Genomic DNA, 72,089 nt, shown 5'->3' with positions numbered 1-72,089 from the left:
TCTGAGCATCCAAGAGACATTGTGGATTGCCGGTGAACAAAGTCTGTGAAGGTTTGGGAGTCTACCTTGAAGACTTACCAGAGTGATTGGGCGAGGTCTGTGTGACCTTAGCTCAAGGGGAATACGATGAGGACTGGGTGTCCTGAGCTGCGTGTTCAGGACTGGGTGTCCGGGACTGTGTGTCCTAAGGTTTAAATACCTAGCCGCCCTAACCAGACGTACAGTTGTCACAACAACTAGAACTGGTCCAACAAATCATTGTCTTCAGCGAGTCACTGGTTTCATCTGACCTTCCCTTTACTTACTGTTACTCTTTATGAAGTCATTGTATGTTCGCACTATCTTTGGTCTTCACTGAGTGACTGCGTGTTCTGTGTGGCTTCACAATATCTTCCTACCTGATCCTTATTACATTGCTGCTATTATTCATTGTGTTTTCACCCTATTGAATACTTGACTATGGCTTGCCTAGTGTAGTCTACCTTCCGCTGCAGGGTAATAGGTATATTTCTATCGTTTGTCTTCATAACTTCCACGTTTTGAAGACTTTCATAAAAATCGCCTATTCACCCCGCCCTCTAGTCGATATAACGCACTTTCATTCCCCTTGAGCTAAGGTCACACAGACCTCGCCCAATCAATTTGGTAAGTCTTCAAGGTAGACTCCCAAACCTTGGATGCTCAGACCTCGCCCAATCACTTTGGTAAGTCTTCAAGGTAGGCGTGGCACTAGATGCACTTACAATCTCCCCCTTTTTGGTGATTGATGATAAACTAATTGAAGTTTTCAACGGGGAATACAATCTGTGAAATTGTAAAGGATAAGGAATTGTCTTCATAAGTTGCAAGGGCTCCCCCTGAAGATGTGCATATAAGTAATTTGCTTTTGGAATGCAAATGCACATGGCAGGTTATACTTGTGGAGATCCACTTCAACTTATGATGACAATCCACTATGCATGTGAAAGTATATGAAGATAATGACATGCATAATGAAAAATGGACGTCTGCAGAATGATCTAAGTGCGGAATTTATCGTCGCACATGCGGAATTTATCATCGCAACACAAGGTGGCAGATAAGTAGCAGACGACCATCGAGTTTAAGTGTTACAATCCAAAGAACCAAATGTAGCAAAACAAGAGTTGTAAGCACGAAGAAAAATATAAAGCACCCGCCCATATGGACCCGCTTGAAAACTATCAACCTCATATGCTTCTCCCCCTTTTGTCAGTAAGGACCAAAAAGGTTTGAAGACATAGAGCATCTTCTTGTTCCCATGAGGAGTAGGTGAAGCAGCAGGGTCGTTGGTGGTGTTTGGCGGTGCTGAAGAGCTTGGAGCAGAGTCGAAGCATGTTGAAGGAGGTGGCGGTGAAGTAGCATCGTCTTCATCCTCGATCACTCTGGCATTCACAGTTGCAGCAGAGGAAGAGAACTCAAAGTCTTCAAGGGATGGAGTTCGTCACAGCACTGCCCTTCGAGGAGGTGTGGAGTCAAACTTGAATCGCTCAGTGAAGCCATCCTCTTGAAGATCATCTTCAGAACACATCAGCGTTAGCCCTTTCCATGTGTGGCGAGAGGTTTCATGGGCAACAAAAGCATTCTTGATGGCAAGATTGCGAATGCGATTAACATCCACCAAGAGGCTTTGCATCTGACGCTTCAGCCAGTCATGATGCCTATCCTGTTTCTGATGAAGAGCCACAAGAAGCTCTCGGTCGTTGAGAACACGAGTGCGCTTCTTGGGTCATGGAGCAATTGTACTGTCAGTGGCTTCAGTGAGAGCAGGATGCGGTGCACGTGTAGTGCCAGCCAAAGGATACACACGAGTTACGGCTTCCACGCCTTCAACGTTCTGAGTGAAACTTTGATTCTCTGCATTCTGAAGACTGGGAGGTTCCTTGGCAGGCTCAGGATAGATGGCTTCAATAGACATATCCACATCAGGCAAAAAGATCCGATGGTTGCAGTCCGAGGGCTGATATGAGATAGCGGAGTGAAGTTTGATCAGCCGCATCACCCAAGGGGCGTAGAACTTCAAACCAAACAGATCAGAGCCAGATGCAGCAAGTTGGTGAATGAAGAAATCCTGTGTATTGAAGCATTTTCCATGAATAATGTAGAAGACCAAAGTCTTCATTGCACCTTCCAGCTTGGCATGGGGACAATGTTCTTTGATTGGCCAGAGAGTTCGCCTTATGATGTGATAAATGGTTCTTGGCAGATACTCAAGGTTTTCAACGAAGAACTCTGTGGGATAAGTAGCATCATCATACTGAGCATCTGACTCATATTAGGTTCAGTCTTCTGAAAGATGCTCTCAATAGCTTCACTATGAAGCTGACAGCCATGCTTGTAGAGATCGCCAGGAGTGGGCAAACCAGTGAGCTCAATGATGTCAAAGGCTTTGGCTTCATGATGAACGTTTCCTGTCATCCACTCCAGGACCCAAGTCTTCGGATCTCTGCTATACCCGCGGATATGAAGTGTGGCATAGAATTGGAGCAGCAACTCTTCATTCCAATGCTCTTGGTCAGTGATGAACGGCAGAAGTCCAACCTCTTTGAAGCAATCCAGAGCTTCTTCCAGACAGGGCAGACCAGCTATTGCTTCAATGTCAAGGCGCTTGTGTGGGAAGATGCGACCTTGGTTGTCAAGAATGCATGAGTAATAGCTTCGCTGCGGATAACTCCAGAACCGATCAGATGATATTCTTTCCCTGGAGTAGGGGTTCCTGGAGCTGTTGAAGAATGTGTTGTCTGCTCTGAAGCCATTGATCTTGAAGGAGCCAGGTGCTGATGCAGGACCTGGGAACCTTGGCAATCTTGGGATTGGCTTCTGTACCTGAGGCCTGTGCTCAACATGATAGTCGAATTGGGGACCGGCATCAGACGCAGGAATAGAAGCAGCGGGATCAGTGGCTTCGCTAACTTCTGGTGCTTTTGTTGGTGAGGGCTCCACATTTGCTTCAGCCATGACAGCGTCAGTAGCTTCAGTGGTGTTGGTGGTGGCAGCCGCAAGATTTTCAACCTCCACTTGACGAGCTAGAGGGTCGCTTACGATCATGTTCTCCTCGAGAACTGCTTCTTGATGGGACAAGGGAGTGGCAGCTTGTGGTACTTCTTCATCGGCTGATGCAGCCGGAATGTCTTCAGCAGTTTTAGCTTCAGACGCAGAGACTTGAGGCCTTGGACCTTTGCGAAGCCTGCGCAACGCGGGCGACGCCTGTGGAGTTTGTGTTGGCTGGGCCTCAGAGTCTTCTTCCTCTTGTGGGCGATCCGCCCACGAAGCATCCTGTGCTATTGGTGTCAGTGGACAACCAATGCTGATGAGTTCACTGTGCGTGAGCACAGGCGATGATACCTGTTGGTGCTCTAGCTGAGGAAGGGTTGCATCATTTTCAACATGGTCATGGTGACCAATGTCCTCAACAGCGAGGGGATCAGCTGTTGGAAAGTCTTCAGCTTCATGAGCCTCTGTGAAAGCAGGCTCATGGACAGTCAGTTGACGTTCTTGTGGATCGGCGTCAGGGTGAACCATGGACATGAGTTCAACAATCAAGGGCTCTGTGGGAGCAGCATGTTCCTTCTTGGTCATTCTTTTCTTCTTGGTGGGGGCAGTAGCAGAGGCTTCAGGATGTTTTCTCTTCCTTGCTTCAGCCTCAGCAGTCCTGGTCTTTTTCAGTTCTGAAGCGGTTGACCTGGCCTTTGGCTTCGGGCCAGTCATGCTAGTTGGGAAGACAAGGGGATCTGCCTCCTGCCTTGGTGCTTCAGGTTCAGCCATAGCGGGCTTCTTCTGCTTCTTGGCAGTCATCCTGGGTTGATGCCAGGACGCCCAAGGGCCTTGCGCTTCTCAGCCTCATTGTAGGCTTGCACACACCTATCAGCCAGGACCTTCATGCGCTCACGAGAACCCTGAGCTTCTGCACGTTTCTTTAGAAAGGCTTCCTTGAGCTCGTGCAGCATAATCTTGAAAATCTTCACGTCTTGCACGTTGAGCTTGGTCATATGCTTCTTGAACTGAGATTTCTCAAAGTCAATCTTCTGCTCTAGTTTGACAATGCGCTGGGCGATAGCTAACTCTGAAGCAATGGCGCCATGGAAGGCGACACTGAGGCCAATGGGTAGTTGGAGATCGTCGAAGCTGATGTTTGGCGTGTCAAACCATTCATCAATGAAGTTGTGGATGATTGTTACATCAAAGAGAGGCAGATCATTGAAGATTTCTGCTTCTTCTTTGCTCTTGATGAGTTGCTCAAGAGCGTCATCTGCAAGATCTTCATTACTTGACAGATCAATGGCATCATTGCGCAGAATGGCAGCAGCTGTTAGCTCTTAGCCGGTGTGTGGCAGAGGCATCTTGACCTTCTGGGGCTTGGAGATGCGTGATAAATCTTCGGACTGCACACTGTCTTCAGGAGGTGCAGTTGCCAGTGGCTTCGCCCGTGAGATGTTTGGTGAAGGGGCAGGCTTTGAAGCTTTAGGCTTATTCAACTTCTTTGGCTTCGGCGCTGCAGGCGCTTCATCTGATTCAGCGTCAGCTGCAGGCTCATTCACTGCAGTCCCTTGAACCAAGATATGGGTGATGAGGCCTTCAAGGTTGTAGAAAGGACCGACGACATTGGGTTCTGCATCTCGTGTGCCATCAGCCCTTGGAGCTGAGGGACCAGGGTTAAAGTCTAGTCCCAATGTCTTCTTGTTTTGCTTTGCTGAGTTCTGGGCAAACTGGAAGTTGCGCTTGAACAGAATGTCGTCACGACACCATAGTAGTGACGATGGGTGTGCATCAGCAGGTTGTGGCCCACGGACCATGCAGGGATAGAAGCCTTGTTCAATGGCTTCATCTCTGGATCTGGGTTGAAGATTCTTGTATAGGATGTCTCCCCACGGTCTCTTGATGGCATTTTTCTCAGCATATTCCTGGGTTACAAATCGATATTTGAACCATTGTTCTGCCCAATATCTTCGAATCCATTGGATTCAGGTCTTGCGCTGATTGTAATCCTCTTCAGGATCTGTCTTGTACAGTTCTGAAAGGTCATCTAGCAGATCTCTAGATGTTTCTCCACGACGCTTTTTGCCACCCTTCCTTGCTGATTTCTCTGAAGCCATGAACTTTAAACTAAAAGGCTTCAACACGTTCAAAGGCTTCAAAGATTTTCGCTTGCTGGACAAACAGGAACTTGCTTCGGGAGAATTTATATGATGTTGTAAGAATTCTGCAAATGAATGCAGACTATGAGAACCAAGGGATTCTCCCACGGACATGTACCTGTGACAGCATTAAGGTGCAAGGGAAGGGGAAGAGGTCAAATGCATTCTCAGAAGATTTTGAATATAAATCAGTTTAGAAGACATTGACCTCATCATGCGAAGACATTCACTCATAGATAAGGAGTTGGTTCCAGATTTGTACGAATCCAGAGATCAGTACAAGTGAGGAATCTAACTACTTTGTGAAGCATAAGTGAATATACTAGGCATGTTATGAGATGCAGTATGAGAGAGATCTAACTTGTGTGAATAGAAACTGCTTGTGGTAGAAAGTGATAAAGCCATAGGATCAACGGTGCCGTAAAAAGGAAGTTTTATTTACCACACCAAGAACTGCTAGACGGAGTGGAAGATGAGGCCGAGCAGTTCGATCTTCCGTGCCCTAACTTGGCGATGGAAGACACCTACGGCAACGGCGGAGAGGACGATGTCGGCGGTCGGTGTGAAGACGACGTCGGAGAGGTTGCGGCAGCGAAGCGCTTCATCGCCGGTGTCGTCATGGGCTAGCGGTGGCGCTAGGGTTCGTGCGAGAGTGGAAGAAGAGATAATGACCGCCGTGAAATGTGTATTTATAGGTACAGGGGCAGCACTGCGTTATTACACAGGTGCCCCTCGCGATTCACATCTGAGGAACACGTGGCCATCATGCAGAATTTTGGGGTTTGTTCCACGTCCCACGCATGCCTGGATTGTCGGGTGGTCGTTCCTACTTCTCCGGGTTTCATGTGGAGGAATGAGCATTGAAAGTGGACTTAAGGTTTGTCTTCGTATTTTCTGCTGACAAGGACGCAGAGAAGACATTCGACAGTTTCAATAGAATGCATATGATTTGGAGAGATAGAGTTTGAGATAGATAGCATAGAGAGGTTAGGGTCCGATCACATTCACTTAGTTCAAAAGATTCAACAAAAAGACATAGCTATAAGTGAATGCTGTAGAGGACAAAACACTAGTATATATATAATCAACATAGTGAAGATAATCATGAAGACATGTTGAGATTGAAGCCAAACCAAATGTGAAGACATAGCAAGGTAACGCCATGAGTGAAACACTTCAAAATAGAACATTTGGTGGTGGCGTTACCCACCATATAGGAAGTATTAGACCTAGACACGGCGCACAATTATCGTGGCGCTCCGAAGTCAAATTCCACATTAATGTATTCACACTTAGAATGTATGTCTTCATTGATTGAAGATATACTTTACTTCGTGTGTTGCACATCTAAGTCATCAATATGCATAAGGGTTAGGATGTGTGCCTGATCACAGGACATTTGAGGATTCCAGGATATTTAGCTCACACCGTAACTTGCAAAATCTCTTCTCATCCAAGGGCTTGGTGAAGATATCTGCCAATTGCTCTTCAGTGTTGACGTGTATGATATCAATATCTTCCTTCACAACATGATCTCTGAGAAAGTGATGATGAATTTCAATGTGCTTTGTCTTCGAGTGCTGAACTGGGTTGTTGGCAATCTTGATGGCGCTTTCGTTGTCGCAGTAGAGTGGCACTTGCTTCAGATGAATGCCATAGTCTTTGAGCGTTTGCTTAATCCACAGAAGCTGAGCGCAGCAAGATCCAGCAGCAATGTATTCAGATTCAGCAATGGATAGAGATACACAGTTCTGCTTCTTTGAAGACCAACATACAAGTGATCGTCCCAGAAAGTGACATGTGCCTGATGTAGACTTGCGATCAACTTTGTCACCAGCATAATTAGCATCCGAGAATCCAACCAGATCAAACTCTGAGCCCTTTGGATACCATAATCCTAGAGTTGGGGTGTGAGCCAAATATCGAAGAATTCGCTTCACAGCTAAGTGATGCGACTCTTTTGGTGCCGCTTGGAATCGAGCACACATGCAAACACTAAGCATAATATCTGGCCTAGATGCACATAGATAAAGTAAAGAACCAATCATGGAGCGATATACCTTTTGATCGAACTCTTTACCATTGTCATTAGGACCCAGATGATGCTTGGCTGGCATTGGCGTCGTGAAGCCTTTGCAGTCTTGCATACCGTGTCATGATGTTTTGGATCTTCAAAGCCAGGAGGTTGTGCAACATACACTTCTTCTTCAATCTTGCCATTGAGGAAGGCGCTCTTCACATCCATTTGATAAAGAAGTATGATGATTTGCATAGGCCAGCAGTATGCATATGGCTTCAAGTCTAGCCACAGGAGCAAATGTTTCATCGAAGTCAATGCCTTCCACTTGAGTATATCCTTGAGCAACGAGACGAGCTTTATTTCTAACAACTTGACCATGCTCATCTTGCTTGTTGGGGTATATCCATTTGGTGCCTATTATGTTGTGCTTCCGAGGATCGGGACGCTTGACCAGTTCCCATACATTATTCAGCTCAAACTATTGAAGCTCGTCTTGCATAGCTTAAACCCATTCAGGTTCCATGAAGGCTTCTTCAACTTTCTTGGGTTCTGTTATTGAGACGAATGCGAAGTGCCCACAAAATTTGCTAGCTGAGTTGCCTTTGAACGAGTGAGTGGACCGGGTGCATTGATGCTATCAATTATTCTTTCAATCTGCACTTCATTGTCAACGCGAGGATGTATAGGGCGAAGATTTTGCTCTTGCTGATCATTGTCGTTGTTAGAAGGAATGTCTTCAATCTGAGCATTGTCTTTATGTTGATCAGGTGCTGAGATGATAAGTTCTTCTTCAGGATGAGCTTCAGAAGGTATAATTTCTCCAGTTCTCAGATACACCTACTGAAAATAGAATATTGACCAACCAACTAGAGAATTGAATATGTGCATAAACCATCCGAAAGAGACTGGAGGCAAAAGATGTCGAGCTGGCCAAGGCTCTGAAGGAAAGGGATGCCAAGCTAGCGAACGAGAAGGAGGAGACACGACTGAAAATCAAGAAGGTTGAACATCAACTAAATGAGTTTGAAGAAATTGCTAAACTAAACAAGTTGTACCGAGAGGAAGTTGAGAACCTGAAGAAAAAGAACGACAAGCTTAACCCTGAAAATCGGCAACTTTAGATGAACTTCCTTAGCGTGAAAGATCTTCAACGCAAGGAGAAGGCCCATCATGAACAAGACATAGAAAGAATCACCCATGCTATGGAAGACAATGAGAGGTACTTGGTGGATCACCTAAACCAATCCACTGAGAAGCTTGCTGGTAAGTATTAATGTTTCAGTACGATCACCCAAGAATTACATGATACGCACTCTGGAAATCCACCATCTCGAAGATCGATCAGCCTGATCTGCCGTCTTCTTGTATTTTTCTAGCTCGAATGCCACCATTTGAGCATCAGCGATATCCGAGCCTCTCTGCAGGCAATTCTCTACTCTCTTGACATTGCCAAAGATAGTAATCACGCCTTTTGGGCCAAGCATCTTAAGTTTCAAATACACATAACACGGTCAAGCCCTAAACTTGGTGTAGGCTGATCGCCCAATAACTTCATGCTATGCACTCTAGAAATCCACCACAATGAGGTTCTCTTTCTAAAAAAAATTTGTCACGAAGCACTACCTCCAAGGTAATTAGCCCCAAAGACTCGGGCTTCTTTCATGGGATCACTTCATGGAACTGCATGTGGCTCACACTCGACCTGGATAAGGGAATGCCCATGTGCTTCAACGTGCTGGCGTAGATTATGTTTATCCCATTGTCGCCATCCATCAATCCATACCGCAGTCGGTAACCATTCACAAGTGGATCTACGATTAGCTCTTATTGATCCGGAGTCAAATAATGCACTAGATGATCCGACTAATCAAAAGTAATGGATATTTCCGACCAATCCAAGTATTTAGGAGTGGAGATTACGACGACATTCACATCCTGACTACAAAGCTTATGCACACGTTTTGACCCAGGATCTGCAAAGATCAAGAGCACGCTTTGCTCTCTCAAATACGAGTTGTCTTGGTCATCCTCCTCTTTGTCTTTGCTCTTCCCTTCAGAAGGCGTTGACAGCCAACTTGCCTGACATCATCCTCTTTAGAGCCCTGCGCTACCGAGTGGTGTGGTTCAGGTATACAAGATTTCCATCATCGTCCTTGGTGATGTGGATGATACACGATTTGTCTAGAATATCACCTTCTGTGGCTGCCTTTTTACAAGGCATCCACTCTTTCTTCTGGTTTCCTTTTCCTTTGTTTTGATTGGCAATTGCCACCAACTCGGCGCCGCTGACACCATCTTCCCATCTGACTTGCGCTTGTTGTTACAATTATTATTGTTGTTCATGCTTGGCCCTGACTGATTGTTATTCTTCTAATGAGACGACTCTGCATGTCCCTTACCTCTAAGGATTTGCTCCTCTTCCCCGCCATTTGCATGGCCGTTTGCTATTTCCATCAATCAGCCCAAGGTGCCAACTTCCAAGCGACCAAGTTTCAGGTAAATGTTCCAATATATGATGCCTTGCTAAATTATGAAGTGTAGCCCATCTCTGGATACACTCCCGAGTGGTTTCATTGGGCTTCTGGACGCACAACTACAGCTCTGTCATTCCATCAGGACGCTTGTAAACGCCTTCGTATTTTTTGACAAAAAACCCTCTGAGAATCTCCCCAACTGAAAATACCATTGGGCGGCAAGTGGTTGAGCCAAGCTCGAGCTGACCCCTCCAGCACCAGTGGGAGGTGATTCATAGAAACACCATCATCACTGCAACCAATCTGAACGAGATAAAAATCAAGCCAAGTTTCAGGTTTGGAATTTTCGTTGTATTTATCACCATCGGACGCCATTCAGACTAAAACACAAGGGACCTGAAAAACTGGAAGCACTCAGAATATCCCCTTCATAGTAACCACACTCCGCCTGTCCCCGATTCTGGGCCAAATGATCCTAGCATCACAACAGTCAATCATCCCTGCTTAGGGTCAATCATCCTATGGCATGGAGAATCCCCATGACGCCAAGGAGAAACATCTCATTGATGTGGTGAGTAGCCATAACACGGGGGTTAAACATCCTGGTGGCAAGGTGAATAATCATTGCGGCTAGGTGAACATCTTCAGGCACACGATGGATCTTCGCGGCATGGTGGAGTCAGATCCCCATGATGCAACACATCACTAGATCGAGGAGGAGATTCGCCCTGACAAGGTGGGAAAGCATTGGATCTACGACCCACATGAGGATTGTGGCTCAATGTTGTGGTATCAGCTCGAGCCGACTTGGAAAGCAACAGTTATGCGATTGCGTGTCTGTCTGGTTTTGTCACATTTTGTCACAAAGCGACTATGGGCGAAGCAATAACATGACAAATATCATCCGCTGTTGAACCTAACGGCTAAATTAAATCTGCTATCTGAGTGGTTGCCCCTTGCATTGTGGTGTGCGGAGCGGGGTAGGCTCCCGCATCAGCAATTGGGAACAGACGCCTTCGAGATAAAGTGGTGCCAGGAGTGTTCCGAGGACGTGCCATCAAGTTCTGCACCACTCGGGCCAAGCGCTCTCGCTCAGCCAATGTGGCCAATTGAGCTGCCTCCATCCGGAGGCCTACAGGTGTGGATTGAACTCCTAATGCTTTCAACACTTGTGATGTACACTTTATAGCAACAGTGTGGAGCTACTCCCTTGTGCTGCTTCAGTAAGCTACAAGAAATGTAGGTTGTAGGAAGGGAGCTAAGCTACAAAGTTTTTGTAAAGTTCACCGTCAGCTCAAGATAGCCTTGACTACAACAATCAGCATGTCTTCTCTTCAAAAAATTAGGTGGAAGAATTAAAACAATTATCAAAATAGACAAACACTCTAACAAACCTAGAGTAGGAAATAACAAATTTCAACAAAAGAAACTAATTTTATTGGATTCTTGATTTATCGGCATAAAACAATTACTTACTTTCATTTGGATAGTCTATATACTCCACCTGACACTCCAGGTGACCGTCCTTGATACGCATGTTGGTGAGCTGGAAATAAAATTGAGATGGTTTAGCAACATCCCATCTCATAATGCAAAACAAAATAGGCCTTTGTCCAAACTCAAAAGTAAAAATATCCAAGTTGGAGCATATGAGATAGATTACCACAAAATGAGATAAGCAAAATGGCTTGCATGAATGCAATGGAATTAATACCGATTTGGAAACCAAGAGAGACTGAGTAAATACAGATGCAGTTAGGAGAGAGGATAGATGAGGGGCCTTGTAATCTCAAAATTTAAGATTTGGGGAGGGCCTAATAAACCTGAACCAAGGGAGTACTTTTTTGATGAGGCAAAACTCAAAGATATAGCTACAAAATTAAGTTATTAATCTTTGAAATTTGTTATGGTGACCATGAAAAGTAAATAATATTTCCTTTAATCCATAATAGAGCTTATAGACTTTTTGGTAAGTCAAACCTTGTAGAGTTTGATCAGGTTTATTGAGAAAAATATCAACATTACTAATAACAAATAAATACAATATAAAAGTAGGGCTCATGATGTATCTGATGATATATACCTCATATCATAAATTTAGAATTTTTCTCTACAAACTTGGTCATAGTTTACCAAACTTAAATTTCCAAAAATCTATACGCACAACATTATGGAACAAAGGGAGTATCACTTATGAAAGTAGCATGTATGAAAATACGTGTGCATAGTAATTCAAAACGTACTAACAAAGGAGAGTTAAAGAAATTGCACATTGTACCTTGCCACAGAACCATGCGCCCCTATAACCACGATCAAAGGATCTCGTCTCTATAGCATCTCCAACTTTAACTGGAAGTATTAGGTCCATTCTAAGCCACGCAACTACACCAATAAAATGTTGTGTCAACTCAGAAGATTAAAAATCCCAAACTCAACTAAGTTAAATAAAATGCATACTTCAATATCAACACTAAGCTACAAAAATAAATAATTATATCATCAGCAATACTCAGGCATGCTCATTCATGATCACAACAACTTCAACAAGCTCACTCCCACGAAGGTGCTTCGGAGGATTATCGCCCAGGAGCTAACAATGCACGCACGGAAAAGCTTATGGCCTCAACATCTCACACTGAGAACATGGCATCGAAGACCATTAAGAAAAGATGATAAACATAAGTGGATTCCCAAGATATCAATGACAATCACCATTTTAGTGACAGATTCTCAGTATGTCAAAGAATGATGAAAGAGATAAGAAGTTTGGTCAAGACACCACAAGAACTCGGGCAGCTCAAAGAAGAGTCTAACCAATAGGCCTGCTTCGAGTGTGCGAAAGCAGTCACTCCATTGTGGAATGTTTAGAACAAAGATGAGGGCAAGAGTCAGAAGAAGATAAATCACCATGGCAAGACAATTCCACATGAAGTACATCTAACAGCTAGTATTTTAGGGATGCCAGGGTGGGAAATATCTTGCACATCCAATTTCTAAACTCCCTCATTTTCTTCATCTCCTCTGCTCTTCCAATGAGATATTTAGATAGCAGTCAAGCCAAGGATTACCTTGAGGCTAAAGATCAAGACATGTTGCCATTGTCTCCTAGAGAGTTAGTAAACGCATGGTTCTTGCCACGCTAGAACTTGTCATCGGTCACAAATCAATTCATTTTGTTTTTCTATCTTCCCAAGTAGTACCAAATTATCCAACCAAGAAAAAATCGTAATAATCTATGGTTTAGAAATCGTGTAAGATATGCAACACCTATGCAAGCAAGTAAAAAATGTTATTTGTTATTTTGGTCAAGTTAGAACTGAAACAAGATCTCAAGCTCATAATGCCTTTGCCTTCCCTCGACTGTAATCCCACTAATATATACTATTTAATTTCAATTAGACGTGTGTAATTATTAACCCTTCATCCCACATTAAAGGGTGTTATTCGTTGTTTTTCTTCCTATTCAAAAACAAAAAAACAGGGTGTCCTATCTCCACCGATCCACTTCTCCTCGACATGCCCCACTATCATGTGTGCTTGAGTCGTCCTCGCCTTGGCACCACCCTTTCAATAGTTGGCACCACTCTTTGAATAGCACCTCATTGACTTTGCCATTAACCTTTCCCTGTTAATTGTTACATGGTGTTGATTGTTCGTGGCCATGCATGCGAGCGATTCCCGCTGATTGCCACAAAGCGCATGCTAATTGATGGTGACCATGCAACATGCTATAGCCCACTGTTAATTTTGGTACAACATGTGTGGCCTGAGGCATGTGGGAGTGAGCACAAGGACTAATTAGTGGTGTCATTGGTCTTAGAAAAAAACGATATGCCCTCTAATATGAACTATATGAAGAAGGTGTTGTATTTGGCATTCAAGCATTGGGTTTCCTTTTGGATCTTGCTTGATGAAAAGAGGAAATTTCATCGTGATGGGGATAGATCATTGCAATTGTTGGTCTTCAACGAGGAATGCCTAGTAAGCGCGAGTCAACATCTCGTGTTGACTACATCCCAACCCTTTGTACACACCGCACGTCTCTCCTAGTGATTGAGTGGTCCGCTGCCCCCAACGTCGCGAGAAGCCCATTAAACCTTATCATTTAGAGGAAGGAGAAGTCATAACAAGGTTTCCATAGGTATTGTCGTGACCCTAACCAAAACAGACCGCACACGCGTCATCCAATTCGCCGACGACGGCGCTCGGCCAGGTCCTCGACTACCTCCCCTCCCCGAAGTGGAGGCTCGAGGTAAAAGAACCCTCGGCACCGAAAGCGTCAAGGAACATTGTGCCCCCTGGAGGTGTCATTGGTCTTAGGAAAAAACGATACACCCTCTAATATGGAACATATGGAGAAGGTGTTGTATTTGGCATTCAAGCATTGAGTTTCATTTTGGATCTTGCTTGATGAAAAGAGGAATACCAAAGATTAGGTATAACAACAAATGTACACATAAAGAACAATTTGAGAGCACTATACTAACTCATTTGAGCACTAGCAACCAAGTAAACCTCAACACGTGATACATGCAACACCTGAGCTCATATTCTGAGATACATGCATATTTGTCTGTCAACTAATTAATTACAAAAATGAATGTATTCGTGTGCCAAATGCTCACCAAAAGTAAAAAAATTACACACACACAATGCATAGCTAGATCCATACGGGTTAAAATATCAAAAGTTCAAGACACGGTCACGCATACGCATAACAAACAGTCATTCAAATTTACCTAAATAGCCAACACTTACATTAGAAGGGTTGCATCTTTTATCATGAACTAGGGTTTCAAATCATCTGAATGTATGTAGGGTAACACAAAAAGATCTAGAAATAAGCCATAAAGAAATGATCTTGCCACCAAAGGTGACTCAGAGAATTCCATCGGCTTTCAACCGAAAAGGTTGTGGCTTCGTCCTAAGCTCAAACACAACTTTCTAGGCCTCGCCTCTCCTCAAGGAACAACAGTGTGGTAGCGATTCCGCCTGTTGTGAATGAAGGAGGGGGCACGAACATGCAATTATTTCCACATCCATGTGAGCAAGCGTCGAACTGAACTCCATTCCGAGCTTTGGTTAGATGGTGCAGTGGCTTTGTCGTAGCAAGAGATGGAAGCTCTTGCTTCGTCACTTTTCTCGTCCATCCTCGGCGAACCCATGGAACACGCCAATTGCATTGATCTACTGAGTTGCATCTAGCAATAAACCTGTCCAAGTTCAAGCTACCTCTCTCTATGGAGGTGTGAGCCATGATCCATGCTTTGCCTAAGGAGATGACTCTGGGCTTTGGACGAGTGTTTGCCCGTGTTCTTCCAATCCCGTTGAGTAACAGTCAAAGTTGATTTATTGGTGGCTATGGTAAAATTGTACCATCTCAGTGGAAGCTTGTTACACCTTCTCATTCAGGCTTTCTGAGACACTGCTTCCAAAGAAAGATTTGGAGACAAATGAAAGGGATTTCCATCCTATTTAGCCAAGTTCACTCCTCGAAGCTCATTGTTAAGATGATGGAGAATCGGCTTGTGTCTCGTCTGCCTGAGGTTGATGCAGCAAACAAGGGAGCAATTGCGAAGGGTCATAGCATTCCGAAACTTTTTCCTGGTTCAGCAAATGGTCAAGATGATGCATAGAAAGGAAGTTGATGCCGTTCTCATTAAGCTCGACAACTCGCGCACTTTGATTCGGTTTGGTCTGAGGCGGAGGGAGCAATTTGCATTGTTTTCGTGCACCATTAGCTCGGGTCATCATCAATGGTAGCCCAAGGGACCTCATTTGGCATGCTTGTGTCCTACAATAGGGGGACCAATCTTTGATGCTTTTCATGCTAGTCATCAACATGCTCAATGCCGTGGTGGTTAGGTGTGACCATGCATGTTGACCATGCCTACCTTCGACACTTTCTAGAGGTGTTCGTGGGGGCTTCGGGCTTGTGCGTGAATATGGTTGAGTGTGATAGTGCGGATCAAGTTCGACATTGGGAAATGCCGACTGAACTTGCGCCATTCCCCAGTAGGCCTGGTGTATTGCTTACCAGGTACCCTGGGCTTCGGTATTGCATGCCTGCACTAGTGTGAAACCTTGGGATGCGCCCAAATATAAGCTTTTTTGCTTGGTCTGCACTGCTAGATAGATGTTGGACCTCTGATAGGTTAGCGTGTTGCAGCCTCCCGCCCTTCCACATCCAGATGTGTGCCCTTTGTGCACAAGGTCACTGAAAACTATCAACCACCTCCTAGTCGGTTGTGTATCCTCTCGCGAGGTGTGCGTCAGTATCATGTGATGAATTGATGTTGCCTCCTACAAGGCATGACATGTTACAGTCCTCATGGAGCCTAGCCAGATAGTGGCTCCCCACTGTGGTTAGGGGTGGTTTCAACTTGGTGGCCACAACACCATGCAATCCATTTGACAGGAAAGAACTAGTTACTGGCTCCCCATTATGACTAGCGGTGGTTTCAACTAGATGGCCACTGCACCATGCGATATATTTGACCGAAAAGAAATCAGTGTGATTTCAAGAAGAAATTCATGTCAGCAGAAATGTAACTAACCAAATCAAAGATCAATGCCGACAACGGAAGTTGGTAGACAATGGTAGTCTAATGAGAATGATTACTTAGCCTTAGTTGCGGTTGTGGCGTGGTTATATCTGAGACCTTTGAATATCTCCTTCTAATTGTAACCCCTCTATATCTTAATATGGACACAAACCGAGGGTTCTCCAAAAAAAAAGGTTGGCAGAGGCAGAATAAAAAATTGCAACTCAAGCATTGGGTGGCCTCTGAGGATAATAGAAGGAATTTTTAGCATCATAATCCTACTACTACGATTGAATACTGCAAGCACGGGCAAACAATTGATCCCACGTTCGTAAACATGTCTATCATGTAAAATAGGCAGATTATTTTGACTATGATTCTTCTTTTAATCTCCATTCCCTTATTTATTACCCGTAGATTGTATGATATGTTCATCCAATTAAGTTACATCTTTACCTAATAGTCCTGAGGCTTAATTAGCAAAAGAGAGCAAAGTAAATTGGGGTTAGGGAATTTGATATGGAAAAATATTGTCAGCTTGCCTAGGTTCAGTGGAGATGGCAACTTAATGAAAGATGAGCTTTGATGCGCGAACTGCAAAATGGGATTGGACCATATGGCTATCAAGTTTGTTTATCTTTACTGTGATTTTGTGCTATCCTATAGTCAGATGTGTTCTAGTGAAATGTGCACTGAATCCACCATAATCAAGAAAGTCCAAGCCTCTCCCTTCTGTCCACCCCTTTATGTATGATACCAAGAAAGTCTATTGGAACTTCTTTTTACCAGCCTTATACACATACGCTGAATGATATGTGATATTTGCAACAAAATAGCAATAAGGAGAGAAACACCAGTTCCTAAGTGCGCTACACTCCTCTACTTGTGTTCTGTGAAGATGTATCGACATTTAGGAATGTATGTGGTATACATAAACGAAGACAATTCTGGTTTCTTTTCTTTGCCTTGGACTTAACCACTGGAATGTGCATAGAGTGGCGCAATAGCACATAAATATCATCACGAAACAATATCACCAATACTGACCACTGGAAAACTTTGGTGTGGCAATGACTGCTGGATTTACCTGAGTCTGAAAATCTTGATGTTCCCGGCCTGTCCCTGCCCACGTATCTTGAAAAACCTGAGATTCTGCACAAAAGCAAAACGGATTGAGTCGAGAACTACTGTCAAACACGGAACCTACCTGTTGAACAAAGAGCTTTTGGGAACTGGCCAGTTGAATGTGCGGTGCCATCGATGGGGGGATTTCTTTTGCCGTTCAACAAACGAAACTCCTCTGCAAACGGTCGATAGTGCACGGACGAAATCTGGACGACGCCTATCTTGAAAAAACGGTGCTGATTTGCGAAATGATTATACAATCTAATGGATGATCTGATCTGTCGTCCAGATTCCGTCTGAAAAACTATCGTCCCTACAGCGGTGCTCGTCAACAAAAGGACAATTCCCGCAGAAAAGGCGGCGCGGGGTGGGGGAAGACGAGGGAGAGGGGCGGAGGAGGAGAAGGGGGAGGCGGCGCACCTGAACTCCGCGGGAGAATCGACCGGCGGAAGACACCACGAGCCGCGCCGCGCGGCCGGGGAGAGGAAGGGTTCCTCTTGGAGCAGGGGGACGCGGCGCACCTGGACTCCTCGAGGCAATCGGTGGGCGGGGGCGATAAAGGGTTTCTGGAGCCAAATTTGGAAAATCTGGCTGTTCCGCGCTAATGGGCCGCTCGGCTAATCAAATGGGCTTTTTACAGACATTCTACGAGTATCTTTCTAACTAATCTCCTCCCCTAAAAAGCAAACAAATCTCAGGTTTTTGATAGTGAACATTTTCCATTTTGCGACCATGTTTTCTAATTCTTGAACTTATTTTCAAATCAAGAAAAATATTCTAGAGTCGTGAACATTTTTCAAATTCGCGAACATTGTTTTTGATAGTGAAAAATTTCCGTATTCAAAAACAAGATTTTTTGGAACGTGAACATTGTTTTCGAAACTCTTGAAAATTTTAAAATTGACGAACATTCATAAAATTTGGAAAAGAGTTTTGAAATTCATGAACATTTTTGTTTGACAAACATTTTTTGAAATGAACTTTTTTGAAATCAATGATTTTTTTTTAATTCACAATCTTTTTTTAGTTTTGTGAACATTTTCTAAAAAATCATGAACATTTGTTTCGAACTTATGAATATTTTTTGAATATGCTACCATTTTTTGCAAAATCACGAACATTTTTATTAATCCACAATAATTTTTTTATCCACAAACATTTTATGATTTTTTGAAAAAAAATTAAAATTCACATTGGTTTTGAAATTTATAATATTTTTGAAAGCCCAAATTCGTTTACAAAATAAAAGACAAAAAGACAAAAATATGAAATAGAAAAAAGTAGGGTGCAGCCTGCCCTGCGCATGGGCTAGCCCAAAAGGGGCGTGGGAGGAGGAGGAAGCGTGCTGCCAAATAGGAGCCCTCTAAAATTTCAGCGAGGTGGGCCTCTCGCCTTATTTTTATCCCATCAAAAGATACCGCCGTCTTCTCAGAAAAAAATCAAAAGATACCGCCACTACGATGGACCGTGTGTGTGTAGCATTGCTCTAATCAAGTTTACAAGTGCATAAAAGTTTAGAGATTTCTCCCCAAATTCAAAAGACTAGCGGATTTTTATTTATTGCTTAGAGTATTTCTACCCCCTTTTCCGTATTTTAACTCTACTCCACAAACTACCTCTATAGCCTTAATTTGTCAAGTTTTGAGGGGTTGCAAATTTAGCATGGGTATTTTGCGATGCAAGCTTGATTGATGGTCGTTCACGACGAAGTCGGAGTCGGTTAATCTAGGAGAAGTGAGGACGGTGAAGCCAATCTGCAACTTTAATGAGGTTCTCTTAGCAGTGGCGTGAGTTGTATTTGAGTTTGCTCATCGGCAAGGTTATAAATGTTTTCCCCATAATTTCATTAATTATCGTGCAACTCTTTCTTCTTAATTAGCATCAGATTTAGAAGATTAATAGGATTTTTATTGCTTGGATCATGTATGTCCTTTCCTTTTTTTTGAAAAAGATTTAGATTGTTATAAATGTTCATCAAAATACAAAGCATCTCAAATATAATAAAAATACATCGAGGTCTCTGACCACCGAATGGCCCCTACCGGAGTTGGCTTGACTTTCTCAATGATAGCTGGGAGGTCTTCATGCATATGTCGCTAAGCGATGGAACTAAATCCGGCACATCTCAGGCAAGGTCCCGAACTAAGAGTCTAGAGACGATGGTAACAATGACACAAGTTTTTACCCAGATTCTGACTCTCCGAAGGAGATAAAACCCTATGTCATGCTCATGTTTTATTGCTTTTCGATGGAGTCTCCTATGATCTCTACCCTTCTGTTTATATAGATATCGGTGGGTTCTAGGGTTACATCCTAGTCAGCTATGTACAAGCAGAATAAGTTGTGGACGATTTCTAGCATCTTGTTGGAGTATACGACAAGTCTTTGGGAACCTTCCTTTCATACACAGGGATCCTCAACCCAGCCCCTAAGCCGGTTTTCAAGTCTGGACGCACCTGGGATCTTTCGAGCAGATCTTCATCTCCGGTCGTCAGTATTGAAGACTGGTTCAACGAATTAGTCCTCCAAAGTCAAGTCTTGATCGTTGGATCGTATCCGAGGTCCCCAAGACCACCTGGTTTCCGCTAAGCGTCTCATCATTTCTGTGAAGCATCGCATGTCGAAGAGTCTCCGGCGCGGCCGTTCCTTAGTCGCGAAGTATTCTCATGCTTGGCTCATGATGATGGTCTGGCCTAGCTCTGACAATATAGAACAATCCCATCCATGGGCCCACGTGGCCATAAGGCATGGGTGTCTTGACTATCAGCATGGTGTGTGGACGTGGGCCAAGGCCCAGCCATCGTCACGTCCCATCAGAAAAGAGATACTCCGTCCTTTTTAGTTCGCATATAAGATTTGACTGAAGTCAAGTCTCGTAAAGTTTGACTAACTTTATAGAAAAAAGTACCAACATTCACAATCTGAAATCAATATCAATAGATGTGTCATGACTTAAAGTTTCATATTGTATAACTTTAACATGGCAGATGTTGATATTTTTTCATATAAATACGGTAGTTTGACTTCAAAGAATTTTAATATACAGAGTAAACAGGACAGTACAATAATTATCAATCGCCCCTCAGATTCCCATGTGTGATTAACACATGACGCATGGGGAAATGGGAGATTTGTTGTAACACGGCGTGATATTGTCGTCTTTTCGTGCTTCGCCCCACCTATAAAGGGCCAGAGGCGATGGGGAGGATGGTTTTACGTTCTGATTCCTCTCAATCTCCATCTTCCTGTTCGAGTTCTTATGCCCAAACGTTTCCCACACGCCTGAGCCAAAGTCACTGCCTTTTCCTTCCCCACCCTCGCCTGACCATTCCTGTCCTCGAACGTCGGCGGCAGAGCCTCTGGTTGCTTCCCAGACAAGGAGGAAGTGGAGATCTTACACGGTGATGCGGGATCAGCTGGGCAGGCTATCTTCAATCAGATACTCCCTCCGTTCCAAAATAGGTAACTCAATTTTGTATAAAGTTAATACAAAATTGAGTCATCTATTTTGGAATGGAGGGAGTACCTGTCAGCGCTGGAGCTCATCTCTGCCCGTTCTGCTCTAGTCACCAGGGACGCCGGCTTCTGTTCCATGAGGGTGCCCAAACCCCGTGAAGGCTAGCAGCTATGTTTTGTTTCCCACCTCCTGCGCGGCCTCCGTTTTCCAATCCACCCTTTCTCCGAGGCTTGCTTCACTTCTACCGCCTGCAACTCCACCACCTCGCCATGAACTCGCTTTTGTACATAAGCTGCTTCGTCATCTTTTGTGAAGCATTCTTATGCTTGGAGCCAAGCTTTGAGTTGTGGTGCCAATTCTTCACGGTGAAGCCACAAAGCAATGGCCTAGAGGCATGTGAGTGCGGTGGCGCGACGATCAACAAGATCAGGGTGCCAGCTACCTAGAGGGGACGTTCATCGGGACTGTCAAGAACTCGCAGGAAGAGTAGTTTTACATCTCGGATATGCCACTGGAGAATCGTCCTCTGGCCGGAATAGTCACTCCCTTCACTCTGATGCCTTCCTCCAAGCTTAATTCCTGTAGGCCGAGGAACAACACCTCGAATGATTCCAAGGAGGTGGCCAGGATCGTCGAGAAGGTGGCTCGCTGGGTTAAGGAGCTGACTCTGGATCGGGTGATGTACGTGTCTCTCAGCCATGGCATCCAGCCCCTTCAGGCCTGAGCACATCCAATGTGAATGTTCAGTGGGAAGGAGGACCCCACTCGGGCTATCAAAGGTCATTTCTATGGGGGTAAGTTTATGAAGGAGATGCTCTTGCCGCTCTTCTAAGGCAAGGCCTCCCAACTTCCCGGCGGGACATATTTCTTTCTTTTTCTACAGGGGTAAGTCTATGCAAGAAATGTTTCTTTCTTCTTCCTTTTTTGCGAGAATATAGCGACGTGTTTCATGAGGCGGGGAATCGGAGCTCCCTTGCAGAGCCACCAAGGATGTTTGGAATCCAATTTATAAAACCTATCAAATGTTGCACCTTTATGTGTTTGAGAAATATTCAGATATGACCCATTTAAAAATATTGTACTTTTATCTCAAATTGCTTTTGTGCAATGACATGACCATTTGTATCATGTGTAATAAGAGAAAATGATATGACCAAAACACACTGCGTGCACCCTGAAATCCATTGTTTCAGCTTCTCCAAAGCCCCCGACACACTGCCAACAATCTAGTCATCTCAAAAGAGAAATGGAAATATACATGACGGCCCGAATGCTGAGATCGACTTCATTACTTCCAGGTGTGGCGCCACCCTAGAAGTAATGGAAGTCGCAACTGTTGTTCTCAGAGAGAAGCACCGCTATGTACCCGTTTCTTCGCCCTTGCCATGAAAAAGGTTTGGTAAGCAACTACGGTCAATATGTAGAAATTTTGGATGGAGTGACGTGCATCAACTGAGGCTGCATACGACGGACCTCCTTCCGTATGAAAAAATAAGTTTGAAGTTGGTACTCCCTCCGATTTGAATTAATTGACGCAGTATGAGGTTGCATCAATTAATTCGGATCGGAGGGAGTATGTAATTTCCCTGTGAAAATTTTGCAACGATGATGGTCTGCAAAGGTATGAATGTTTGATCTTGTGTGTATGAGCTACTAAAGGCCTCAGGTAGTAACACAAGTACACATCCATGAGGACTGAACTCAAGTGTCTTGAGAGTTGAGAGCTTCTTCTCCAATCTGACGTGTGAAGGAGGCATGTCAATGACCAATCGGTGAATTGAGGATTTATTACTGTAGTTTAATTTGTTTTACTTGTGCCATTTCACCTATTTACCTGTGATGTACACATTGATGATTTAATATGGTACATGGAACTGCGGAAGCACAGGTAAGATGTAGTGTCATTGTTGATCAAATCATGAGCTAGTCTGATTATTTTCTCATAAATGACGAAAATGAGGAGGTACCCAATTCAGGAAAAAATTGAATTCAAATACTTGTTAAACTGAAGTGACATTTGTGGTCATTTGACGAATTGAAAACCAAGAATAAACTAGACTTAGAACATTCGACGAAACACGGATGCTCTGTTCTGCACGAAAATTGTCAAGCATGCTTGCGATACTAACACGAACATCCACAAAAAAGTTAGAATTTTTTGAAAACATTTACTATTTGCTTTCCGGTTACTGTTCACGCAGGACCATGTGCTCCCGGGAGCCAAAATGCCACCCCTCCCCCTTTGCATCCATGACCTACACATACATATTCACAATTGGTAAGCTAACTTCAAGCAGCTTTCTCAGCAAGACGATTGGTTACCAGAGTAAACATAACTTTCCGTTACGCTTCGGCATTGGTAATTTTCCTGAAATTTCCAAGGTGCCAGTGCTATGCTTGATGGAGCATAGTCAACATACTGCAAGAGATATTGGGCCCGTCTGATTTTGTTTACTAGTTCCAGCAGTTTCATCGTGGACATGGAAGCACCAATTCGATATATGCCACTTCCGACTTCACGCATTTGAAAAATGCAACTGTGGAGAAAATTTAAGAAAAATGCCACTGCCAACACTTGGAAACTTCGATATATGCCACTGTGCCAGCGCCATATACCGAATCAACCCTTTCTTTTTTGCCACTGCCAACTTCGCGTATTTGGAAAATGCAACTATGAAGAAAATTTAAGAAAAAATGTCACTGCCAACACTTGGAAACTGTGAATTAACCCTTCTTTGCGGTGGCACTTTTTGCATACACGAAGTTCACAGTGGCATATAGAAATTAACCCTTTAATTTGAGGAGCAGTGCTCAGGCTTTTCTAAGAGTCAGGTGCAGCTTGCAAGTAAAATAGAGAACAATCTGGACACATTTGACAATCACAAAAACAAAACAAAACAAAGAAGCATGAAACACATATGCATTGCTAAATATTGATTATTATGGAGGCAACAAGATAATCTCTTAGAAAAAGAAGACCTAGATAAAATGGGAAACAGAGACATGAGGCAGGTAGATTGCTAACTGGTAGTGAGTACTAGAAGACTCCTAGAGGCCTACATAAAAAAACCAAATTCAATTCTCCAGTTGAAGGTGACATGGGGCAGAATAGTTAGCACATATTTCAAACACACACCAAAATGTTTTGGTAATTTTGGCACCAACACTCACAATAATTCATTATTTCTGAAAAGAGTATCGACACAAGCATAGATTTCATGCAGCTATGTAACAGCCAGAGATTCTCAATTAGAATTTTACTCACCGATTGGGGGGTGACGATACATTCCCACGAAGTTGAAGCCAGAAGGCAGACAAAGGGGAGCATACTGCCAGGTCGCCGGGTTGAAGATGTCGAAGTGCGTGGCATGGAATGGAAGGAGTCGCCAAAGGAGAGGAAAACGAGGCCATCACAGGAGGCCTCCAGACTATAGAGGTCGGAGGCTTGATCAAGCCCCGTGACGGACTAGAGCTGGTCGACGGAGGCTCGGTGGTCGAAGGGGGTGATGTCTAGGTACTCGCTGATGTTGTAGTAGTCGCGACCGAGTCTATTGCGGACGTAGACGAGGGGGAGGGTGGGCTAGCGAGCATGGTGGGCGAGGAGGAAGTCACGGGCGGAGGTGGCACTGCGTCAGGGACGGTAGACGGCACGGCAGCGAAGGAGGGATTTCGGGGGCAAGCGAAGGAGGTTCTCCCAGAAGGCGATCTCATCCGGGAGGCCACGGTGAGGGGACGTAGTTCCTGTTAGAATTAATGGGCTAGGCCCATAGCAATTTCTGAAATCTCAAAGCCCATGTGTAAAATGGCAAGTGGTGGTGCTAAGTTTAGTCCCACCTTGGAAGTTGAAGAAGAGTTGGACCTCTTTATATAGTGGATTCTCTCCACCACTCTAAGTGGTGTGTGAGAAGAGAAAGGGAAAACCACACGCGCGTGCTCGCTCGCCTCGCCTGGCGGGGCGGGGCGGGGCGGGGCGGGGCGGGGCGTACATGCGACATGCGCGTGAATGGTCCGCCGAAATCCGGTCCGTCTCCTTGCAGGAGCGCAGCTTCCTTTTGCCGTTTTATTTTTTATTTCTTGGCAGACAAGTTTTTTGATTTCTTGTCCGGTAAGTATACGAATTAGAAACCGAGTCGGTTTGGGATTGTGGTCGCGACACAATACCACCTCTGGTCCTAATATATATACAGCTACCGGTTGCGGCCAGAGATACACCGAAAAACACCTAGGGTTTTGCCTCATCTCACAACTTGCGCCGCCATCGTAGTCTACTCCATCCCAAACGTCGGCGTGCATCGGCGCGTGGGAGAGCAGGTCTCCGGAACCGTTCGTCTTTGCGATCCTGCACCGGGAGAGGACGAATTAGGTTTTTGGGAAGCGATGTGCGCGACTGCTCAAATTCGTCATCACGGGTCGTCTTCCGTCCAAGTCGGGCGGTGCTACTCATCGTCGTATTCATCGCCGTCAGCAGCAGATCGTCGCCAACATCGTCATCAACACTGTCGCACCCATAATAGCTAACGATCAGTACAACCAACATCCTTTGTTCATGTCTGTTTCTACAGCTATTGTTACGTGCTTGCTGCTGTTATGCATGTCTTGTTGTTCTTCTAGTTTGCTAGATTATTGCATGCTAGTATCTCTTCTAGTCATGAATTATTTACTGGAATTAATCATGAACTTGCCTAATATTCCAACAATCCAAAAATCTAATTATAGGCAATTTCCTGAGTTAACTATGGCTGGATTCGCTGATGCACTGAGGCCGGATAAGTTTACCGGTGTGCACTTTAAGAGGTGGCAGGTGAAGACCACGCCCTGGCTTACTGCTCTGAAAGTTTTTCACGCTAGTGTTGGTGCTCCAGAGGGAATGACCGACGAAGATCGGAGAAAATTCCAAGAAGCCAATACTATTTTTGTGAGATGCATTCTGAGTGTTCTTGCTGACCGTCTGTGTGATGTGTACATGCACATAAACGACGGAAAAATTCTGTGGGATGCACTGGATGCAAAATTCGGTGCAACAGATGCAGGCAGTGAACTGTACATCATGGAGAGTTTTCATGACTACAAGATGGTGAATAACCGTTCTGTGGTTGAACAAGCTCATGAGATACAGTGCATTGTGAAGGAACTTGAACTCCTTAAATGTGTTCTACCCGACAAATTCGTGGCTGGGTGCATGATTGCAAAGTTGCCTCCTTCATGGAGGAATTTCGCCACAACTCTGAAGCATAAGAGACAGGAGATATCAGTTGAAAATCTGATTGCATCTCTTGATGTTGAAGAAAAAGCTCGGGCTAAAGATACCACTGAAAAAGGAGATGAGGTTCAGCCTACTGCTAACATGGTGCAGAGGTACCCACAGAACAAGAACAAAGGAAAGAACAAACCTGTTTCCAACAAGCCTACCAAGACTACTACCTTTAAGAAGAAGAAGTTCAACAAGGCTGAGCTAGAGTGCTACGCCTGTGGGAAGCCTGGACACTTTTCCAAGGAATGCCCTGAACGTGCAGACCGCATAGGGAAAACAAGCTCCAAGACTGTCAACATGGTGACCGCTAGCAATACTGATGGGTATGGTAATTTACCTATTGTGCTTTCATATTTCAATCATCTTCGTGGTGGATTGATTCGGGTGCTAACGTTCATGTGTGTGCTGACATCTCCTTGTTTACTTCTTATCAGGTCGCAAGGGATTCTTCCGTCCTAATGGGGAATGGGTCACATGCTTCTGTTCGTGGCATTGGCACGGTGGATCTGAAGTTCACTTCGGGAAAGATCGTGCAACTAAGGAACGTGCAGCATGTCCCTACTATGAACAAGAATCTAGTTAGCGGCTCCCTTCTATGTCTAGATGGTTTTAAGGTAGTTTTAGAGTCCAATAAAGTAATCGTGTCAAGATTTGGACAATTTATAGGAAAAGGCTATGAGTGTGGAGGCTTGTTCCGCTTTTCTCTTTCAGATTTTTGCAATAAGTCAATAAACCAAATTTGTGCTAGTGTTAATGATGATGCAAGTATTTGGCATTCTCGTTTATGTCATATTAATTTTGGTTTAATGTCTCGGCTATCCAGCATGAGTTTAATTCTGAACTTCACAGTTGCCAAAGGTTCTAAGTGCCATAGTTGTGTGCAATCTAAGCAACCTCGAAAGCCTCATAAGGCTGCCGAGGAGAGAAACTTGGCACCTCTAGAACTCATACATTCTGATCTTTGTGAGATGAATGGTGTGTTGACAAAAGGTGGAAAGAGATATTTCATGACTTTGATTGATGATGCGACTAGATTTTGCTATGTTTATTTGTTGCAAACTAAAGATGAAGCATTAGACTACTTTAAAATCTATAAAGCTGAAGTTGAAAATCAACTAGAGAGAAAGATCAAGCGTCTTAGGTCCGATCGTGATGGAGAGTATTTTCCAAAAGTTTTTGATGAATTTTGTGAGGAACATGGTATTATTCATGAGAGGACGCCTCCCTATTCACCTCAATCAAATGGAGTGGCCGAGAGGAAAAACCGCACATTGACTGACTTGGTGAATGCCATGTTAGACACTGCTGGTTTATCTAAGGCATGGTGGGGGGAGGCTCTATTAACTTCATGTCATGTCCTGAATAGAGTTCCCAACAATAATAAAGAGAAAATCCCTTATGAGGAGTGGGTTGGGAGAAAACCATCACTTTCTTATTTGCGCACTTGGGGATGTTTGGCAAAGGTCAATATTCCTATTCCTAAGAAAAGCAAACTTGGACCAAAGACAGTGGATTGTGTCTTTCTAGGGTATGCTCAACGGAGCATTGCTTATAGGTTTTTAGTGGTAAAATCTGAAGTACCTGATATGCATGTTGATACTATAATAGAATCTCGTGATGCAACATTTTTTGAGAACATATTTCCTATGAAAGATATGCATAGCATTGCTAGATTTTCTTCTGAGATAATTCCTGAATCTAGTACAACTGATGAATATTTCGAACAATCACATGAGGAAGTCCTTGAGAAGGATAACAATGAAGTTCCTAGAAGGAACAAGAGACAAAGGATTGCAAAATCCTTTGGTGATGATTTCATTGTATACCTTGTGGACGACACACCCAAGATGATTGCAGAAGCATATGCATCTCCGGATGTAGATGATTGGAAAGAAGTTGTTCATAATGAGATGGACTCAATTCTTTCTAATGGAACTTGGGAACTAACTGATAGACCATATGGTTCAAAAAAATAAGCTAAAGCCTGATGGTACTATTGATAAGTACAAGGCGCGGCTAGTGGCCAAGGGCTACACTCAGAAAGAAGGCGAAGATTACTTTGACACCTATTCACCCGTTGCTAGAATGACCACCATTCGAGTGTTACTTTCCTTGGTTGCCTCTTATGGTCTTATCATTCATCAAATGGATGTAAAGACAGCTTTTCTCAATGGAGAGTTGGAAGAGGAGATCTATATGGATCAGCTTGACGGGTTTGTGGTAAAGGGTGAAGAGAGAAAGGTGTGCAAGTTGTTAAAATCTTTGTATGGTCTGAAACAGGCACCTAAGCAATGGCATGAGAAGTTTGAAAGAACTTTGACTTCTGCAGGATTTGTCATTAACGAGGCTGATAGGTGTGTTTACTATCGCCATGGTGGGGGCAATAGTGTCATATTATGTTTGTATGTGGACAACATACTGATCTTTGGTACAAACATTAATGCAATTAATGAGGTCAAGTCTTTTCTATCAAAAAGTTTTGACATGAAAGATCTGGGAGAAGCCGATGTAATTCTAAACATCAAACTTATTAAGGATGAGAGTGGGATTACATTAACGCAATCTCACTATGTTGAGAAGGTCTTGAACCGATTCGGTTTTATGGATAGCAAGCCTTCTCCAACACCTTATGATCCCAGCGTGACACTCAGAAAGAACAAGAAAGAAACGAGAGATCAATTAAGATACTCTCAAATTGTCGGTTCACTCATGTACTTAGCTAGCGCTACAAGACCAGATATCTCTTTTGCTGTGAGCAAACTGAGTAGGTTCATGTCCAACCCGGGTGATGATCATTGGCATGCACTAGAAAGAGTCTTGCGCTATCTGAGAGGTACTATGAGTTACGGAATTACTTATTCAGGGCATCCTGCTGTGCTAGAAGGATATAGTGATTCAAATTGGATCTCCGATGTTGATGTACTTTACGCAACAAGTGGGTATGTATTTACTCATGGTGGTGGCGCAGTGTCATGGAGGTCTTGTAAGCAAACCATATTGACGAGGTCAACTATGGAAGCAGAATTAACTGCTTTGGACATAGCTACTGTTGAGGCAGAATGGCTGCGTGAGCTTTTGATGGACTTGCCGGTTGTTGAAAAACATGTACCGGCTATTCTTATGAATTGTGATAACCAAACGGTTATCGCTAAAGTGAACAATTCTAAAGATAATGCAAAGTCATCAAGACACGTGAAAAGACGTTTGAAGTCTGTTAGGAAGTTGAGAAACTCCGGAGTAATAACTGTTACGTATATACAAACAGACAAAAACCTGGCAGATCCCTTTACAAAGGGACTATCACGAAATGTGATAGATTTTGCATCGAGGGAGATGGGTATGAGACCCATAGATGTTACACCATAGTAGTAACCCAACCTTTGTGATCGGAGATCCCGTGAATTAGGATCTGGGAAGAACAAGCTATTGGTTAACTGAGGAGAGTAATAACTTATGATCGTCTCCAAATGAAGATGCATAACTCTCAGAGCTGTAAGGCTCAGATCTGTAAGGCAGGTCCGCAACATGCCTTAATGTGGTTCTATTGGCTATAATTAGCAAAGATGTTGTCCTACAGAGCAGTCTTGAAAGAACACACCTATATGAGTTCTGACTGTAAACGTCGCAGTCTATGAGATTTGGGTGATCTCTAGTAAACTCACGAAGAGACCAGGGAGTATGACGTATAAGCTCCAAACCACGGGGTAGCCTACTGGCAGTCAGGTACTGGTTAAGACTTTGAGTGAAACCTGTTCACACAAAACTAGCAATTCAAGGCATAGTCCATTGTCAAGTTGTGAATGGATGTAGCTTAAAGTTCTAGGCAGAAGTTCAACTTAACAGTCTCTGCTGAAACACTGGTATATTAAACAAGTGGTGTGAGAAGGCAAATCTCTAAATGGGTATTTGAGATTTGGTGGGGGATTGTTAGAATTAATGGGCTAGGCCCATAGCAATTTCTGAAATCTCAACGCCCATGTGTAAAATGGCAAGTGGTGGTGCTAAGTTTAGTCCCACCTTGGAAGTTGAAGAAGAGTTGGACCTCTTTATATAGTGGGTTCTCTCCACCACTCTAAGTGGTTGTAACGCCTGGATAATCATGCTACAGTAATCTCACGTTGATGGTGCCACGTCACCTCTGTCACTATAGTTAATCACGGGTTAAATCAAAACCGTTTCGAAATTCAAATTCAAATTTGTGATGACAATAAAAGTTTTCAAAAATTAAAACTAAAAAGTTCGGTGGTTGTCAAATATTACATCGGTAATTATGGTGGAGTGCACACATTTTTATAAAGTGTCTGAATATTTTAAAATGAATTGAAACAGAAAAGGAAAAATAAGAAAAATAAAAAAAACCGAATAAATAAAGGGAGGGGGGAAACCCCCTGGCCAACTGGGCCAAACGGCCCAGCCGACCGGCCCATTGGCCCATCCGCCCCCCTCACTCCCTTAACCCCTCGGGCGACGAAACCCTAGCCCCACTCCCCACTCGCTCTCCCCCCTCCTCCCCGATCCAGATCGGATCGGGGGAACGAACCCCGTCGCCCCCTACGCCCAGCGCCGGCACGCCCCCCCCCCCCACCAGGACGCCGCCTGGACCGCGCCGGCCGCCTCAACCGCAAGCCGCGCACCTCGGACCCGCCGTCCCCAGCGCATGTGGACGGCCCCGCCGTCGCCGCTTGACGCCGCCCCGCCGCCAGGACGACGCCACCTCGCCGCCCCCCTCCACTCCGTCGCTCGTCCCCGTCGTCCGCCCCAACCTTCCCCGAGCCCACTGCCCCGTTCCCTGCTCCGCGATGTGAGCTTCCCCTCCCCTGCACGTTCCTCCCCTTCCCCCCCCCCCGCGCGCACTCGCGCTTGCCGCGTGCGCCCGCGCTCGCCGTGCGCCCGCGCCTCTCCACGCCCCTCCCGTCGTCGCCCGCGCAGCCCCTGGCCGCCGGCGCTCGCGCCCGCGAGCCCCGTGGCTTCGCTCCATCCCCCGCATAGTTCCACGCGCGCACACCTCGGCGTACCCGTCGTTGCCCCAGCGCGCGCCCGCGCGCCCCGGTCCTCCTCCTCCCCGTGTCCGCGAGCCGCACTCGCCCGCGGCTCTGCTGCAGCTGCTTCTGTCGCCGCCCGTCACAGCGCCCGCGAACCCCCCTGGAAGCGCGCGTCCTCTGCCGCGCCACTACGGCCACCTCCACTCCCCCTTGGCCGGAGCCTCGCCGCGCCCCCCTCGCCAGTTCCGTTCGGGCGGACGCCCGACGCACGGCGCCCGTTGCGCCCGTAGCGCCCGATCCACTTTGGCCTATGGGCCAATGACCAATGGGCCAGTGCCCCCTATGGGCCTATGACAAGTGGGGCCTCCAGCCCCAGAACGAAAAAAAAAGAGGATTTAAAATAATAATAATAATAATAAATAAAATAATTAAAATATTAATTAGTTAATTAATCAAAGAACTAATTAACTTAATTAATCCGGATTAGATTAACCTAATCACCTAGTTTAGTTAATTAATCTGTTAGGCTAATTAACAGTCAATGACATGCGGGACCCACACGTCAGTTAACCAGTCGACACCTCTGTTGACTGCTGACGTCATGCTGACGTCATGATGACGTCAGCAAACACTGTTTTGGATAATGTTGGAATTAAATAACTAATTAAAATCAGAAAATGATTTAAATCTTTAGAAAATCATATCTTTTAATCCGTAACTCGGATGAAAATATTTTCAACATGAAAGTTGCTCAGAACGAAGAGACGATTCCGGATACGCAACCCGTTCGTCCGCCACACCCCCCTAACCTATCGAACTCGCAACTTTCCCCCCTTCGGCTCCTCTGCCCGAAAACACGGAACCCCGGGAATACTTCCCGGATGCTTCCCCCCTTCACCGGTATCACCTCCCACCGCGTTAGAACACGTCTAGCTCTGCCTGTTATCCTGTTATGCACTTGCTTGCTATGTATTTACTGTTTCTCCCCCCTCTTCTCTTTGGTAGACCCCGTGACGATGCTGACGCCCCAGTTCGACTACGGAGTTGACGACCCCTCTCTCTTGCCAGAGCAACCAGGCAAGCCCCCCCCCTTTGATCACCAGATATCGCCTACTCTTCTCTATACTGCTTGCATTAGAGTAGTGTAGCATGTTACTGCTTTCCGTTAATCCTATTCTGATGCATAGCCTGTCATTGTTGCTACAGTCATTGATACCTTACCCGCAATCCTAAATGCTTAGTATAGGATGCTAGTGTTCCATTAGTGACCCTACACTCTTGTCCGTCTGCCATGCTATACTACTGGGCCGTGATCACTTCGGGAGGTGATCACGGGCATATACTATATACTTTGCACAGTTACATTACCTGTGATACTGTTCGGAGATGGGGGCTGAAGGGGCAGGTGGCTCCATCCCGGTAGAGGTGGGCCTGGGTTCCCGACGGCCCCGACTATTACTTTGTGGCGGAGCGGCAGGGCAGGTTGAGACTACCTGGGAGAGAGGTGGGCCTGGCCCTGTTCGGCGTTCGCGGATACTTAACACGCTTAACGAGATCTTGGTATTTGATCTGAGTTGGCTACGAGCCTATACGCACTAACCATCTACGTGGGAGTAGTTATGGGTATCCCGGCGTCGTGGTATCAGCCGAAGCACTTCAGACGTCAGCGACGGAGCGGCGCGCGCCGGATTGGAACGTAAGCCTGCTCTTGTATTAAGGGGGCTAGTTCTGCTTCCGGCCGCCCACGCAACGTGCAGGTGTGCTATGGGCGATGGGCCCAGACCCCTGTGCGCTTAGGTTTAGACCGGCGTGCTGGCCTCTCTGTTTGCCTAGGTGGGGCTGCGACGTGTTGATCTTCCGCGGCCGGGCATGACCCAGGAAAGTGTGTCCGGCCAAATGGGATCAAGCGTGTTGGGCTATGTGGTGCACCCCTGCAGGGAAGTTAATCTATTCGAATAGCCGTGATCTTCGGTAACAGGACGACTTGGAGTTGTACCTTGACCTTATGACAACTAGAACCGGATACTTAATAAAACACACCCTTCCAAGTTCCACAGACAACCCGGTGATCGCTTTTCTATAGGGCGACGAGGAGAGGATCGCCGGGTAGGATTTATGCTACTGCGATGCTACTTGGAGATGCTACTTGGAGATGCTACTTGGAGGACTTCAATCTACTCTCTTCTACATGCTGCAAGACGGAGGCTGCCAGAAGCGTAGTCTTCGACAGGATTAGCTATCCCCCTCTTATTCTGGCATTCTGCAGTTCAGTCCACTGATATGGCCTCCTTACACATATACCCATGCATATGTAGTGTAGTTCCTTGCTTGCGAGTACTTTGGATGAGTACTCACGGTTGCTTTCTCCCCCTTTTCCCCTTTCCCTTCTTTCTGGTTGTCGCAACCAGATGCTGGAGCCCTGGAGCCAGACGCCACCGTCGACGATGACCCCTACTACACCGGAGGTGCCTACTACTACGTGCAGCCCGCTGACGACGACCAGGAGTAGTTTAGGAGGATCCCAGGCAGGAGGCCTGCGCCTCTTTCGATCTGTATCCCAGTTTGTGCTAGCCTTCTTAAGGCAAACTTGTTTAACTTATGTCTGTACTCAGATATTGTTGCTTCCGCTGACTCGTCTATGATCGAGCACTTGTATTCGAGCCCTCGAGGCCCCTGGCTTGTATTATGATGCTTGTATGACTTATTTTATTTGTAGAGTTGTGTTGTGATATCTTCCCGTGAGTCCCTGATCTTGATCGTACACATTTGCATGCATGATTAGTGTACGATTGAATCGGGGGCGTCACAAGTTGGTATCAGAGCCGACTGCCTGTAGGAATCCCCCTTTCCAACTCCTTGGCCGAAGTCGAGTCTAGACATTGCAAAACTTTTACTAACATGGCTGTGTGTCTTACGGGCACACGTCGCCATTTGGGTGGTAGTAGGATCTTTTACTCCTCGATCTTTACTCTGGGATTCTGAACTCTCTTTTATTCGGGTTAAACGATTTTGCTAAAAACAAAACTAACTTTAGGTTCTCGCAAGTACTTTCTCCCGGAGAGCCCCTCACTTCAGATGATCGTCTGCTAAACAGAAGATTCCGAAGATACTCTCTGATGTTCTCTCGAGACTTTGTGCCCATCACTTTTGCTATTCCTGACCACCGATAAATCCGTATGGATAACTACTTACACTTGCCATTCATACGATCATCCCCCATTGATCTTGTTATTACAAGATACCCCGAAGTTTTCTTTATTGTTCCGAGAGTACTTTGTGCCTACTGCCTAGCAGTTCTTTGCCACATGAATACCCCTTCAAATAAATCCTCGCACTTGTCGAGTATCCGCTCATCCCCAGTTGTTCATGTGTTTCACAAAAGTCTTCAAAATACTATTCGATCTTCCGAAAATCCTCTAGAGCCTTTGGCTCTTGAAATTCTTGCCTGCTTGCATTATGGTTAATCCCATAAGTCTCGTAGTCTTATTGACATTCCTTGTCATTATCATTTTGAGTCTGTTGACTCAATATGTTTGCGAATACACGCAATCATTATTGATCCTTATAAATTACCTTTCCGGCTGAGCTTCCATTCTTTTAACTGGAATTGGTTCTCGACCAATCCAATTGTCGTTGATTGTACCCTAAGGCTATTCAACTTATCCATCCCTAAACAGAGCATTGCTTCTGATCCCTTGATTTGGAAATCATAATTCCTTTGCATTTGACAATTGAGTTAGTCAGTTGTTTCTATAATCTGATCTCCTTGCATTCTTCTTCCTCTAGTTGAGTACCGATACTCGTATCAGATCCTTTGTGGACCATCAAGTCCTTTGTTGGATTGTTATCCGACCGTGTCCTTCACATTTGATCACTTTGTGAGTTCTTCCCCTGATACATAATGCCTTTGTTAAGTTGTATCCTCTGCTTGGCCAACCATGCTCTGCTTTCGGGCTTGTGTTATTTACTCTTGAAACTTGTGGTATATGTTTCTAAGCAGCCCCTATGGGTTGAACATATGCCTTCTCTAAACCGTGTGAACCCGAAAGTTTTCACGAGTCATACTCTTCTGGTGCTTCACCAGATAAAATTTCAACACTGCAACTTCATCGAACGTGAGAAGTGAATGAAAGGTTATGCATTGGAGAAGTAGGAGTCGACCTTGAACTTGTGTTCATGCCCATGGACACGATGTAGATCTTATCATTAAAGCTTCTCTTAAATGAATTATTCCTTTGGTATAAGTTCATCTTATATCTAGGATCTGGCCTTTTGCAATCATGGTTCCGACCATGATTGTTCTTCTTTGATCTCATTTCTCGGACAAGTTAAAACAATTGTCTTCTATGGATCAATACACCAGTCCAACCTTTACTTTGATCTTGTGTCGAGTATTACCCCCCTGGTATCTCGAGATTATCATGGAACTGCATAACTTTTTTATGAGTTCTTCATCAAGTGCTACCTTCCCACTGATTCCAATTTTCACGGGCTCTGAGTTATTGAACACTCAAAGACACCGATAACTGAACCGAGTCCGCTCTACGGTTCAACAACTCTTCAGTAAGCTTCTATAAGTACGAGTTTGTACCCGATCACGCCATTCCTAGCCTGTTTGGCTATATCATTGTCGTGACGATTCTAACTGTGCTACCTGGTCCTTATTCTCGGAGCACCAATTTTCGACGATGAACTAACCTTACGTCGATCCTCATCGTCATATCATTTCGCCTTGAACAACAAGCTTGGTTTCGAGTTTGTGTCGTACCCTTGGTTCCAATAACCTTTCACTTCATCATTACTTGACTTGATGTCATCACCGATCGATTACTTCTTCATGAACTCTCGCGACAAAGGTGTCGTGATCATCAACATTCTGAGCTCATCCAGGATATCAATTGAATTCATGATGAGAAATACCATCCTTGCCCTCGATGAATTGTATTATCGTCGACCACTTTATTGCCTTCCCACCAACACAAGCTTGTTCATGTTTGGTGTTATACCTTGAGTTCCTTGCTATCCAGCAATTGTTCTTCTTTACCTTGGAGTATTACCATCCTTTATGTCAAGAATGTTCTGAGATTTGTTCCACCTCTTGAGAATTCTTGACATAGAAATACTTCTCACCGTCACCATTCTTTCTTGGTCCCCGTGTTAATTCCAACAAGTGAACGGTGTTGTTTGTATTCTTTCCTTCTAGCAACCCTATTGCTTTGAAGTTAATGGTCGGTCGTTCATTCTTAGACTATTGATTATTGAATCATCATTCCGGCATTGGTCGTGCAACCCAGCCCATATTCCCGGTGCACCTCTCATCCAATGTTTAACTGTGTATGTTCTCCTCGAGCATACACCATTTTCTCATTTGATCCGACAAATGTTATCTCCTTGTTCACATAATTGTGGAAATCCATCTTTTGGAAATCTCGATGAATTGCCGTTGAGTTCACCAGACACCTCCTTGTTCTCTCCTTGGGTTAATGATGAACTCTTGTTAACGGAAATCCCTTCATAGTTCATTTCCCCGAGAATCTTACAATGTCGTCTCGTCAATTTGCGTTGCACCTTTTCTTCTCAGGAATCCTAAGTCTGAGGTATCCTGACACCAATCGGATCTGAATCTCGGTCGGATATGATGGTTGGGACAACTTTCCAAGAGTTATGATGATGATCCTTTGATGACCCGGTAACATGATGTTATGCCTAGCACCCCCCCCCCCCGGCTGGAGGACCTATCATTATAGATTCCTTTTCAGCAAGGTTATCCGTTCATCCATAGGGAAATTGTAAGACTTATTCTACAAGTTATTCCTGATGGATCCTTCGTGTTTCCAAAGTTTGATCTTCACCTGAAGACCATGTCAATGCTACCTCGAAGCATGTCAATGGTACTCCGATTTTCAACAGGAACATTTGAAGCACGATGCTAAATTTTGTTTATCATTTATCCTAACACCGTTGTATGGGTAATATCATGAGATTCCTCCCCCTTACCTAAATGGTTGTCTACTTTATATCCTGTCATGGATATCTTGCTCTGCTTGTCCTTGGGAAGGATATACCCTTGAATTATGCGTTTTAACACATTTTCCTTTCCATTGTTCTGTTTAATCTGATATTCATATTTTCCTTTCCATTGTTGTGTTTGACATTCTTGTGATCTATATAATCTAAGCAGTAAAAATCCACTGCTTGTGCAAACACCTCGAGGTACAACTCTGTCAGTAAGACCCTGTTACTATTGTTGATGACATTCCGGTAGCCACCGATGGACGAGAACCTTACCTATTGGTCCGCCTCGTTCAACGAGCAGGAAAGTGGTTCTCTTCGTCCCTCGCCCTCGGTACCAACGTTGATGCCGACATAACTGACATGGTACTCTCTGACATGCCTTGCTATCATGACCGTGAAAGAGGTCACTGCTCCTATTAAAAAAACACACATGGTGGGCCCATAACCCACAGTTCCACAGGATCGAAACCTGACTGTCCTGTACACCCCTATTCCCAAGGTTATTCCTCGCGCGTGGACTCGTATGTAATCCACGGGCCACTGTCCTATTGATCTATTCTGGTATCAGACGCAATACTTACTCTCGCTACTCTGAACCCCTTTCTCACTCTGGTTCAGGCTTCGAGCAACTATCTATCCGCTTGGAGCCTATTATGGTACCTTCGTACCTTACTCTCGAGGTATTTCATATGTTCAACTCGAGAGATAATCTTATACTATTTCATGGGTTAACCCCAGATTGTTTCCCTCAAAAGCATTATGTCGTAGTGAGCTGCCCCTTATCTTTTCGTAAGTACGATGGAGTTCCCGAAGAAATGATGACAAGTTTATCATGATGCATCGGAATAAAGGATTGAAGACACCAGCGAAAGGGATTAACTTCTTTGAGAAGATCCGTTAGAATATCGTAACCAGAACTTTCCCCTTACCCCCCTCTTAAATCTCGGGACGAGATTTCTTGTAGTGGAGGAGATTTGTAACGCCCGGATAATCATGCTACAGTAATCTCACGTTGATGGTGCCACGTCACCTCTGTCACTGTAGTTAATCACGGGTTAAATCAAAACCGTTTCGAAATTCAAATTCAAATTTATGATGACAATAAAAGTTTTCAAAAATTAAAACTAAAAAGTTCGGTGGTTGTCAAATATTACATCGGTAATTATGGTGGAGTGCACACATTTTTATAAAGTGTCTGAATATTTTAAAATGAATTAAAACAGAAAAGGAAAAATAAGAAGAAAAAAAACCGAATAAATAAAGGGAGGGGGGAAACCCCCTGGCCAACTGGGCCAAACGGCCCAGCCGACCGGCCCATTGGCCCATCCGCCCCCCCCTCACTCCCTTAACCCCCTCGGGCGACGAAACCCTAGCCCCACTCCCCACTCGCTCTCCCCCCTCCTCCCCGATCCAGATCGGATCGGGGGAACGAACCCCGTCGCCCCCTACGCCCAGCGCCGGCACGCCCCCCCCCCCACCAGGACGCCGCCTGGACCGCGCCGGCCGCCTCAACCGCAAGCCGCGCACCTCGGACCCGCCGTCCCCAGCGCATGTGGACGGCCCCGCCGTCGCCGCTTGACGCCGCCCCGCCGCCAGGACGACGCCACCTCGCCGCCCTCCTCCACTCCGTCGCTCGTCCCCGTCGTCCGCCCCAACCTTCCCCGAGCCCACTGCCCCGTTCCCTGCTCCGCGATGTGAGCTTCCCCTCCCCTGCACGTTCCTCCCCTCCCCCCCCCCCCGCGCGCACTCGCGCTTGCCGCGTGCGCCCGCGCCTCTCCACGCCCCTCCCGTCGTCGCCCGCGCAGCCCCTGGCCGCCGGCGCTCGCGCCCGCGAGCCCCGTGGCTTCGCTCCATCCCCCGCATAGTTCCACGCGCGCACACCTCGGCGCACCCGTCGTTACCCCCAGCGCGCGCCCGCGCGCCCCGGTCCTCCTCCTCCCCGTGTCCGCGAGCCGCACTCGCCCGCGGCTCTGCTGCAGCTGCTTCTGTCGCCGCCCGTCACAGCGCCCGCGAACCCCCCTGGAAGCGCGCGTCCTCTGCCGCGCCACTACGGCCACCTCCACTCCCCCTTGGCCGGAGCCTCGCCGCGCCCCCCTCGCCAGTTCCGTTCGGGCGGACGCCCGACGCACGGCGCCCGTTGCGCCCGTAGCGCCCGATCCACTTTGGCCTATGGGCCAATGACCAATGGGCCAGTGCCCCCTATGGGCCTATGACAAGTGGGGCCTCCAGCCCCAGAACGAAAAAAAAGGATTTAAAATAATAATAATAATAATAAATAAAATAATTAAAATATTAATTAGTTAATTAATCAAAGAATTAATTAACTTAATTAATCCTGATTAGATTAACCTAATCACCTAGTTTAGTTAATTAATCTGTTAGGCTAATTAACAGTCAATGACATGCGGGACCCACACGTCAGTTGACCAGTCGACACCTCTGTTGACTGCTGACGTCATGCTGACGTCATGATGACGTCAGCAAACACTGTTTTGGATAATGTTGGAATTAAATAACTAATTAAAATCAGAAAATGATTTAAATCTTTAGAAAATCATATCTTTTAATCCGTAACTCGGATGAAAATATTTTCAACATGAAAGTTGCTCAGAACGAAGAGACGATTCCGGATACGCAACCCGTTCGTCCGCCACACCCCCTAACCTATCGAACTCGCAACTTTCCCCCCTCCGGCTCCTCTGCCCGAAAACACGGAACCCCGGGAATACTTCCCGGATGCTTCCCCCCTTCACCGGTATCACCTCCCACCGCGTTAGAACACGTCAAGCTCTGCCTGTTATCCTGTTATGCACTTGCTTGCTATGTATTTACTGTTTCTCCCCCCTCTTCTCTTCGGTAGACCCCGTGACGATGCTGACGCCCCAGTTCGACTACGGAGTTGACGACCCCTCTCTCTTGCCAGAGCAACCAGGCAAGCCCCCCCCTTTGATCACCAGATATCGCCTACTCTTCTCTATACTGCTTGCATTAGAGTAGTGTAGCATGTTACTGCTTTCCGTTAATCCTATTCTGATGCATAGCCTGTCATTGTTGCTACAGTCATTGATACCTTACCCGCAATCCTAAATGCTTAGTATAGGATGCTAGTGTTCCATTAGTGACCCTACACTCTTGTCCGTCTGCCATGCTATACTACTGGGCCGTGATCACTTCGGGAGGTGATCACGGGCATATACTATATACTTTGCACAGTTACATTACCTGTGATACTGTTCGGAGATGGGGGCTGAAGGGGCAGGTGGCTCCATCCCGGTAGAGGTGGGCATGGGTTCCCGACGGCCCCCGACTATTACTTTGTGGCGGAGCGGCAGGGCAGGTTGAGACTACCTGGGTGAGAGGTGGGCCTGGCCCTGTTCGGCGTTCGCGGATACTTAACACGCTTAACGAGATCTTGGTATTTGATCTGAGTCGGCTACGAGCCTATACGCACTAACCATCTACGTGGGAGTAGTTATGGGTATCCCGGCGTCGTGGTATCAGCCGAAGCACTTCAGACGTCAGCGACGGAGCGGCGCGCGCCGGATTGGAACGTAAGCCTGCTCTTGTATTAAGGGGGCTAGTTCTGCTTCCGGCCGCCCACGCAACGTGCAGGTGTGCTAAGGGCGATGGGCCCAGACCCCTGTGCGCTTAGGTTTAGACCGGCGTGCTGGCCTCTCTGTTGAGCCTAGGTGGGGCTGCGACGTGTTGATCTTCCGAGGCCGGGCATGACCCAGGAAAGTGTGTCCGGCCAAATGGGATCGAGCGTGTTGGGCTATGTGGTGCACCCCTGCAGGGAAGTTAATCTATTCGAATAGCCGTGATCTTCGGTAACAGGACGACTTGGAGTTGTACCTTGACCTTATGACAACTAGAACCGGATACTTAATAAAACACACCCTTCCAAGTTCCACAGACAACCCGGTGATCGCTTTTCTACAGGGCGACGAGGAGAGGATCGCCGGGTAGGATTATGCTATGCGATGCTACTTGGAGATGCTACTTGGAGATGCTACTTGGAGGACTTCAATCTACTCTCTTCTACATGCTGCAAGACGGAGGCTGCCAGAAGCGTAGTCTTCGACAGGATTAGCTATCCCCCTCTTATTCTGGCATTCTGCAGTTCAGTCCACCGATATGGCCTCCTTACACATATACCCATGCATATGTAGTGTAGCTCCTTGCTTGCGAGTACTTTGGATGAGTACTCACGGTTGCTTTCTCCCCTCTTTTCCCCTTTCCCTTCTACCTGGTTGTCGCAACCAGATGCTGGAGCCCTGGAGCCAGACGCCACTGTCGACGACGACCCCTACTACACCGGAGGTGCCTACTACTACGTGCAGCCCGCTGACGACGACCAGGAGTAGTTAGGAGGATCCCAGGCAGGAGGCCTGCGCCTCTTTCGATCTGTATCCCAGTTTGTGCTAGCCTTCTTAAGGCAAACTTGTTTAACTTATGTCTGTACTCAGATATTGTTGCTTCCGCTGACTCGTCTATGATCGAGCACTTGTATTCGAGCCCTCGAGGCCCCTGGCTTGTATTATGATGCTTGTATGACTTATTTTATTTGTAGAGTTGTGTTGTGATATCTTCCCGTGAGTCCCTGATCTTGATCGTACACATTTGCGTGCATGATTAGTGTACGATTGAATCGGGGGCGTCACAGTGGTGTGTGAGAAGAGAAAGGGAAAACCACACGCGCGCACTCGCTCGCCTGGCCTGGCCTGGCCGGGCCGGGCCGGGGCGGGGCGGGGCGGGGCGGGGCGAGGCGTACATGCGACATGCGCGTGAATGGTCCGCCGAAATCCGGTCCGTCTCCTTGCAGGAGCGCAGCTTCCTTTTGCCATTTTATTTTTTATTTATTGGCAGACAAGTTTTTTGATTTCTTGTCCGGTAAGTATACGAATTAGAAACTGAGTCGGTTTGGGATTGTGGTCGCGACACAATACCGCCTCTGGTCCTAATATATATACAGCTACCGGCTGCGGCCAGAGATACACCGAAAAACACCTAGGGTTTTGCCTCATCTCACAACTTGCGCCGCCATCGTAGTCTACTCCATCCCAAACGCCGGCGTGCATCGGCGCGTGGGAGAGCAGGTCTCCGGAACCGTTCGTCTTTGCGATCCTGCACCGGGAGAAGACGAATTAGGTTTTTGGGAAGCGCTGTGCGCGACTGCTCAAATTCGTCATCACGGGTCGTCTTCCGTCCAAGTCGGGCGGTGCTACTCATCGTCGTATTCATCGCCGTCAGCAGCAGATCGTCGCCAACATCGTCATCAACACTGTCGCACCCATAATAGCTAACGATCAGTATGTCCAACATCCTTTGTTCATGTCTGTTTCTACAGCTATTGTTACGTGCTTGCTGCTGTTATGCATGTCTTGTTGTTCTTCTAGTTTGCTAGATTATTGCATGCTAGTATCTCTTCTAGTCATGAATTATTTATTAGAATTAATCATGAACTTGCCTAATATTCCAACAGTTCCTGCCCTTGCGGCCTCCGCCATGGCCGCCTCCCAGGAGCTAGCACGGCTACAGAGTTTTGTTGATATTACGTAGCGCGACCCGTAAAGAACTATGAGCAGCAGCGTAAACTGAACATTACTTAAGAAATAGCAACAAAAATTTCAAATTTTGATCACTTTTGAAAATTTAGGAGTTTTGACAAACGTGAACAATTTCAAAATTTTAAAACGTCTTTTCAAACAGCAAAAGAATTTTAAAATTCTCAAACATTTTTCAAAAAAGCAAATATTTTTTGTTTGAATTTGTACAAAAGACTTGAAGAATGTACATCTTTCCAAATTTGGAAAAACTGCTAGAATGCTAACATTTTTAAAAATTGAGAACATTTTTAGAAATATAAATATTTTTTTAAAATCCAGACTATTTTCCTAAAAACACAAACTTTTCTTGAATTGGTGAATTGTTTGTGAAAACTGAAACAAATTTTGAAACCCTGAACATTTTTTTCAAACCCAAACTTTTTTAAATTGGTGAACAAAAATTTAAAATGGGAACAAATTTTGAAAACCAGAACAAAATTTTGAAACTAGGTGCAGTTTGAGTATCCCGAACAATTTTGAAAATACAAACACTTTTTGTGTATATGAAAAAAATGTAAATGGAATCATTTTTTCTAAAACTTCGAAAGAAATAAAACACAAACATATTTTGTAAAGCATGAATTGTTTTTTGAAAAATTGCAAACAATTTTTAAAATAATGAACAAATTTCGGAAACACAAACAAATTTGGACATTGGAACAATTTTCTAAATTGTACAACTAAACGAAACGAAAAATAAGAAAAAAAGAAACGAAAAAAAACAATAAAAGAAAAAAAAGGACGAGAAGAACCGGTTCAGTAACCTTCTAAATTTTTTCCTAAACCAGTAAAAACCGGCTGGAAACCTCTAGAAGGTTCCTAAATGGATGCGTACTGCAGGAGATGGCCCGGCCCGATTGATCCCGCCCCTGTGTGCGTTTAGTCGACATTTTGAGCCACAGACGGTCAAATAGCATCTCGCGAGCAAAAGGTCTTCGTGGGAAAAAATAAATAGGAAATATAGCTGGACCAAAGCGACCTCTTTGTTAGTCCAGCCTCATCATATCAAAATCCATTTCAGCCCAGAGCTTCACAGTTTTCCACCCATTGCATAGTTTTCCCTGAGACCTTCCTCCTTGTTTTGAAAAGGTTTCAGAATATTCCACGGCGTTTTGTAACTAGATGACGCCCTGCACGTTGATGCGGGAATATTTTGCAATATATTTCAAAGATATTTGATTTTATGAAAAAAGAATATTCAAGAAATAATATGATAGCTAAAACTAAAAATACGTATGGTCTATATTATTTGATTATTGTACATTTGTAAAATATTTATTAAATATGTCATGCATGTTTGCATGTTCAGACGGACCTTTTCATATGGCTCATTGAATGCTGAGGTGGGCCTTTTCTAATGCATGTTGCTTGATGAGGTGTCATGCTTGAGAAATAGGTTAGTGGGGGCTAGCTATTTAGATATAGAAGATATCTTTCTTGTCTTTTCTATTTTGGTATTTTCCGTTTATCTTTTTATTTTACTTCTTCTCTTTTTTTCATTTTAAATTGTTTAAAAAAAATCAAAACCATGAATATTTTCTCAAATCAACTATTTTTCCAATCTGGGGTCATTTTCTAAATTCATAAATATCTTTTTTTTGAGTTGGCAAAAAATTCAAAATTCAGGAATAGTTTCCAAACATTTTTTGGTTACACCAATTTTAAAAAGAACATATCATCCTTTTTTTCATGAGCCAGAAGAGCAAGGGTAGATAAGAGAGCGAAAAAACAAGATAAAAACAACAAATCGCGACCGACAAATTTCTATTTTTCTGTCTCAAGAAAAAAATTGCGAGAATATAGCAACATGTTTCATGAAGCGGGGAATAGGAGCTCCCTTGCAAAGGCACCAAGGATTTTTTCAATCCAATTTATAAAACCTATCTAACAGTATACCTTTATGTGTTTGAAAAAATATTCAGGTATGACCCATTTAAAAAATATTTTATTTTTATCTCAAATAGCTTTTGTGCAATGACATGACCATTTATACCATGTGTAAAAAGAGAAAATAATACGACCAAAACACACCTCGTGCACCCCTGAAATCCACTGTTTCAGCTTCTCCAACGCCCCACATACACTGCCAACAATCTAGTCATCTCAAGAGAGAAATAGAAATGTACATGATGGCCCGAATGCTGAGATCGACCCGGTCTGAAGACAGCCTATGGCCTATGGCATGAGAGTTCATCGAAAGTTGGAAAAAGCACACAAGTTCATCTACGATGATGCAAGGTTAGAGTACATCCATTCTCAAACCAATTACCAATAACAGAACTCTTGATTATTGACAGTAAATTTAATTGCAGATAGCAGTAACAGAAACTAGACTGTTCCTAGTGTCTTAACCTGATCATGCAGAGAAAGATGGTCTTTCTTGGACATGAGACGGCCCTGCGCACATCAGATTACAATCATAGGCGCACGAGCATACAGACACTGACCAAACGACACCACCGAGCTATGTACGATGAAATGATGCAACAGCTGCTAGCTACAATACTGGAAATGACCAGTTGCCTTTCTGAATCACTATCTACAGATGGTCAGGTATCACTCCCTGTCCGAACAGGACAACCGAGTCAGGATCAGTCCATCTGCACTACCGCTATATATCTTCAGGCACTGCACGGCAAAAGAAATTTGGTGCACTAATTAAAAAAAAGATTCATTTGAGATTAGCGACATCAGATGGTATAGAGAAGCTAACTTCTAGCAACAGGAAATCCTGAGCAAGACGATTAATTACCAGAATAAACGTAACTTCAGTTACGCTTCTGCCATGGGTTATTTTCCTGAAATTTCCAAGGTGCCAGCACTATGCTTGATGGAGCATAGTCAACAGACTGCAGGAGAGCTTGGGCCCGTCTGATTTTGTTTACTAGTTCCTGCAGTTTCATCGTGGCCTCGCTCACGGTGCCAGTAGGCTTAACTGATACATGCTCACTTGAGGTCTTGACTTTGTTTACTAGTTCCCGCAGTTTCATCGTGGCCTCGCTAACGGTGCCAGTAGGCTTAACTGATGCATGCTCACTTGAGGTCTTGAGTTTCTTAAAACTGGGGGGACTTGATTGCTCATCGGTAAGGAACTGAGGAGACTGTCCTGAATTGGCCACAGGAGACGTCGGACAGTCTGCTTGGCTGTTCATGCAACATTCACCATTTTCATTGGGTGCGAGTTGCACTTTTGTATTGGTGACCTCGAGAGAAGCGTCAGGCTCACTTGAGGTCTTGAGTTTCTTGAAATTGGGGGTACTTGATTGCTCATTGGTAATGAACTGAGGAGACTGTCCTGAATTGGCCACAGGAGACGTCGGACAGTCTGCTTGGCTGTTCATGCAACATTCACCAGTTTCATTGGGAGCGAGTTGCACTTTTGAACAGATGGCCTCCAGAGACACGCCAGGCTCTTCATTCATGCATTTTTGTGGTTCCCCTTCACTGTCTGTTTGACTTTCCAGGCAGCACCTGCCATTTGTATTGGCTGGCTGTTTTACATCTTGATCGACCAACTCCTTTGGTGTATCAGATGCTCCATTCAGGCATTTTCCTATTTCTTGCTCCAATGAATCAAATGATCCATTCAAGCATCTTTGTAGTACCTTGTTACCATCACAAGATTGCTCAATGTCCTCCTCATCAGAGCTGCTACTTAATGTATCTGTATACCAATAGCAAACAAATATTACGGTGCAAAAAAGTTAAGTGCCCTAGTATACAAGGTAACTCTAAAAATAATTTGAGCGTTAGTGATGACGGTTTTGGATAATGTAATCACTAAGATTTCACTGGCAAGTAATGAGGGTTTTGCAGCACTGGCAAGTGGCAAGAGGGTGCATTACAGTGGTGGTTCTGAGGTATTTTTGCTTGAGATTATAGGAGGCTTGTGTGATCATTGTGAAGTTCTTTAAGGCATGTACTGCATTGGTCATTTCCTGGAAAAGGATTAGTCGCAATGGGTTAAGGGTTTTATTAACTAGATGATACCCCGCGCGTTGCCGTGGAATTGGGTATATAGTTTCAAAAAATTGTGTAGAATACTAATTAAGGAGAACATCGTTTTGGTGACCGAGCTCACTGGAGCTCGAAAATTTTGAAAAATTCAAACTTATGGTTCCAAAAAAATCTGAAAAAAAATTGTGCAAGTAAACAAGGATGTTATGTGTATGTGTGTAAATTTTTAGGATGAAATACCTTGAAATCCCATCTGTACAAAAAAGACAAATTCATGGCCTGGGAGGACGAATAGTATCATGTGTTAAGAAACTCCAGATTTTTTTTTTTTTGCACAGCCCTCATTTCAACATATTTTGCACTGAAAATTTAAACAAATGTCTGTTATGCCTTCATGCATATCTGTATTTTTTCAGAACTTTTTGAAACGTAAAAGTATGAATTTTGAATTTGGAGGCCTCCATGGAGGCCGAGCTCCAAAAGCAATTTTCGCTAATTAAGTCCTTACAATTTTAACTATGTGAGAAATTTCTGCATATAAGCAGAAAATAATCTTAATATTAAAATTGTGCATGTCACAATTAAATGTAATAGTAATACCTTGGTTCCCTGCAATCAAACGAGCAGTATGCCAGCATTCGCCGTTTTCCTGGTACAATAAAATGAACTGTTAATTCCACTATATGGGAATGAATATCTAACTGATTGAATAAATAAATATATATATTAGTTACATAATTAATTGACACTCCCTCTGTCCTATAATGTAAAGCGTCTTTTGACACTAGTGTAGTGTTACAAAAAGCCTTATATTATGGGATGGAGGAAGTACTAAATTTTGCTAAAATTAAAAGCATATTTCTTTGTTTATTTATTTCCATCTTAGAGAATTTACTAACTGGGTAGCCATATCTAAAGACAAATAATCTAACTGGTAAGCCGTATCAGGACCGACAATCAGATTGTAAAGTGTGAACAGATAGAACACAACACACCAAAGCCTTTCAGTCCCAAACAAGTTGGGGTAGGTTAGAGTTGAAACCCACAAGATCTTGAAACCAAGTCATGGTTTTGGCACGTAAATTGCTAACTTCCACGCACCCCTGTCTATGGCTAGTTCTTTGATCGGGCCGGGCTCAGGCTTGACTATTGAGTGTCGGTCTTTTAAAAGCCCAGCCCAAAACCCGGCCCGGCCTAAGAAATGCCCAGGTTCAGTTCAGACTTTGGGTTGCATTGGCTAGTGCATGAAGCTTAATATGGTATCAGGGTCCAAGGTCTCCTAGCTTTTGCAATTTGTCCAAAAATTGTTGCTCCCCCTTTGTGTCCACGTATAGGCCTCCTGAGCCATACCTCTGAGTCTATTCATGTGTTGACTTTCCACATCACACATGGTAGCTTCATGCACTAGTCAACGCAACCAAAAGTCCAAACTGATGGAATAGGCTAGGCAATCCATATTACACTTCAACACCTATAGTAGTACTAAAATTGCACCTCATGCACTCAGTTTTAGTTCTATATTACGCCTAAAACCTTTCGATTCCAAGTCTTTCTCCGCAGCTCTAACTTTCTATCAACCCCTGTCCCACTATCATCGACTAGCACCACATCACCCACTAATAGCATACACCATGGGATATCCCTTGTGACCTCATCAATCACCAAAACAAAAAAGGGCTCAAAGCAACCTTGGTGCAGTTCTATTTTAATCGTAAAGTATCAGTGTCACCATCACTTGTTCGAACACTTGTCACAACATTATCGTACATGTCCTTGATGAGGGTAATGTACTTTTTTGGGATATTGTGTTCCTCCAAGGCCCACCAAATGACACTCTGCGGAATTTTATCGCAGCCTTTCTCCAAGTCAATGAACACCATATACATGTCCTTTTGCTACCTATATCTCCTCATAAGTTGTCACACCAGGAATGGCTGCCATGATCGACCTCCTAGGCATGAAACCAAATTGATTTTTGGTCACGCTTGGCATTCTTAAGTGGTGCTCAATGACTCTCTCCCATGGATTCATTGTACGGTTCTTCAGCTTAACTCCACGGTAATTAGTACAACTTTGAACACTCCCCTTGTTCTTGAAGATTGGTAGCCATACTATCGCTATGTCTCCAAGGCCTCTCCACATCTCAATGGGATACAATAAGGGACCATTGCATTCCCTCCTTTCATCCTTTATAAAGCCTCCCTGACCTCAGACTCCTGGATTTGTCGCACAAAACACATGTTGGTATTATCAAAGGAGTCGTCCAGCTCAATGGTAGGGCTATCATTCTCTTCATCAACCAGCTTGTCAAAGTACTCTCGCCATTTGTGCTTGATCACCACCTTCACCAGAAGCTGATCTTCTCCGTCATGCATTTAACTTGGTTGACATCCCTCACCTTCCTCTCTCGGACCTTGGCCATCTTCAGATGTCCATTTCGTCTTCCTTTGTGTTTAAATGCTAGTAGAGGTCCTCATACGTCCGACCCCTTGCCTCACTCACAACTCGCTTTGCGGCCTTCTTTGCCACCTTGTACTTCTCTATGTTATCTGCACTCCTGTCCACATGTAGGCATCTGAAACGATCTTCTCCTTAATAGCCTTATGGACATCATCGTTCAACCACCAGGTCACTTCTACTTCCCCTGGTCACCCCAAACTAAGCCATCGTCCAAACGCTACTCGCCATCTTCATCCACATACTGTTTGCATCACCGCCCTCCTCCCAAGGGCCCCTCCTTGATATCCATCCCCTTGAAAGCCTGAGTTGCCTCCCCATTGAGCTTCTACCACTTCGTTCTAACGAGTTCGACGCACTTATCCCGTTTAGACACGAATCTGAAAGCTGAAGTCGGACACTACAAGCTTATGTTGAGGGACAACACTCTCTGCAGGTATCACCTTATACAATCCAGGCAAGCATGACTTTCTTCTCTTTTCAAGAGGACGAAATCAATTTGGTTAAGAGTGTTGACCGCCACTAAAAGTCACTAGATGGGATTCTCTCTTTTCAAAGAGGGTGTTAGCTACGATTATATCATAGGCTAAAGCGAAGCTTAAGACATCCTCTCTATGATTCCTACCGCCGTAGCCAAAGCCCTCGCGCATCCCTCCAAAACATGTGTTAGATGTACCCACGTGGCTATTGAGATGTCCTATGAAGAGCTTCTCGCAAATAGGTACACTCCTAACTATGCCCTCCTCCAAGCCTTCCCAAAAATCCCTCTTGGTGCTCTCATTGTGGCCTACTTGCGAGGCATATGCGCTGATAACTAAGTCCCCAACGACCATCTTGACTAGGATAATCCGGTCCCTTGCCTCTTGACGTCTACGACTCCATACTTGAGTCTCTTGTTGATCAATATGCCTATTCCATTTTTGTTTGTAGTTGTCCCCGTTAACACAGGTTGAAGTCGGTATCCTCCACCTTCACCTTCCACCCCTTCCATTTGGTTTATGGATGCATATGATATCAACACCTCTAAAGGTAGCGATAAGAGATCACGATCAAAAAATTTCAAGATTTCTCTCTGCTTTTAGTTTCGCTTTGTATTTCAGACACATTGTTAGGGAGTTGATCAATTCATACAATCAAGGAAATTTTTATATTAGAGTATTTTTCAACGTTTTACCCCCTAGTCTTTAGAGTACCAACAATGATCTGATTTATCTATTTTTCTGTCTTTTCCCCACATCTGTGTTTTTATTCCATATCATATTGTATGCCACATGACACTAATCCACTTACCACAACAACAACAACAACAACAACAACAACAACAAAGCCTTTAGTCCACATGACCACTTAAGAGATTAACTTTATTGGATTCAGTAAACTATCGAATAAGGGCGCGGTAAAAAAAGGAAAAACAATAATCAAGTAGACACTCAGAAAGAGCCACTGAGTATGGAGTAAAAGGTTAATTTTGCTCTTGCTAATAATAATTTCTAGTAGTGCTCTTCTCTACATTTTCATAATAGAGAATCATCCTATGACATGGACTTGAAGATCCTAGCTATTAGGATCTAAATGATCAGCTCACTATTGTATTTGAAACTATGATGTAGATTTATGTTAGTTGCATATGAACTTTAACATACGATGTAGAATCTTGTTAATTGCACATGATCTTTACCACCCGTTAAAAATGTGTTTGTTGGTATTCGAAAAACGATTTATAGCACTATCAAGAAGGACGATATCAAATAGGAATTTTTCATCAAGCAGTGGATGATGGTGCAATTACCTGTGAAAGAGGGGCACTCCAACCTTTTTCGAGGGACCAATCAAGCGCTGGCCTCAGGTCTTTGGGATCGGCAACCCAACATCCACCTTCACCTAATGGTATTTCAGGACAAATTATCTGTAAACCAAGTAGAGAAAGCACAATACAACTCATATTAAATGTAACCACCAAATGTAGCCATAAATGCAGGTATTGTAAAATATATTCTAGAGCAACGAAAAGCAAAATAAGTTTATTATCCTTACAAATAAAAGCCAACAAGAAAGCATTACATTACACACAAAACAACAAAACAATATGTGCAAAGAGACGTTCAAATCATTTTGCTAGAATAGAAAGCATTGCCTTCTTTCGGATGCCATACCCCTCATACTTTGGTTGAGACCAGTCTCAATTTTTCATCTATAACACCAGCAAAATTTGGTACCAACAACACTAGTGGCAGATATATTTACAGTTGTGGTTCTTCTCCTAGTGTTATGAATGTGATTTTTTTTAAGAAATGTCTATGTCTTACCATTAAGGAACATTAAATGTGTGATAAATTACAACTTGTATTTTACTCCCTTCTCCGTTTCACATTATCGCATCACCGTACAACACATTAATATTTAGTATAATTTGCAAATATAGCAAGCATAATTGAAATCAGCATGCATGCAACATGTTCAATAAATAATCATGTGCAAATATGGCAAGCATAAAAACTTGAGTCAAAACAGTAAAATAACTTGTGTTCAATCAAAAAAGAAAAATAAATTGCATCTAGTCAAAAAAGCATAATAAGTTGAGAAATCATTATATATAAATAAAAAGGGCAACCTGGTGCATGTAGCTCCCGCTTGCGCAGGGTCCAGGGAAGGGTCCGACCACTTTGGGTCTATAGTACGCAGCCTTTCCCTACATTTCTGTAAGAGGCTGTTTCCAGGACTTGAACCCATGACCTCATGGTCACAAGGCAGCAGCTTTACCACTGCGCCAAGGCTCCCCTTCAAATCATTATATATAAATAAACAAGAATATTCATTCATACTCCAACCCTCATGTGATTTTTTGAACATGAAAATTTTGCTAACTTTTTGAACAAGGCAATTAAAATGAGTTCAAATAACAGTGGATAGCTATTTGATTTCACAGAAGGGCCAAGCAAGTGGCATTAGTGTTCACCATAATAAATTATTACCTTAACTTTGTCATCACTCATCAACTTGGTAATTTTCCCAGTCCAAAAACAATCAGTGTACCACCAATCAATCAAGTCACAGAAGGGCCAAGCAAGTGGCATTAGTGTTCACCATAATAAATTATTACCTTAACTTTGTCATCACTCATCAACTCGGTAATTTTCCCAGTCCAAAAACAATCAGTGTACCACCAATCAATCAAGTCACCTACTTTCCAAGGACTGCTTACAACTGCTACAACATCCGTTTGTGGCCCAAGCTCAGCAATATCATTCTCCCAACACCACCGAGGAAAAGGAGGTCGTAGCATGATCTCCCTATTCTGACTTGCTTTCTGATTACGGCATTTGGGGGGAATTTTGAAGAGTCTATTCCATTTCCTTCCTGTCAGTACATAAAAGGAATAATTTAGAAAACTAGAGACGGTCTCAGATAAATTATGTGCTATTTCAGGTCTGTTAGCACAATTGTACAGTACTTTACTCTTCTAACCTAAAGTCCAACACTCAAAATCACAAAAAAAAAATCTTTCTGATACATTTTCAACTTCACACGAGTAGTGTACAACATCTATTAGAATTAAAACACGGCAAAACATCTTGCTAAGTTGACTGGGTCAATGCAGGGCAGATTCACCTATTTCTGCATGTAGAGCAATATCTAGTACGGGACATTGAAGTAGTGCCTTCAACACTTGTGTTGTACACTTTGTACCAACGAGGTGGAGTTGCTCCTCCACAATCTTGTGCTGCCTCTGGTGGTACTAGAGCCTTGTTGATCCATAATAGTTCTTGGTTTCTTCTTTGAGAGCGAGTTACAAAAGGAATAAAGCAATTGGAGAAGAGAATAGATGCTTGAGAACAACAAATGAAAGCATCGCATGAAGATCTTAATCGGAGATTCGATCAGCTGGTTGAGATGACAAGAAAAGGTGTGTTCCCCTGCTACCAATGAAAAAGATTTATCAAGAGAAGGACTTGTTCAACGATGTAGAAAGGGATGTAATCTTGGTGCAACACCGCCACAAGAACGTACAGTTCAGCATACTTCAAGAAGGCCAACTTATGTTGAAGCTTTTGAAGGTGAAGAATCCGATCTCTGCATATCGAAGAGTACCCAACCCTACATATGCCAGGTATACATATAAGGTGAACGCTGAGACCCCAACTTTTAATGTAAGGTTGATACTGATGGGTGCCCTACATATGCCAGGTATACATATAAGGTGAACGCTGAGACCCCAACTTTTAATGTAAGGTTGATACTGAAGGGTGCCTTGATTGGTTATATTTAGTGGAGACTTTCTTTGAGGTCATGGATATTCCGAAAGATCAGAGTTCCTTTGGTCGCGTACAAGCTGAAAGGAGGAACCGAAGCATGGTGGCATCGACTTCAAGAAGAATGCATGCTTATAGGAGAACTTGGCAAATGAAGAGTCTTTTGAAAGGGGGATTTTTGCCTGTTGATATGACAAGATCCTATTTATCCAATTTCAGAACTATGCACAAGGAAATAAGATTGTTTCAGATTACACGGAGGAGTCTCTAATGCTACAAGTAAGGTGCAACCTTGTGAGACTCAAGATCAACAAGTCGCAAGGTACATCAATGATCTCAATGATACTATTCAAGATCATTTGATAATGCAGCAAATCCGGACAGTTGATCAAGCACAAGCTATAGCCTTAAAGGCCGAGAGGTTTGTGAGGACAAAAAAGACAACTAAGGCCCCATATCCTCATACTGTAATCGAAGAGTTACACTAATAGAGTGGAAGAAAAGACCGCTCCACCAAAGGCAAAACGATCGACGCATCCCGAAGCAAACTAGAGGCAAGGGTAAGGCACATAAAGGCCCAAAATGCTATAAATGTGGTGAACATTTACACGTATCCAGCGGTTGCCCACTGAGAAATTTGTTAACACAACTATCCATGATGGTGAAGACGATGAGGAAGAATACGAATATGAAGATGTAGAGGGACAAGAGGTTTGTCAAGAAGGTGGAGAGGTGGTATGTGTGATTTAGCATCTCCTATGCTCCACACCACACCTGACGACACACAACGGAAGAAAATATTTGAGAGCAAATGCATGGTGATGACAAAGTATGCAAATTAGCGATTGATAGTTGCAGCTGCGAGAATCTTATCTCTCATAATTTGGTGAACCATTTAAAGCTTGAAACTCATGATCATCCAAATCCCTACACTATTTGGTGGATCAAGAAAGGAGTGAATATGAGAATCACCATACAATGCAACCTGCCACTTTCTTTGTACAAGAATTATCGCTCAAATATGTTGCGTGGTGTGATTGATATGTTGGTCAGCCATATTCTTCTTGGGAGACCTTAGAAATTTGATGTGGATACTACACATAAAGGGAAGAAAAGTTCTTATTCTTTTATTTGGACCAAGAGAAATATCATTATTCTACCAAACCAAATTGATGGTAATAATACCTCTAAGGAGGAGGGGAGAAGTACCTTAGCTATCTCCCACACCTCTAATGAGTTTATGGAAGACTTGAAGGAGGCAAATTTGTTTGCTACACTTATTGTAAAAGGAGAAGAGCACCCGACAATTGCATCTCCGATAAAGGTACGTGGCTTATTAGTTGAATTTCATAACATACTTGAAGAGCCACAAGGCCTGCCACCGATGAGAGGAATTCAAGATAGAATTGACTTAATTCCAGGAGCAAGTCTTCCTAATCTTCCACACTACCGAATTAGCCCAAAAGAGCATGATATATTGAAGGAAAAAGTGGAGGAATTGTTGCAAAAGGGGCACATTCAAGGAAATATTAGCCCATGTGTTGTACCAACCATGCTCATGCCAAAGAGAGATGGATTTTGGCGCATGTGTGGACAGTTGAGTCATTAACAGAATCACTGTAAGGTAAAGATTACCTATTCCTCGTCTAGATGATATGTTGGATTAGCTTAGTGGAGCAAGAGTGTTCACAAAGCTAGATTTAAGTTGTTATTATCAAAGTTGTATCAGACCCGAGGATGAATGGAAAACAACCTTAAAGATAAAGGAAGGGTTGTTTGAATGACTGGTCATGCCATTTGGAGTCTCAAATGCATAAAGTAACTTTATGCACTTGATGAATCAAGTCCTTCGCCCCTTCTAATCCCAATTTGTTGTGGTTTATTTTGGTGACATCTTGATCCATAGCAAACAAGAATGAACACTTTGAGCACACTTGAAAGGTGCTAGGAGTATTAAAGGAAAATGAGCTCTAAGTCAACTCTAAGAAATGTGTTTTCCTACAAACACAACTTTTTTTCCTAGGATATGTCATAACATGCGACAGTATTCGTGTTGATGATTCTAAGGTTGAAGCAATCCAAGAATGACCAACTCTGGAGACCGTTTCGAAGGTCAGAATTTTTGATGCATTGCAACTTTCTATAGATGATTTATGAAAAATTTCAACACTATCATGGCACCAATTACCAAGTATCTAAAGAAAGGAAAGTTCCAATGGACAGATGCAGCTGAACCTAGTTTCAATGAGATCAAGCAAAAACTATCACAAGCTCATGTCCTGGTGCTACCTATTTCAACAAGAATTTTGAGTTGGGGCGTGAAGTTAAGCGAAGGCAGAAATGGAGTACTTGTCAGGAAGAATTGTATGCACTTTCCAAGCTTTAAAAACTTCAGAAGTCTATTTGCTGCCTAAAGAGTTCATCATTTACACTGACATCAATCCAGCATTTTAGAAATCAAAAGCATGTTGATCGTATGCTAGCAAGTTGGGCAACATATCTAGAGAGGCTTAACAGTGCATAAATTTGGAGCAACCAATCGAGTAGCCCATGCTTCGAGTTGCTGTGCATGTCTCCTAACTTATTTTTAGGTTGAACTTCTGAGCATGCATCAAATAAAGGAGTTGTATGAGGATGACGATAACTTTGGGTGATGACTATTTCGTGCAAGATGGCTCTCTCTTCAAGAATGATTGTTCACGCATCCCAAGAAGTTATCTAAGTGACAAACAGATTAGAGAGCTCCATTCAGGTGATCCTAGTGGCCATGTTAGACAGGACAAGACTATCACTAACCTGGAAGCTCGTTACTTTTGGCCACAGCTAAAGAGAAATGCTGGAAAGTTTGTTCACGGTGCCCCATATGTCAAACCTGCAAGGACTATACATGCCTTTGCTTGTTCCTGTTGCTCCAAGGGAGGACATCCCTATGGACTCGTCTTCGGTTTGCCAAGAACAAGACTAGGGAGTGATGTTGTATTTGTGGTCGTGGACAGATTCTCTAAAATGGCTCATCTCATTCCATGCCGCAAGACAATGAATGCTCATCATGTGGCAAACCTATTCTTTTGAGAAGTGGTTAGACTTGATGGCGTTCCAAGGTACATTATCTAAGGCCGTGATAGCAAGTTTCTTGCTGCATTTTAGCTCACTTCGTGGAAGCGGTTCAACACTGAATTAAAATTTTGTAGCACTGCCCATCCACAAACAGATGGACAAACAAAAGTAGTGAAGAATTTTTTGGATAATCTAATCCGTTGCATTTGTGGAAAAAGAGAAGGGACAATGAGATTGGGCTTAATCTCTTACAGAGTTCCGCAACAACTCCCAACATAGATCCACATGGAGGTGTTAAAGGAAGCTTGGGCAGCGAAGGTATGGGCCCTTCTCTATTCCCAGGAAGATAAATGATAATACTTATGTGATACATCTTCCAATCGAGATGGGTATATCCAACACTTCCATGTTGCAGACTTGACTCTCCACCACCCAGAAGAAGCGCTCTATGAAGATAACTCGAGGTCGAGTTCCAAACAACCAGGGGAGAATGATGAGGAACAATAGAGGGAAAAATAAAATAAAATCATAAGGCAAATCCATTTGACTATTTCTACAACCTAGTATTTGTTTGTTTTCTTAGCTTTATCTACTAGTTTTTAGAGCCTTCTAGCTATGAGTGGAATATTGCATCTTAAGTAATGTTTTCTAGAGTGTTCAACTATATGAGATGTAAAGGCTTCTAAAAGGCCATAAATAAAGGTCTGCTGCTGCCTTCAACATGTGTTGATCTGGCAGCAAGGTGAAGCTGCTCCTCACAACCTTGTGTTTGCCTTAGTAAGCTACAAGAAATGTAAGTAGTGGAAAGTGAGCTAAGCTACAATTTTTTTGTGAAGTTCACCGTCAACTCAAGATAGCCTCGACTACAATAATCAGCATAACTTCCCCTCAAAAAGTAAGGCCAAAGAATTAAAACAATTATCCAAATAGACAAACACTCGGGCAGACCTAGAGCACAAAATAACAAATTTCAAAGAAGAAACTAATATTATTAGATTCTTGATTTCTCAACATAAAACAAATCCTTACTTTCATCTGGATAGTCTATACACTCCACCTGACACTCCATGTGACCGCTCCTGATACACATATCGGTGATCTGAGAGTAAAATTGAGATGATTTAGCAACATCCAATCTCGCAATACAAAACAAAATAGGCCTTTGTCCAAACCAAAAGGTAAAAATATGCAAGGTGGAACGTACGAGATGGATTATCACAAAATGAGATAAGTAGACTATTAGTTAAGGTACATTTCTTTCAAATGCACATTTTTTTTTATAAAAAGACTATAAAGTAGCCCCCGAGAACCATGATTCTAACTCTTTGCTAGAGACACACACCTCCCAACTAAACCACACGACCAAGAGATGGCTCACGTCAACGACATATGAAATAACACAAGTCCAGTAGCTAGATGTCTACGTCAAAACCATCATGGGTTGTGCCTTAGTCCTCTAGGGTGGAGATTATGCCAATAGAAAGTAGTGAAACCTTAAGAATTCTGCTCTATAGGGTGTCATCCTCCTGTTTGGTGGTCCATTGTCAATCATCAAGGTACCAACCAACCTCATGAGACATGTATTTATTGAGACCTAGTCTGACCTTGATACGGCGGCCACCATGGACTACTACACTTTGTCAAGCACTAAAAGTACCAAGTGTCGCAAATGTTGGTATACATATGGCCAAGATATGGCATGAAAGATGAATCCTCACCTTTAGGCGTGTCCATCTAATCGAGTAAATAGCATCAAACCACCACAATTTGGGTTAGGGTTTTGGAAAACCACCACATTTCGACTTTGTTCCCAATACCGCCGATGTTGTGCTAATTTTTAATAAAAACACTAATGGCGCAGTTGGTTAGTTTTGACTACGCATATGAAAAGTCAAGCTTGCATGTAAGCATGGACATGGCACAAAATGTCAACTCCATTTGTATTGACCGTTAAGTTGGGTGTGGGGCTCCCCCATCAGCATCAACCCTCCTCTCTTAAATCATTTGCTCTCTACAACATTTCCTCGAACAGCTTGCGTGCATGTTGACGCAATTGCGACCAGAGCATGAGTTGCTCCTCCCTGCCGCTAGTGCGCCGACGCCATGCATCCCCGTCGCATGTGCCATCGAGGTGGACCACACCACGCAGATCATCCCGTCGCCTGTGTAGTTCTGCCATCAAGAATGTCCCCACTGAGCTCGCAAAAACTGAGGGCGTTGCAGCCGAGGCATTTGGGGAGGCAGGGCTCCCATCCCTCAAAGCCTCCCTGTTCCTCCACAAATCATTGCCGCATCCTCTTGTCTTTGACCTCCCCCACACCAGCGCCTGGCGACGGTGACGTTTTGCTGACCGCACACACCGGCCTCGGTCCTTGAAGATGGAGTGTGTCACAACCGCACGTCACGATCTTATCATGTAGAGCCGCGGCATCACGCGCACGCAGATCGAATTGCCCAAAAGACACATGCACGTAGAGTTGGCGTTGATGGATCCTTCAGGCTAGGTAACTTCACACGTGCAGCAAACTACTAGCCATCGGATGCCTGGTCGATCTAGAGTAGGACAACTCACGAAACACTCATGAACATCGGGGTCGCCGCAGCAGCTGGCACGGCATGCTAGCAGCAAGCATGTGCATGCAACTCCAGGCGCAATGGTGTGACGAGGTGGCCATGGCAGGCGGGAGGAGATCACCAGCGTTACAGCCAAAGCCCAGGTGAGCCGAAGGAGGTCCTGGAGATACCAAGTGACGAACAAGATGAAGACCATGTTGTCGATTTACACCGATTCTGTCCAATTAATTTGGAGGGAGGCTCTACAACGGGAGGTGAAGCTAATGGACATGGTGGTTTGGCTCAAGGTGGACATTGGCTACGACCACGACAAAAAGTGGACTTTCTAGTGTTGTTCAACCAAGGCGCAACGCTCATGGCTGGCAGCGACAATGTCAAGTGTTTCCTGGACGGTGCTCGACACCAGCTCGCCATGGGGAAAGTGTATCATGACTAACGCACACTACAGGCAGCTATGGCAGCATCAACACATCCAAGTATTTGAGAGAATGCCTCTAACGTCCACATAGCGTCCATCGCCTACAATCATTATCTCATGCGACAGCCTGACGAATGGGCCCAAACCAATCATAAACATGGTAATTAACCAATTGTGTGATCAGTGTTTTTTGCAAAAAAATTAGCACAATATCAATGGTAATGGGAACGAAGTTGAAATGTGGAGACTTTCCAGAACCCTAACACTGATTGTGGTGGTTTTATGCTATTTACTCTTATCTAATCCTATAATGACGGTACGCAACTTGGCACTCCTACCACTGTCAGGTTGGACGAGCTACGATACATAAGCAAGAGAGAAAATAATAATTCTAAGAGAAGCTAAAGGCAAAATTGGAGTTTAAATTTGAGATATTACACGCATAGCAGGAGATCTCTACAAATAAAGGGTGTCAAATAAAAGATTTTGGAGTTGCATCTTTAAACTCAAACTTGGCATGGAAAAAGTTCACAAGATATAGTGCAAATTAACAAACATGACAAAATATGAGAATGTCAAAGTTGAATCAATACTCTTGATCATACTCCCCCTGTTCGAGTTTACAAGGCCCTTCTTGAAAGAACACTAGTTCCAAGGCAAAGCAAGAAGAGAGAGAATTAGTGTGATTTGATGCCAAAAACGCTCATAACAAGGCAAAAATGGCTTGCATGAATGCAGGGGAACTAATGTCGATTTGGAAACTAAGAGACACTGAGTAAATACCACCACAGTTAGGAGGATAGATGAAGGGCCTTGTAATCTCAAAATTTCAGATTTGGAAATGGACCTGATAAACCCGAACAGAGGGAGTACTTTTCTAATGAGGTAAAAGACAGAGATATAGCTACATAATTAAGATGCTAAATTATGAAATGTGTCATAGTAACCACAAAAAGTAAATAATACTTCCTCTGTTCCATAATATAGAGCATATAGCTTACTATTTTTGTAAGTCAAACCTTGTATAGTTTGATCAGCTTAATTGAGAAAAATATCAACATTACTAAAACCAAATAAATACAATATCAAAGTAGGTCTCATGATGTATCTAATGATATATATTTCGTGTCATAAATTTAGACATTTTCCAAAATTTAGACATTTTCTCTATATATAAACTTGTCGAAGTATACCAAACTTAAATTTTCAAAAAGCTGTATAAAATACTTGTCGAAGTATCATTTATGAAAATGCATATGCATAGTAATTTGACAAAACGTACTAAAGAGAGATGTATTTACATACATAAACAAGCAATGGTTAAAGAAATTGCAAGTTGTACCTTGCAACGGAACCATGCACCCCTATAACCAACATTATAGGATCTTGTCTCTACGGCATCTCCAACTTTAAACGGAAGTATTAGGTCCATTCTGAGCCACCCAAGTACACCAATAAAAAGTTGTGTTAACTAGGAAGATTAAGAATCACACACTCAACTAAGTTAAATAAAATGCATACCTCAATATCAATACTAAACTACATAAATAAATAATTGTACAAATTAATCGGTGAATCAGCCAATTAACTGAGTTTATCGGTAACACGTTTATCGGTGGGTTAGCTAGGGCCATATCTATATATCTTAGGCTACATAGCAACATGCAATGTACTAAACGTCTAAATATGCTATTGTACACATGAATATAACAAGGAAAATTGCGGCTGCTAGTGGCGCCATGGACAGGGGACAGGGACGACGACTGCTAGGTGAGGGGGTGGCGAGCTCGAGGGATCGACTGGATCCAAGAGGAGTTGGGGGAGGGGACGCCTGCTTGGGGAGGGGGCGATGACCTAGAGCAGGAAGGGATGCAAGCTCAGGGGAGGGGGCGACGAGCTCGTCTGCCGTGCAGCTGTGATGATCGACTAGATCGATCCTAGAGGAGTGAGGGATGGGGCGGCGAGCTCGAGCAGGAGTAAGAGGCTGGGTGCCTGGATCCTGGAGGACTGGAGGCGCCTCTGACGAACATCACCGACAGTTGCTCAGGGCGGGGGCGACTGCTCAGAGAGGGGCGGCAGCTGTTGCTCCTCGCCTTCTCCAACGAGGGTAACTAGGGGAGGGGAGGGTAAGAAGGGAAGGAAGGGACCTAGCCTAAAACGCCCAATTTTGGGGTAAAGTAGGGAACGGGCCAAATTTTGGAGCCTGAATTTCTCTCTCCCTCTATTCAATTAATCGGACCACATGGATAAATCGGTCTGACAGCTGATTAATCAGCTAGACCAGCTAATGCGATGGATATGCGTTATCGCATCCGTGACGGGAGAGAAAAAATACCACACGCCGCTAACACAATAACCATGACTCAAGACCCCAATAGGTCCATGTCCTTTATTTCAACATGGCATCTTATCAGTCTTGCCGTTTATCCTTTCCACTCTTGCCGACAGACAAGCATGGTCATAGATGATTTCTTTCATCTCCAATTTGTTTTTGTTGAGGTGTTCATTTTCCATTTGAATCGGCACCGGTACGAAAGAAAGACGGGTCATGCACTACTAATTAACGTTGCATCCTGAACAACATTATAAAATTATTAATAGGTGAAACAACATCATATTCAGATTCTATGAATTTTTCTAATCAATTTTCATATATAACATGTTAAAATTGGAGTTAGGGTTTAAAAGATATGAATATTTTTATTGAAGCACTTGAATCAATACCTAGACAACATTTAAAACGATTAACGGGTAAATTTAACATCATATTCATATTCTACACATTTTTCTAATCAATTTTCATATATAACATGTTAAAATTGGAGTTATGGTTTAAAATATATGAATATTTTTCTAAAAGCATTTGAATTTATATAAAAAATGTTATTTTCTAGACGGACAGCAGGTTTATTAACCAAAATCTTAGGGGGATTTCTGCAAAAAAGTGACACATTTTCTATTTCTCATTTAAAATAGGACTGTAAGTTGATTAACCGAAACCAAGGGGGGGATGTTCTCACTTAAATCGGGACCGCGGGTTGATTTCATGAAAGTGCAGGGACTTTTCTGCAAATGTGCGATGACGGGTGAACAAAAGCCATCGGCACTTTGTTATTAGGTAAAGATATCGGCCGATATTTAGAACAATGCCTAATAGTCACTTAAGAATTAATTAGCAAGAGACCAAAGTAAATTGGGGTTAGGGAATTTGATTTGGAAAATAATATTGTCAGCTTGCCTAGGTTCAGTGGAAATGGCAACCTAGTGAAAGATGAGATTCGATAGGGGAATTGCAAAATGGGATTGGGTCATAGGCTATCAAGTTTACTTCTTATTTACCACGATTTTATCCTATCCTATAAGCAGATGCGTTTCAGTGAAATGTACTTTGAAACCACCAAAATCGAGATGCCAGGCCTCTCCCTGTCGTCGCCCCCTTTATGTACGATAAAGAAAACATCTATTGGAACTTCTTTTAACAGGATTTCCCTTACAGTACACATATATAAAGTAACAAGGGGAGAAACACCACTTTCAGAAGTGTCCTACCCTCCTCTACTTGCGTTCTAGTGCATAAGTAAAGATGTATCGACATTTAGGAATGTATGTGGTTAATCCGGTTTCTTCTTCTTTGCCCTCGACTTAACCACTGGAATGTGCATAGAGCAGAGCATAAATCTCATCATGAAACAATATCACCACTGGTGGCAATGAATGCTGGATTTACCTGAATCTGAATTTCTTGATGTTCCCGACCCGTCCCAAGCCCACGTATCTTGAGAAACCCGAGATTCTGCACAAAAACAAAACGATTTGAGTCGAGAACTACTCTCGACACGGAACCTGTTGAAACAAATTAGGTTTGGGAACTAGCCACATCGATGCGCCGTCGATGGGGATTTCTTTTGCCGGTCAACAAAAAGACATTGGGGATTTTTGTGCAGAGGAGGCGGCGCGGGGTCGGGGGGAGGGGGGTAGAGGAGAGGGGCGGAGGAGAGGGAAGGGGGAGGCGGCGCACCTGAACTCCGCGGGAGAATCGACCGGCGGAAGACACCACGCGCCGCGCCGCGCGGCCGGGGAGAGGAAGGCCTCCCGGAGGAGGGGGAGGCGGCGCACCTGGATTCCGCGAGGGAATCGGTCGGCGGAAGCGCCGTGCGGCGAGAGGGGCGGGGGCGAGAAAGGGTTTCAGGGGTCAAATTTGGAAAATCTGGTGGTTCTTCCGCCGTTGCAGCGGTGTCGACCTCAGCTAATCGGGTTTACAAGCGCTGGCCGAACGGGCCGGCCCGGCCCATCCTAATCGTGTCTGGCACGGCCCGGCCCAGGCACGATTATTATACAGGCCGTGTCGTGCCGGCCCGTGTGATGCAGCCTGCAGTCCAGGCACGGCTCAGCTGCTAATTGGGCCGGCCCACCGGTACGCCAGGCCCGCTAGTCTGCCTGCTATTTGGCGCACTGGGCTTTTTTAGCCTATCTTACCTGTTGGGCTATATAGAGATATATAAAAAAATAAAAATAGATAATCAGGCCGTGTCGTGCTGGCCCACGTGCTCAGCCTAGCAGCCCAAGCACGGCGCAGGGCGTGCCGCATGCTGCATGCCGTGCCTGGCCCATGGCGGGCCGTGCAGGGCGTGCTCGCGGGCTGGCCTGGTTGGCATGACCCATTCGGCCAGCTATATTTACAAGTGCACAAAAGTTAAGAGATTTACATGTGGGCTTTTCCTATTGGGCATTTGTAGCAACACTTGACGATCCCTACAAAACCTACAGGAAAATGACACTGCTCGACTAAAATAATGGCTTCCCTAAAAAAACTAGAATAATGGCTGTTACTCAACAAAATAAAAAAATGGCTGCCCTAAAAAAATGGTAGCACGAGCTGACAAAGGAATGGAAAATACTCGGAGATAACTATGAAAACACCTCTCTAGATCCTCGAATTGAAAGAGAGATCGAGAGGGATCAACAATCCTAATTCTCGCTATTTGGAATGGGTCCAATTCTAGGCCATCTACGTAGTAAACATGGAAAAAAATGCAGAAAACCTACTTAAAAACTAAGGAAAAAATATTTAACAATAAAAATGCCACCAAAATCTAGAAATACATATTATAAAAATAGCTAACATAATATACTTGTATAAGCTGATAAAATTGCAATGTTATACTTGTTAAACTACTACACAAAAAGTACCTACAAAAAGAAAAATGTCGTCATAGAGTACAACTAGCAATTTTTTCATGGTCTATGTTAAAAAAAGTGAACACAAGCACCTAGCAAAATTGCAATGATTTTCTATTTGCCATGACTTATGAAAAACAAAATTACTGCCGATCTGCCTCCGAGGTGACATAAATCACCTCGGTATTGGGAATGTTGAAGGAGATGGCCAACTTGCACAAAAGAAGGATTTCTCGTACATCCGGCCGCTTGGCGGGACAATTTCCTATGCTGCATTTCCAAGAGTTGTCTTGTTCGGCTCTGAAAAGCCAGATCGTGTGTGGAAGCGGATTTAATGGTTGTAGTGGTAGACCCATGTCCAGAACGGGGAAAAGAGGTTTTTTAAGGTAGTGGCGCATGCGATTCCCAAAAATTTTCCATGAGCTGCATCCAACTTCCTATCTCAACATGTGAGCAAATGAAATCTAGCATCGCCAATCATTGGTGGGACATGGAGGAAGGTTGGAAGAAAATGCATTGGTGTTCTGGTGAGTGGTTATCTACGCCGAAGTTCTTGGGTGGGATGGGCTTCGTGACATGGTACTGTTCAATCAAGCTATGCTAACACGATAGTGTTGGCCTCATCACTGAACCTGATTCCTTATGGGCGAGGGTGCTCAAGGGGCGGTATTTTCCGTGATGGTGGTTTTCTGAAATGATACACAACCAAACATCCTCTGTTTTCACATGGAGAAGTTTGCTATTCGGTTGTGAACTCATCCAGAAATGAGCTTGTGGGGTAGGGGGCTGTTAATGATGCCAAGATTATAATATTAAAGGACAACCGGATCCCGGTCTTCTTGCCTAGTACATTTACTCCCTTGCTACCCAACCTAGAAAATACAATATTCAATTCTTGCTTAATGGTTCTTTGTTATTTTGGAATAAAGAGGTTGTCCGTAGTTTGTTTGTTGATATTATTGTCAAACAGATCCTACTGGTACCTGCCAGTATTACGGGAGGCACTACTAGAAAAGGGCTAATTAATGGCGCATCTGTCTTGGCCATTAATGGCGGTACAGGGCGCCACTATTATCACAACATTAGTAACAAAATAGTAATGGCGCACCTATAGTGCGTCATTACTATCTGGCTTAGTAATGCCGCACTTCTAATAAAAAATAATTTTTTTTCAGAAAATATTTTTTCAAAAGAAAATTATTTTTTTCCGCTTTTTTCTTAATCTCAGGTCAATGCTTAATCTCAAGTCAAATCGCACTCTTTGGTCAAACTTCTCAAAAGGTCACCCATCCTCACACTACTCTAGCCGGAACACGCTTAACTTCGCAGCTCTATCCAACCCCAGCACCAACTCACTTCATAGGCACTTGTTGATATATCTATCATATCAATCCTATTAACCTTGTTGATGTCTAGGACTTTGTTCATGTTGATGAGTGTGATGAAATTTTGAAAAAAGTATTTCAAACTTCCCGGTCATATTACATATCATATTTTGAAAAAAAAAATCCAATTTTTTTAAACCAAATTTTTTTTCTGTTACTAGTGGCGCACCTAGCAAATGGTGCGCCACTAGTAAGTTTGAATTTTTTTTCATTTCCCCCCTCTAGATCTTAAAAGCCCTATATCTTTCGTTCTGTTAGGTTTTTAGGGATTTTGAAGATGTTGAACGGGGTTTCCCCGGTTCAATTCGGATGTAACTTTTCGAGTAGATGATTTTTCATATAAAAAACTTTTTAATCCGAGTTCGTATGCAAAAGTTATGCCCATTTTACTAAATTTCAGAGAGATTTTGCAAATAAAGTCGAAATTCATATTTGTAAATTTTCCCAACAACTAGACCACATATCACATGTGAAAGTTATTTTATTTAATTTTTTGACATTTCTATCAGTTTCTTTTATTTCTTTAAAAACTGAAAAGGCGGTCCACGGGGGTGCATTTAGCACCAAGGTTAGTTAATGACGCACCTGATGTGTGGTGCGTCATTAGTAGTTTTTGAAAAAAAAAAATGTTAGTAATGGCGCATCATGAGATAGTGCATCATTACTAGTTTACTAGTTAAAACTAGTAATGACGCACTGTCCACTGATGCGTCATTACTAACAAATTTTTTATATTTTTTTTCAAAACTACTAATGGCGCACGGTGGGTTTGGTGTATCATTACTATGTCAACTAGTAAGGGCGCAATATCCCATGGTGCGCCATTAGTAATATGTCAATAATGACGCACATGTATCTAGTGCGCCACTCTTATATAGCAATGATGCATCACATATATGGTGCGCCATTAATGTCCATATCATATATAGCCTTTTTCCTACTAGTGAGGGGAGGATTTCCTCTCATGGTCTCATGACAAGAACATCTTATAAGTGAAGTCTGGCTACAAATTTGGCCAGGTGTGAGTCTTTCTTTTCTTCAAACAGTAACAAAGGGCAGGGCTTGTCCTCTACTCTTCAATGACGAGAGAAGCAATGGAAGACCATTTGGGCTATAAACCCGGAAATCCCTTTTGGAGCTCGGGCTCCAGTGAGGCCTCCAGATTCAGATTTAAAATTTCATTGAAATTCGTATTTTTACATTTCAAAAAATTCTGAAAAAAATCACAGATATACATGAAGGCATAATACACATGTGTGTAAATTTTCAGTTCAAAATACATTGAAATGAGGGCTGTGCAAAAAAGACAAATATGGGGCTGTTTAACACATGATACTATTCATCCTCCCAGGCCATGGATTTGTCTTTTTTGTACAGGTCGCAACTCAAGGTATTTCATCATGAATTTTTACACACATGTGAGGTACATCCTTACATACACGCATAATTTTTTTCAGAATTTTTTGAACCATAAAAGTTTGAATTTGAATTTTTTAAAAATAAAGGCCTCCATGGAGCTCGGCCTCCAAAACGCCTTTCTCCTATAAACCGTCCTAATAAAATGGAGATTGTCCTTTGGAGTGTAACAGAGGATTGCTTGTCGCTGGGACATCAAATGGTTAAAAGCCATGCATATATCTGATGACGGTAGTTGTTGCTTCCGCAATCGTACAAAGCATATTTAACATAAAAAATGCCTTTCTGCTCCGAGCTCAAATGAGCTCGGTAAACAGTAAAATCAAAATAAAATCAAAAAAATCTAAATTTTTGTTGAGAGAAACATTGGAAAAATGTTCTAAGTGCTTCCAAAAATTCGTCATGGAATCACATTCCTGTAAGGCGTGGAAAAAAAATTCAGTGCTCCAAAATGCTTTTGAAAGTAGCATTTTCAGAGTACCGATTCTGTTTTTTTTTTTGCTACGCCTTCTAGGAATGTGATTTCATGACGAATTTTTGCAAGCACTTAAAACTTTTGTAAATGTTTCTTAAATTTTTTGAAATTTTTCAATTATTTTTCATTTTGTTTTGATTTTACTGTTCACAGCTCGGGTGCAAGAACTCTGCGTCCATTTAACATCTCTTTCTTGCATGTCCTTTTGCTCGTTTGGTTTGGTGTCGTGTCAAGGAGGAATTTTGTATCAGTTTGCATAGAAAATCCTTGCAATGCTTTCGACTGGCCCTTTGATTTTCTCTCCACGACATCGCAACTTCAGGCTATGGTCATGTCTATGACTCTCTTGCATGTTTGGGAGGCACTTGTAATGATGTCCGTAACAATGCTACTAGTGTGGATCCTCAGAGAGTAGCTTCAAAGAAAGATAAGTGCTTATGTCCATATGGTGGTACAGTATTGCTCAAAATCTAGGACTGTAGTAAGATGTAATTCTTCATCTACAAATCATTTTTTTTTAAGATCCAGCAATTGCTGGCGTTTTCATTGATCATAACAGAAAGCAGTGGAAAAACAACAATAGTGGTGAGGATCCTAGAATCAAAGTTTTAGGGAGTGCCACACACGGCCAAAAACCCTAGAAACAAGGAGGGGTTTAGCTCTCAAGGGGGGTCCCCGAAGGGGCTCTCTAAGCATGTAGCTCCTGTGGTTCTCCATAACTCGATACTGTCTCTTATGCGCTTGATGATTCTTGCCACGCACGGCAGGTGCTGCCTGAAGGTGCAGTGGTTTCTCTCCTGCCATATCTCACAGCAAGCAAGCCAGCCAGCACAGCGTCCGTACTCCCTTTTCGTCATTGGTGTGGGGTCTGCTCCAGGATGCCTTGCACGATCGCGGTGGAGCTGTCGTGGCGCCAGCTCTCGGCCGGGGTGAGAGCCGAGCAGCCGTGCCACAGTCCCAGCTCGGCCCACACCCGTCCTGCTTCCTGGCAGCTCCGGAAGAGGTGGCGCGAGGACTCCAGGTTTCTGACGCGAGCTGGCAGAAGTAAGCGTTTGTCCAGCCCCGCCTCTGGAGTCTGTCATTGCACCAGAGCCGATCCTGGAGGAGCAACCAGGCGAAGATTTTGACTTTGCCAGGCGCCCAGGCCTTCCAAACCAGACGGTTGAAATGGGTCGCTGTTCTACCCTAGAACTGCGCCAGGTAGGCCGACTTCGCTGTGTATTTTCCTGAGCTCGCTCTACTCCACGTCAGGTCATCCGGCACTCCTGGTTGTAGCTGCACGTCCGTCCCCTGGAGCAGACGATGAAGGGCGAGGACGTCCGGCAGGAGATGGCGGTTGTTGTCATGGACAAGGTTGCGGATCCACGTGTCGTCTCTGAGGGCCTCCCGCACCGATCTGTTCTTGCGCCACAAGTAGCTGAACAACCTTGTGGGAGTTGTTGCGAGAGGCAGCCCTGGCCGATCCATGAAGAGAGCCAGAAGGAGGCCCGAGCCCCGTCGCCGATCGCAACGCTGGTGGAGGCCGCGAAGAGCGCCTTGTCCGCACCGTCGCAAGGCAGCTCGGTGCCCACCCAAGGCCGCTCCGGGTGGTGCCAGGAAATCCAGAGCCAGTGCAGCTGCAGCGCTCTGCCAAAACAATGCAGGTCAGGGATGCCCAGGCCTCCTTGCTCCGTCGGGGCGTAGACCGCTGGCCAGTTGACCTTGCAGCTGGCGCCCGAAATCTCGTCGTCCTGGCACCAGAGGAAACGTCGCCTACACTTGTCGATCTCCTTGAGAATTTTCTTTGGGACACGTAGGACGGTGAGGGCGAAGGTTGGCATGGCACTCAGCGTGCATCGGACGAGGACGAGGCAGCCGGCCATCGGTAGCAGTTTGCCCTTCTAGCCCGCAAGCCTTGCCTTGATTCTGTCGATGATGAACTGGAGGTGGACCAAACGAAGGCGGCCTATAGAGACCGGCAGCCCAAGATATTTGATGGGGAAGGGGGCGATGGAGCCTGCAAAACCCTGGAGCACCTCCTCGGCGTTGATGTTCTCGCAACGGATCAGCAAGACCGTGGATTTGGCCGGGTTGATACAGAGCCCAGTTGCCTTGCCAAAGTCGCTAAGGATGTGCAACAGAGAATCTACCTCTTCTCGTCTAGGGTTTATGAAGATAACTGTGTCGTCGGCGTAGAGGCTTACACGAAGCACCAGGCCGCGGCCTGGGAGGCGATGTAACAGCTGCTGATCTAGTGCCGCCGCGATGAGGTGGTGCAGTGGGTCGATGGCCAAAATGAAGAGGAAGAGGGAGAGCGGGTCTCCTTGGTGCAACCCACGGTGATGGAGGATGCTTGGGCCGACCGAGCCGAGACGAGCAGACGAGCCACCCAGTCCCGCCATCGCGCACTAAACCCTAGCTGTTGGAGCGGCTCCAGCAGGTATTCCCAGGAGACGGTGTCGAACGGCTTTGCTATGTCTAACTTTACTAGCAGGCCCGGCGTTTTGCGACGGTGAAGGGCGTGGATGGAGTTCTGTACGAAAAGAAAGCTGTCGTGGATGCACTTCGACTTCAGGAATGTCGTCTGCCCCGGTGAGATGATGGAGCCGATTACTGACGCCAATCTAATCGAGAGAACCTTGGAGATAGCTTGGTTATCAAATGGATCATCAAACTGATGGGCCTGAAGTGGGTGATCTCCGTTGCCCCATCCTTTTTTGGCAGGAGAATGATTGTAGCGTTGTTGATCGCCGACATGTCGCCGCCTGAGAGATTGTAGAATTGGTGGAAGGCGGCCATGACGTCAGTCTTGATGATGGACCAGCATGAGCGGAAGAAAGTGCCATTGAAGCCGTCCGGCCCCGGAGATTTGCAAATCGCCGCCCACACCTCATCCTCGGTGAAGGGGTTGTCGAGGCTACCGGCAAGGACGGCAGGTGGATGGATTCCCCGTTGATGGTTCGGCTACGAGGCGATTTTGTGCCTAGTGAGGATCGGAAGTGCTCATGAATGATCCGCTCCTTGTTGCCGTGGGAGGTGGCAATGGAGTCTCGGGTGTGTAGGGCATGGATGAAGTTTTTTTGGCGCCGTGAGTAGATTTTTGCCTGGAAGAACGCCATCTTGGCGTCGCCTCGCACGTAGCCAGGTGACGCGTGAGGCCTGTCTCTTACGCGCCCTCTCGATGGCGGCGAGTCCAAGGACTCGCATCTTGAGCCATTTCCGCAGCTGGAGTTCATCTACTGTCAGTTGCCTACTTTCCTGAGCTATGTCGAGGCAGAGCACGATCTCGTTTGCGATGTGCATTTGAAGCTTTGTCTCGCTGAAGAAGCCCTTGGCCCAAATCTTCAGGTCTCGGGCCACTCGCACAAGCTTTGTGCTGATTCTCTTGAAAGCACAGCTTGAGGCGACTGGGCGATCCCACGCCCTCTGCACCGTAGTGTGGAAGCGAGGGAATCTCGGCCAGAAAGACTCGAAGCAGGTATGGTTAATATCAATGTTGATGCCGCAATCTTTCCTGATGTTCACTGTATGGGTATTGGTTTCATTGCTAGGAATCACCGTCGATTGCATGCAATGAACGATTTCCTGGGATGCCCGATCCTGAAGTTGTTAAAACTTTAGCTATTTCGGCGTGCTATGAAAGCTTGTCAAACTGAAGGTGTGCTATCCATCAATATGGCATCTGATTGCCTTTCATTGGTGTCTGGAATCAAATCTAACACTCAGTATCACTCAAGATTAGGGCCTGTGATTTCTGATGTCAAGTATTTGGCATCTTTTTTGACGAAAAAGCAGCAGACTGCTGATTTTCATTGATGAAGAGGTAGAAGTAAACAGTTACATGCAGATGAAATATGCAAAATTCATATTTCGTCCTCGGGTGTGGAGGACTGCGTGGCATGGCATCACGAAAAAAATGGCGAGTTCTCGGTGAGAAGCACCTACAAACTTGTTATGAGCCTCCCCCAACTAGCACAAAATGCCTCAAGTTCGGCTAGGGACCCAAACGGCCGGAGCATATGGGACCTAATTTGGAAATCCAAGGTGCCGGGGAAAGTACGAATCTTTGGATGGAGGATGGCCACCAATACCCTAGCAACAAAGGAGAACAAATGGAAAACAACACTTGAACTGGATGCTACCTGCAGCATTTGTGGAAATGGGATAGAAAATGAACATCATGCAGTGGTTATGTGTACATGGAGTAGAGCGTTGAGAGCTGCTACGAGAGAGGTCTAGAACCTGCCTGCTGAAAATAAATTCTGCTTCACGGGCGAGAACTGGCTACAAGTAGTACTGGACACAGAGAACGAGG

At 44.2% G+C, this 72,089-nt stretch overlaps 1 protein-coding gene and 1 long non-coding RNA gene across 5 annotated transcripts in view; both read right to left on the bottom strand.

Moving 5' to 3' along the window:
• Positions 1-17,857, bottom strand: part of LOC123059239 (uncharacterized) — a 56,135-nt gene extending 38,278 nt beyond the window's left edge. Inside the window, exons 1-4 of the long non-coding RNA XR_006427393.1 lie at positions 17,738-17,857; positions 17,280-17,344; positions 11,926-12,029; positions 11,124-11,193 (exon numbers count right to left, since the gene is read on the bottom strand). This is a non-coding gene — a long non-coding RNA (uncharacterized lncRNA). The remainder of the gene's footprint in view (positions 1-11,123; positions 11,194-11,925; positions 12,030-17,279; positions 17,345-17,737) is intronic.
• Positions 17,858-44,893: 27,036 nt separating this feature from the next.
• Positions 44,894-63,558, bottom strand: LOC123063325 (uncharacterized). Of its 4 annotated transcripts, XM_044487076.1 has the most exons (10): positions 63,360-63,558; positions 63,069-63,134; positions 60,684-60,774; positions 57,379-57,448; positions 52,143-52,399; positions 52,015-52,038; positions 50,832-50,948; positions 47,186-47,234; positions 45,381-46,292; positions 44,894-45,256 (listed from the first exon to the last, which is right to left on the bottom strand). In XM_044487076.1, exons 3-9 carry the CDS (start codon positions 60,771-60,773, stop codon positions 45,397-45,399), a joined length of 1,503 nt encoding a protein of 500 aa, XP_044343011.1. In that variant the 5' UTR covers position 60,774; positions 63,069-63,134; positions 63,360-63,558; the 3' UTR covers positions 44,894-45,256; positions 45,381-45,396. The 4 variants fall into 4 exon arrangements, with proteins under 4 accessions (XP_044343011.1, XP_044343012.1, XP_044343014.1 ...); XM_044487077.1 differs by lacking the exon at positions 52,015-52,038; XM_044487079.1 differs by lacking the exon at positions 57,379-57,448.
• Between the last annotated feature and the right edge of the window lie 8,531 nt (positions 63,559-72,089).

Source organism: Triticum aestivum, chromosome 3A (assembly GCF_018294505.1).
Source record: "Triticum aestivum cultivar Chinese Spring chromosome 3A, IWGSC CS RefSeq v2.1, whole genome shotgun sequence".
Lineage (NCBI taxonomy): Eukaryota > Viridiplantae > Streptophyta > Magnoliopsida > Poales > Poaceae > Triticum > Triticum aestivum.
Note: the sequence above shows the minus strand (reverse complement) of the source record. Positions and strands in the feature narration are given on the sequence as shown.

Coding starts and splice junctions, on each gene's coding strand:
- LOC123063325 (XM_044487076.1), bottom strand. CDS start 60,773: ATGGACCTAATACTTCCGTTTAAAGTTGGAGATGCCGTAGAGACAAGA. Junction 47,235..50,831: donor GGAGTGCCCCTCTTTCACAG/GTAATTGCACCA, acceptor TTATTGTACCAG/GAAAACGGCGAATGCTGGCA. Junction 46,293..47,185: donor TTTGATTGCAGGGAACCAAG/GTATTACTATTA, acceptor ATTGGTATACAG/ATACATTAAGTAGCAGCTCT.